The following is a 72089-nucleotide window of genomic DNA, read 5'->3' as shown; positions in this document are numbered from 1 at the left end:
AAGACATTGTTCCGATACGTAATGAGATACAGTCATTCCTCACAAATCCTTTATTTCTGGGAAATTTCACGAGTGTTGTCCAAACTCCAAACCTACCTGTTACGGTTCACCCGAAACCTTTCATTTTCCCGCGAAATAAGAGAATGGTGAGCGTCGACTTGGCAGGTGTATACGAGTCTTTACACGTATCCGGCCATTGTAGAGAAAAGTGATCGTATTTCTTCCTATCTCGATGTTTTGACGGGCGAGGATATCGCCTTAGTTTAGTAATATTGACTTCAAGTTACTTGTATTGCACACTTAAAAGTGAGAACAAGTACTACGCATATCTCACACCACTCAATATTACATACTGCGCGGATGTGTAAAGCAGTGGCATAGCTTCCATTGAGGCAACCGAGGCAGCTGCCTCGGTAAAAAAAAAAACAACAACACCTTTTACGTTGTTAAAATGTCGATAGCTTCTGGGGGCCTGCGCTCCCCAGACCCCCTGCCTCGGTAATATTCGAACCCAAGCTACGCCTATGTAAAGTCATCGTTTTTGTTATTTTATATCTCATAATAATGTCTCTGTATTGATAAACAGCACACACACACACATATGAATTTTGATAATGAATTTATTGACGTGACGTCATCTGATGAAATCCCAGGGACGTCACGTGATACATGTTCTAAATCAAAATAGCAGTCTGAAGTTTTCCCTTAACTCTGTTTAACAAACCCTGAAGAAAACATTCAGACTTCAACAACGCCATTAAAATAGACTTATAACATCTGATTATATAAACTTTATATCACAATCAAAACAAACTGGCTTACCGGGCCTAGTAATACTGGATCATCATTCCACATCACTGTAGAATTAATCAGGGTTAAATAAATACCGTGATACACGTAAAATACTGACACTGATGTAAATACAGAATACTGACAAGAATATACAATCTTATAATGATATCAAAACACAATACTGATATCAATAAACACAATACTGATATCAAAACACAATACTGATATCAAAACACAATACTGATATCATCAATACACAATGCTGATATCATTACACGATACTGATATCATTTCACAATACTGATATCAATAGACAATGTTGATATCATTTCACAATACTGATATCAATAAATACAATACTGATATCATCAATACACAATGCTGATATCATTACACGATACTGATATCAAAACACAATACTGATATCAATAGACAATGTTGATATCATTTCACAATACTGATATCAATAAATACAATACTGATATCATCAATACACAAGGCTGATATCAATAGACACAATAATTATATCAATATATAATACTGATAGACTTCTACAAAAAACATAAATCCATCATTGGTCCTTTTTCGTCGGAGGAATAGTAGTTATTAGTCCCCTACCAGCCAAGCCGAAGAGGACTATTAGTTTGATAACAATTTAATGATAATAATGATAAATTTGTCCAAGAAGCGAAACACGTTTGGGACAATGCCCGGACTGATCTCTACATCTTTCTCAATAAATATTATGCTTTCAAAAATTCCTATCTATCCGCACACTCATTCTGAACCAGTGTATCAAATAAAAAGACTAGATGTAAATAACTAACATTAACTGCGGAATTACGATCGATCTAGTTGATTTCCGGTTGGAATGGTGTCAACTTGATCATTCCCCTCGATCGCGGCTAGTTGTTTTCGTTGTCGGACAAGTTCGGCCCGTCTCTGCCTTTCCTTCAGCCTCTGTTGCTTTTCCCTGAGCAGTTTTTCACGATTGTCGGAAACCGAGTCTAGTTTTTTGATCACTTGCACCTCTTTTTCACGTTGCATCTGCGCAAACGCTTCCAGAGCCTCGTTTGTGTTTGTCTTTTCCTTTTCTTTGATTTTTTCTAAGCGTTCCTGTTCTTTCCTCTACAAATAAAATACACATGTAATTACACAGAGATTGATGCAGTTGTAAGGATCCCTTAAAAACAGTAGCATATTTTTGTTAATTGTAATTTTAACTAATAAAAACCAAACAATATTTTTAATGTTAAGTTTCTATATCTCCTTTATTACTTACTCTCTTTCTGCTCTCCGCCCTCTCTAGTTTTTCTCGTATCTCGTCTTCGGTTAATGCCCGTTTCTTCTTTCTCCTTTTCTCCAATTTTTCAAGTCTCGGGGGCGGTCTACTCATCATGGCCCCCTCTGCTGTGATCTCAAAACTGACTCCTGAAGCGCCTTGGGCCTGGGGACGAGAAATAAGGCCCTCCTCCCTCAGGGCTTGGATGATCATGGCCTCCTGCATCCTCTCCCGATCCTTCGCACTGGTTCTCATCGGAATTGCCATCCCTGAGATTCCTAAGTCTGAAAAAAGTTAATTAAAAATAATTATTTCCTCAGCTGAGAAACAGTCTTGACATAAACATGCTGAGCTTAAGATGGATCATTGTGATTACCTCGTGACTTTTCCAGACTCATGGATCGTGAATATATTATCTATTTATTTATTTAAATATTTTACTTTATTCATCAAAAGAAAATAAATCTCCTTCGTCGATTGAATGTAGGTCTTCTCCCACAATAATGGATTGAATTCAAAAGAAGGTAGGACAAGGTGATATACGGCAATCAAACTGAATAAACTGTAAATCGGATTGCACCTTTCCCCTTTATCTTTATGAAATCCAATACGGGGACAAATGTAGGTTAAGCAGTGCTTTATTTAAACTGTTCCAGTTGCATTCATGGTAACCCAAATCTTGAAATAGATTTATAAAGGTGTACACGCTAATTAAGTTCACGGCGTTTTGTGTTTTTTCTGTTAATTGTTTGCAAATTATTTATTTATTTTTAGTTTTTGCTTTGTTACCATTATTATTGTCATTATTGTTATTTATTATCATTAGCTTAAAACCACTTTCAAGGTACAAAATTTATTATTTTCATAGTATAAGCATTTCATATTTAACTATGCTTTTAATCATATGCTTTTATTACTTTTTCAAGGTGTGTGGTACATCAAATCTTATAATGCATGTCTAAAACAAAAGTATCATCAGTTACATAAATGCTGTATTAGTACACTATTAAAGATTTCTGTATATGTAAAATTCTCAAGTTATTCTGTGGAACCCTTGGCATCCACACCAACGACACTACAGTTATCAACAGTTTAATGTTTTAATCAATGTGTTTAGTAGGGCGTTAATCACTAACTGTCGAGAACAATGTGGAATCAGTATTGAATTTAATTAACCGCGATATTCCACAACCGCATTGGGACTAGCAGGCTTTAATCAAGTTGTACCCGATGTGTATTGCTGCATGTGCACACCTGTTTGTACCTGTGGAACGACAGGTAAATTGTGAACTGGGTCGAATGTAGAACACAGCAGGGTGAAAAAAAGCACTGTACTCCCTTACAATTCACATACTCAAGTGTTTGATAAACAGAACTCGGAGTAAGGAAAAAATCAAGATTAATATTTGAGGGGAAGTTAATTATCCGTAATTGATTAAACATACTACAATATGTTTGAGAAAATACCAAGTACTTGTTGGTTTTCAATCTATTGAAATTTCCATGAATTTCAATTTTCAGCCTAATTAATTTCGAGACAAAATATAGATCAATGATTTAAAACAACTCAAGGAATGATTGGACGTGCATTGACAAAATCCCTCTGAATGAATTCACGTGCATGATCCACGAGAGATGAAACACTACGATATAACATGGTGACATTTTTTCCCTCTTCATGATGAAATTATGAACATTCTTTCTTATATATCTAATTGCAAATAATTCGACAGACGTAGTTTTGCTTGAGCCCGTTTGAGGCCAGTCTTATGAATTACAGTCTATTCGAGTTTGGACAGATTGACGGGTTACTTACCGAGACCGTCGTTTTCCTGGAATTCCTCCTCAATTCTCTGGATTTCATTCTCGTGGGAAAATTCGGTGATCACATGGGCATACTCATCCCCGAGCCCGGAGTCGGCGCTGTGTTTGGATACCTTGGAAGAGGCGCTCTGTCCCCGGGGAGAGTCTGAGTGGGAGAGCTGAGAATCCAGACTAGCACAAGACCCCGTCAGGTGACTCCCAGTCGATTTCTGGGATTTCGTCCGACGCATTCCGCTCTTTTTCCCGGGCCGGGAGTTGAGGTCTCTCTCAATGTTGATGTCACTGGCGCATTTCTTCAGTTTAGAGTTGTCCCGCCGAATTTCAGCCGGTCCAACAGGTTGGATTCGAATTGTGCCTTTTGATTGTTTACATCCCATGGTGGCGGTGATAGTACTGAATGAAGTTCTGGAGTTTTTTAGTCTTTTTAAATGGCTAAAGAGAATTTTCTTTTCCGATAAATATTTATGTCGAATCCAATGATGATTAACAACAATCCAATTCTTGTTTGAATAGCCCCAGAGGTAACACGTAATAAACAGAGCGATATGGTGTTACCTTGTTGCTAAGGACGCTCAATATAATCACGGGCTTTGCCGATATTTAACGAAGTAATCCGAATGTGTCACGAGCAAGAATTAAAACCGGGTTACAGCTATGAATCCAGAATTGGCAATCTAGGAAAAACAAGTAATTAAAAAGTGATTTAAATTGCAGAGCGAGAGGTCTATATTTTGTAATTAACACCACCTTTGATTAAAATCTCTCATTAGTCAGCATTTTACACGCATCAACATCAAATTTAAAGCCAAAAAGCAGAATCGATATTTTTCTTCATTGGTGTATCTATTTTGTACGAGTGCTTTCAGCTGAGCGATCGATTTTCTCTTTTCACAAGGACCATTACTCTTTGATATGCGCGTATAGACTGTAGACGTTTAATCGTGTACATTTCCATAATAACGCTGTTTTTAACAAATAAAATGTTACATATCTATTTAAATCAATATTTTGGAATGGGTATTTCAGATTTCGCCTCTACGATTTATGTTTATCTAAAGTGTTAAATTTTTGACCCGTGAAAAATGAACTGTGGCAGAGTTTCGTGAAAGACAAGCATAATATTTGTGTATTTCTTTCGACATAGCGCTACAGAGTGTCAAACCATGAAAATACAAGGGAATTTAATCTATCTGTATTAAAGTTTTAAGTCTTCTTCGCACCTCTCTCAGCGGTGTTTCCCTATGGAGGAGTTCATATGCTGGTATGTCTTTTGATGTTTAAAATCAAAATATAAGTAACCATATATAGTTCAATTGAAATATTCCTTGAAAAATTGATAAACATTCGAATTCGACATCTCCATTTCATTCTTTTTTTTAATTTCAAAAAACATTTCTTCACGATCCGATGCTGAAAGTAGCATGCCTTGTTCTGCTTACCTCCCTTTATGCAGTGTATGATTACATGAAAAGAAATTCGAGGGCAAAACATTAATTCAAACTACATTTAATTCATTGATAATCGTTTTGAAGATTATCCCTCGTCTTAGCTGTTCATATCATGGCCTTTGGTGCTAAGCATCCTACAGCTCTGTGTTTTTATGTTTGTCTTCCGCTGTCTGATGATTCCTGTATTGGAATTCAACACTGCAGTCGGCTTTACAAAACCACTCAAAAAGTTATAATAGCTCTCAATCCGAGAATTTTATTTTTTATTGAAAATGTGCTATTTCGATAGTTTAGTTTTGTGTGTAACTTTACCCATAGTCATTCATAAGATCTAAATTAAGTTTAAGATTTTATCAAAATAAAGATTTTGGTTCTATTGGATATATAGCACAATATGGAAATCAATTTTTGTACGGGAAGACAATAATGTAATTTTACTTCATTCAGAGAATATAGATAGGTTTTCTAACACAAATATTGATAACAAAAGTTTATAAACCTATTTTTTTCCTGTCATTAAAATAGTAAATCACAATTTTGCAACAAACATTTTCGACACTAAAAGTGAGAGCTAGTATTACTTTGAGACTGAGACCATTTATTTTGATTGGTTAATATCTTTCCATTTTATGCGTTTAAAAGTTTTGAAAAAAATGTGATGATATGCACCTCTTTTTGATTTAATTTGCATTTCAATAAAGTGTAGCATAAGAGAAATAGCCAGAAGTATATATAGTCATACGATGTGCTTCTTGGTCCATTTATTTGTGTATCATCGGACTGTGCAATATCTCGATATATGACACTTCCATCTTCCCTTTTAATCGTTTACACCGGACCTTTCCGAGCCTTACATTCAGCTTATAAGGCACGTGTCGTGGATCTTCTTACAGACACGTGGATTTCTGATAACTGTGTTCTCTGATGGTCACATTTTAAAACGAGTAAAAAAAATTAGGTAGCGGTGTTGCAATATATATCTGACCATGAACATGTCTCGGTTGAGTTCGTGTGGGTTGACATCAGTACGTCGTCAAGGACAAAATGACCTATATTGGATCTCCTTATTGACCATCAAACTTATCTACAACACTGTGCCTGGGTGACACAGAATATACTTTTGAAAATCCTAGCTTTTAATTCAAAGATAGGTAGATATGTTTTTGTTCAAGAAAAAGGCTCTTTTTAAGGTAGTGTAGGTCTCTAATGTAGAACTATTCTCTTCAGAGAAGAGGACAGGCATAGCCTTCATCCACGTCTCTAAAGAAGATAATCTAGAACATATACCACACAATTATAATTACACTAGTGTAAGTTGGAATCAGTAAAACATATCTTCCTTTCATAATAATACTAGTTATTGGGACCTTCTTCCTTAATCACAAACCACTAATCAACTGGATCCACGTCCTTAATTACAAACAATTAATTATCTGTATTAACTTCCTTTTAATAATTAAAAGTTGATGTCCTTGTATATGATGACCTGATTCTGTCTATTTTAAATACGCAGTGTTAAATTCCACCAATAGTAGTGAGTGAGATTATATAACTTGTCTCTGAATTCTTACTTGTTGATGCGTAGAGAATAAAGCATGTACTTTCCATATCACACCCCCAATGTCGGTCCGACGGTCGTTTCTTTGATCATATAAACATGTCTAGTTTATTATGTTTATAAATGCTTACCCAAGAATGAGGTTGATTGATTGATTGTTTTTGCGTCCCGTCGAGAATTGTTCACTCGTAATGAAACGTCACCAGCTGTAGGTGAAGGACCTAGGCTGAGTGTTCAGGGCAGTAGCAATAAGGGTTCTTTATCGTGCCAACGCCTGCCGCGACAGGGACCTCCGTTTTTTTAAAGGTCATATCCGAAAGACCCGTGATTCTCACTTCTAAATTCCAAGCGTTTGGTGAAGGAGCAATCACTGCCTATTTTAATGCCTTAGGCTTGACTCGGCTATGACACGTGCGGGGGAAACTCACGACCTCCCGGTTATGAAGCTAACGTTAGGTACCACTGAGTTACCGCGACCTGTTACACAAGAATGAGGAGCAGTTCTAAAAACCTGAACAAGTTCTTTTTCTCGAGCGTATATATCACTGGGTAATGATTGGGGCGTGGTATTAGGCGTGATATCGGGCGTGATATGAGTGTAATATGATGTGGGGGTAAGGGGTGTGAAATGAGGCGTAATATGATATGGGGTATGAGGCGTGATATCGGGTGTGATATGAACGTAATATTATGTGAAGTATGAGGCGTGATATTGGGTGTACAATGAGGCGTAATATGATGTGAGGTATGGGGCGTAATAAGGGGTGTGATATGAAGCCTAATATCATGTGGGGTATGGGGTGTAATATGGGGTGTGAAATGAGGCGTAATATCATGTGGGGTATGGGGTGTGAAATGAGGCGTAATATGATGTGGGGTATGGGGTGTAATATTGTGTGTGATATGAGCGTAATATGATGTGGGGTATGGGGCGTAATATTGGGTGTGATATGAAACGTAATATGATGGGGGTTGGGGTGTAATAAGGGGTGTGATATGAAGCGTAATATGATGTGGGGGTAAGGGATGTAATATGGGGTGTGAAATGAGGCGTAATATGATGTGGGGTATGGAGCGTGATATTCGGTGTGATATTAGCGTAATATGTTGTGAGGTATGGGGCATAATATTGTGTGTGATATGAAGCGTAATATGATGTGGGGTATGGGGTGTAATATTGGGTGTGACATGAAACGTAATATTATGTGGGGTATGGAGCGTGATATTGGGTGTGATATTAGCGTAATATGATGCGAGGTATGGGGCATAATATTGTGTGTGATATGAAGCGTAATATGATGTGGGGTATGGAAAAATGTATGTCTTGTTATGTATATTACATACCCAGTAACAGTAAAAATAAATATAGTAAGTTACAGAAACAATGAGGGCTATTCCAGCCAAAAAATATGGGGGGAGGCACTTTATTTTTAAGACAGTCACCCATACAATTAAATTTTCCTCTGCTACCACCACACATACAAATAGATTGTCCCCTGCCACCACCACCCATACACATAGAATTAAGAATTCAATACTGAAAAATCACTTGTATATTCAGATTTTCCTTTAAAGGTAGAGTGTTCAGCTTGAACAAGTTCATATTGGTCTTAATCCTATGTGCATGCAACTATTTCTTAGATAAGCCAGAATTTGTGGTGATTTATATGAACAAATTACCCGAATTTAAATGAATGTTGACTACATTAATGTGAATAAATATTCAAACGTTGATATTGTAATTTGTGATCCATTCTCTAGCCAAACTCAAGTTGTATTGTCATCCTAAGCATGTTGATTTTAATAGTTAACAGAGAAGGTTCGCTCATACCAAAATTATTACACTACCGTAGTGGGCTAATGTTTAGCATTTAGTCTTCTAGCAGTGTTGTAGGTTCGAACCTTGCCCTTGACATAGGCCTCTGTGTTAAAACAGGTTGTACGTGGTGTTTCAGACATGTGTGGCACATCACAACTTTCTTAGAAAATTCGGGCATTTTTAATTTTTTTATACATGAATGCGGGTATTATTATTACCTTGAAAGACCTCACAATAATTACCTCAGCCATTGGCTGATTAAAATGTGGAAACACGTTTCGGTGGGCTTATGGCTGCAACTTCTTTGTTAACTCGTGTACATCATTTTCTCATTCCCTTCCGAGTTCGCCAAACATATATCCCTTAATAGATCATATCTGGAGATGGTGTTACTTCTAATCATGTCACCCCAACAGAAAACAATTCGTTTTCATTTATTCATTCATTTTTGTTGTCATTTCTACACAAACTGAAACATTTACTTTGTTGTCATTTCTACACAAACTGAAACATTTACTTTGTTGTCATTTCTACACAAACTGAAACATTTACTTTGTTGTCATTTCTACACAAACTGAAACATTTACTTTCAATAGAGTTATCTGTCGTTTATCAATATTTTTTCGTACATAATGTAGGATGGCTCCGCTTTTCTTCTTTTATAATAAAAGAAATTTCGCAACATAATACAGACTCTGTAATATCTTCATTTTTATCATAATTCACTAGCACCCATATCTTTTTTAACCTAGAAGACAACCACCCATACAAATACATTTTCCCAACTCACCACTACCCATACAAATACATTTTTCCAAATCACCCCCCCTACCCATCCAAAAAAATATCAACTGCCCCCCCCCCTCCCAATGTTTTTTGCTGGAATAGTCCTGAGATGATACCAGTGTTACATGTATATAGCTGCAGTAATGGCCCCTATCCGATATTTTTTTATTATGACGTTTTCGGGATAGGGCTACAATTCCATAGGATCTCCGTAATGGTGCAAAATAATTTTGTGAATAGCCGATAATAAGCTCTGTGTGTTGGTCCCAAATGTTGTTTATACCAAAAGGAGTACCAACTTTGTGCTCGGACATTAAAGGTGTTTTTCATTAAACATCATGTACAGCATGCAAAATTCTTCGTCTGCTCCGCCATGCTTGTTATCGCGAGATCTCGTAGGTGGATCTACTGAAGAACCTAAACATTGACAATCTGCACGAAAATGTAGTTACTCGAGCCAATCCGACAAACAAAGGGAAAGCATATGGTTGCAGAAATAATTTACACTCTGCTGTTCCTTTTTTTAACTTGATATTAAATCTAAACCTTTTTAATACCGACGAAATAGCTTTCGCCTCCGTATACTTGTCCATTGATGTAAATACTCCTTATATGGCATATGCAAATAACTTGACATCGGAAGTTGAAACATTGAACAGTAAATCAAACATGGCGCACAAATATGAATCGAGAAATTGGATTATGTCAAAATGGTTGAAAACGGTAGAGTAGAGCCTTACAAATCGTGAATTGCGGGTTGTAAAATTATATATTGATTAAGAAACATAGAATATCATTTATTTACGAAAAGAAAGTCAGCAAATGTTTAGAATGATCGAAAATGTTGCGGGAGTGAATTGCGGGAGTGAATCACTCCCGCATTTGCACCATTACGGAGATCATAAGGAGTTGTAGGCTTCTCCCACCCCCACCCCCCAAAAAAAAATCGGAGAGGGCTACATTATTGCGGGCAAGGTATTATATTGAAGAAATTAATTTGTTTTTGAAATAATGAATTTTTTTACTAAATGAAAAAAAGTTTGAAATGTAAGAGAAACTCAAAGCGGAAATTCAACGAGTTGTGTGTGACGGAGCCGTGATACAGCTTATAGAACACACAGCAAGTCACTCATACCCAAGTCATTCTAGCTCTTTTTCATTAATTGAGGATCTGTTCAGTTTTAATGAGAGCGCCCTTTATTTCATTTCGTATCTGTAATTCGTACTTGAACTCCCTCACTCGAAACTCTCTCTGGTGGATTTGGTGCTCGTTTCCAATCATTTATTCTAAAGTGCGCTATTAAGCATAATGTCATACATATATAACCTTGGGCATGGTGACCAAATATTTGAACTTTGCTAAATAAATCTTTAAAATCTTGGTTTAATATGAATGTAATAGAATGATCATTAAAGTTTATTTCTCAACAGATATATTAATCATATACCTATCTGCACATGTACCACTTGATTAATAACAGTTAACGGACTTTGTATATGGGGTGTCGGGCTGATATGTCTGGTATCGGGCTGACATTTTGGGATGTCGGGCTGATATTTTAGGGTATCAGGCTGATGTTTCTGATATGGGGCTGATATCTCGGGGTATCGGGCTGATATTTCTGGAATCGGGGTGACATTTTGGGGTGTCAGGCTGATATTTCTGGTATCGGGGTGACATTTTGGGGTGTCGGGCTGATATATCTGGTATCGGGGTAACATTTTGGGGTGGCGGGCTGATATTTCGGGGTATCGGGCTGATATTTCTGGAATCGGGCTGACATTTTGGGGTGTTGGGCTGATATTTCTGGTATCGGGCTGACATTTTGGGGTGTCGGACTGATATTTCTGGTATCGGGGTGACATTTTAGGGTGGCGGGCTGATATTTCGGGGTATCGGGCTGATATTTCTGGAATCGGGCTGACATTTTGGGGTGTTGGGCTGATATTTCTGGTATCGGGGTGACATTTTGGGGTGTCGGGCTGGTATGTGTCATGGGTGAGGGTATTGTTGTACTTATTTTCACCGCTAATGATTCTTGAATAAGTGATTGTTTACAATTTAATGATTTTATACAATCATTCAAGCAGCCCCAAACACCTGAGAAAGATATATATAGCAACACGGTTTTTGTCATTTCTGTGAGCAGATTTATATAACCCTCTAACTATATATTTAATTAGAATATGTGCGTGATTAAAAAGAAAACAAAAAGAGTTAATAGAGTTAAATGAACCCTATTGTATCTTTTCCGTGCACATGCTGTCATGAGGCAATTTGATAAACAGGTTGAAATATCATGTCATATTTAATCAGCCATATTACTTTTAGATCAGTGGTACACATATACCTTTTTTTTCAAAAATAAAATTCCTCGTGCAGCAAGCGTGGATTCATCGTCAATAGCAACCGCATTTTTTCAATTAATTCTGAAAAGCTGATCAGATCATTTGACGTCATAAGCAAACTAAAACTCGCGAGTGTTGTCGTCTGCTCTAGCGGAAGGCTGGGGGACATCAGGATGATCGATTTCTGATGTGGCGGTTGATGATGTCGCTTTCACACCCGCTAATAACGCATCCCCACCTTCCTACCTCCATCTTTCAGCTGGTCTAAACACAGCGAATTATCTTCAGGTGAAAATGAGTTTGGCTCCGTAATCCGCGCACGCTACAGTTTATTGGTATTTAAATGTATGAAATCAGAAAGTGGTTTTTAGTGAATTGTTGTGTTTGCTGTCTGTGGTGAGGTGTGTTTGCTGTTTGACAGTGACAGGATTACGCAGTGATGTGATACCCCGGGCGATGTCCTCACCTGTCCGACAGATGACCCACCGGAGACTCCCTCCTCTACCCGGGGTGGCCCCCCACAGGCGTCAGGGCCGACGATCTCCCGTTACAGACATGGTGGTAACAGGTACGTCATTCAGTAGAGCGCCGTGTTTCAGTGGTAAATTTATGCCATTCGTTTAGTCGCTGTATATCAGCTTTCAGTTTCTATATTATTGACGTGAAGTCGTTTAATTACATACAGTATGTACACAGAGATTTAAAAGCAACACATCAAACCTATTGACAGATAGTTATGTAACCGGAAGCTATTAGAAAATGCAAAAGACCTTAAAGTAAAGCAGCTGCCCCTAGATAAAGAAACCCAGTATATGCAATATCTTTAGATTACGCTTGATTTTGTGAGAGGAGTCTCTGTACCTAGACATCTACATTAACTTTATGTTACGTGGTCCTAATGAAATCTGCGTTCTTTTAAGTTTACGATAAACTATAAAATACTTCAAAAATTATAAATGGAAGAGATGGTTTTTTAAAAAAAAAAAAAAAAAAATACTAACTCAACGAATTTCTAATTCGTAACGAACGTTTGCGTTCTTCAATATGTGTGCGCCGCCTTGGGTTTCAATTTAAATGAAAATGTATTTTCCTTGAATTTACGAAGGCAACGAATATGCATTAGGACAGAGTCAAGACCCACGGGAAAGTTCAAGTTTATTTCCTATTTTATGCGAGGAAGCCATTTAATAAATGACCCGAAGCAGCAGTTAAATATTGCTGAAAAGAAAACGATTGAACGAGAAAATATTTAATATGTAATCGGAAACATCAGCCCCGTTAGGCCAGTCATTCATTCAAAGCTGGCAGACGTTATTGACTGTGTGATTCGAACTGAATGTGAAGAAAACGTTTTTATATATTGGTCTATATTTTGTTGAATTACCCATAGATATTTTTTACTCATTAATTCACGGATGAAATTCGTCTTAAATGATGCCACACATATATGTATACACAATAAATATAATGAATTGATTTAGATCTACATATAGTTATATATCTCTAAATTAAGCATCTTAATTAATTCGTCGCATTTGTCGAAATGTAAATTTCGTTCATGACACAATCATATCGGACCGTGTTCTATTTTAAACTATTGTCCCAATATCAGAATAATACACTGGGTAAAAAAAGATATTCGATTTATTTTGATTAATTACATTCAACATTAGTAGGACGGCGCCGTGTTCGGAGTTGCATGAACACTCCAAAACGTTCCTCACATTGCTTAAAGAATTACACATCAACTGAGCAAAGTTTTACTCTCATTAAGTAACCCTGAAACCTTCTCAGCCCTCTAATAATTATCTAATATACCCGTAATAGTTTTAAAATTGTGATAATACACCTCGTCGATTAAGTTAGAATTTTGAGAGGAAAAAAAGATCCCTCTGTTTATTGTGTAGCATTTACATTTCACATGGTCAGAGAAAGGTGTATATATATGTATAAGACACACTTGCAATATTTATTTGATAGGTGCTCTAATTAAAGATACACATAACCTTCACTTAATGCTAAGGAGGAGTCCGTCTTAATGCTATTAACATTTAATATCCGACTCCCTACCCATCGATATTTTCATTCATCATGTGACTTTACCGTGCCGTTAATAAAACCATTCATTGGGTCAATATAATATCTCCCGGGTCAGTGCAGTGGATATTTTATTCGGCTAAAGAAATACCTATCAACGACTTATATATATATATATATATATATATATATATATATATATATATATATATATATATATATATATATATCTATGTATATATAAAGCAAAGAAATAGCAATAAACTCATAAATGAAAATAACTGCCCTAAGTGAAGAAATATTTAATATAAAGCACAGAAAATTTCACTTTATTTGGATACCCACTTCCGCCTCTACCCGTGGTTGAACTCACGGCCTGCGGAACCAAGTTTCTTATATACTCTATCAGCTTTGTGATATTTTTTATACTCGACCAGTTTCTTATATACTCTATCAGCTTTGTGATATTTTTTATACTCGACCAGTTTCTTATATACTCTATCAGCTTTATGATATTTTTTATTATAGCGTATTTTGTATACATACTACATTCGTCTCCTGAACTAAACAGTCTATTTTCATGATTAAGATTTGAACTTTTTCTTTGCTAATTATTTTGATACATATGTATGAATTGCAGTGTATTTAAATTAAATGTAAAATTCTTTATTATATCATCCGATAGACGATACGAAAGGTTTATATTTACTAATACAAATTTATCAATGCTGTACAGTAATTTCAGGTCAATATTACACGGTAATAATGTCACTTCGGGTTAATATTGTAGAGTAACAAGTTCATTTCGGGTAAATATTGTAATGTAACAAGATTATTTCTGGGTATATGCTATCAAAGACAAGGAGATTTCCAAGTCAATATCAAAATGGTAATAAAAGCAGGTTCGGATCAATATTGTACGGCGACTTGCTATTTCCTTCTCGATATGGTATGCATGTTGAAAAGTTAGATTTATATTATCGTCAATACATGGTTCCAAAGTCATTCCTTGGTCAATATGAAATCACTATGGTAACAATTCGTTTTCTAGGATCAAATATCGCACGGCAATATTGTATCACTGTGGGAACAAATGCATTTCATTGTCAATAATGGATTACAATGGAAACGAAGTTCATTTCTAGGTCAATAATGAATGATGACAAATATTCTGGATAATAGTTCAATTACGATGATATATAACGTACCAGTAATTATCATATACTATGGTAAACACATAACATGCTGATTTCCTGGTCAATATACATGTACATATAGATTGAAGCGGAAACGTGACTTATGTTTTAAACGGCCATAAAAACCAAAATACGAATCATCGACGAAAAAGCTATCGGTCTTATATATATATATATATATATATATATATATATATATATATATATATATATACATGGCGGAAGAAAGGGGTAAAACGTCCTACAGGAATTAAACCATAGACCACAGGAACTAAAGATGTCTACGTAAGTTAGTCATTCTGATAGAAAATTAGCCTGCGTGATCGCGTGATGATATAAAAGTTGGAAAAACGACCAAGTCTGTTGAGGGGTCACTTTTAAATTATCTTTAATAATTAGATGCCGGTGTGTACCAGGGTTGGAAAACGACCATCCGAAACGGTCAGGCAGGCGGTGACGAATTGTCAGTACGATATATTCGACAACCGTACTCATTTTTACAGCTAATGCAGAACAGCAAATGTCATAAATAAGCTTTATTTGTAACTCGTTTTTGTGAAATGATAAACCTCCCAAAACTGACGATCAGAAGTTGCAGATTTTGAACAGGACTGACAACTTTTGAGTTTTGCCAGCTCTGTGACTGGGTCCTAATTTTAATGAGTTTCCAACCCCATGATAAGTAAGATATTGAATACCGTGACTAGTAATATACTGGACACGTGGTCAGTGGTCAAAGTCAATAGAAATATATAATCTCAATAATTAGCCATCAGTGACGCAGTGTTCAGATCAATGTAAGGTAGACCTGAATCTACAACCCTGGGTATACACGCACACGGAGATTTAACAGCAGCGGTAACGCTTGTCCCTCAGGTTCGTCTATTTACTTTCTTATCAGCTTCCGCCTGGGTTACCTAGGTAAACGTTTCCTTCCGCATGGCCGGTAATCGCCTCGATGAACTGCCGACAATGCTGGTTTATTTTCTACCACCCCGCGGTAACGATGCACGCATGACATTAAAAAAAAAGAAGCAAAATAGCTAATCAAAGTACACACCACCACGCTGCCTGGTCTTCAATATTAAACGAGATAAGGCGTACTTCATTGCACTCTCCACGAAATTCTTCAAATTCAAAAGCGTGCAATTAGGAGATTTTCATTTGATGCCAGGATAATTTTCTCTCTGTGTTGTGTGCTATAGCGGAGACGGTGGGCGATAACAGATGCCTTTGAATATTGCCTTCGTTTTTTACCTCCATTTTTTTTTAGTTCTTCGGTGGTAATATAATGTAATTTCTAATTGGACACTTAAAGTCTGCACACTCTTAATAATTTATCAGTTATTGCAATTAGTGTAACAATTATTGCAGATCCTTATTTCTATTTTCAATGATTAAAATTCCAACAGATTCTGAAGTAAAATATATTGTAGACTTTCTCTGAATACTTCTTATCGGGACTCTTCAGAGAACAGGAACATATTACTATATTTGCTTTTAAAAAATGATATCACTAATCGTGAAATTGATAGATAAATTCTATCTGATTAAAAAAAAATGTCTGTAATTCTACATTTGTAACATTAAGACAATCAGATACATGTAACTCTGTAATTATCACATATACCGTGTGAGAACTAATAAATAAATACTTCTCCATAAAACTAACAACACATAAATGAATGCAGCCTAAGTAGAATAAAGCTCCTAATGATTAAGAAAAAGAAATAATGGTAAGTTATGTGCATTGTTAGAGCGTTTGCTCCGTGGAGGGTGATGTGTCGCTAGTCGTCCGTTGCACCTTTCCCTTGGCAGACATTAATCCCACACAGGGTCAGAATCCGCTCTGATTTTTTCTCTCCCTTCAGTTTTATTCATGATGCAGAGAATGCCATTCTATTGCCACATATATCCGATTCAATTAACAGGACCCCGATCTGAAGAGAAGCGTGCTATCTCAGTAACGCAATGAAACAACTAGAGATGTTATCATAGGGTCAATAGGCGAACAGAATTTACCAGGCCATTGTCATAGCTTGTGTAAAACCTTCTACTTGAGAACGTTTTTATTTACCTAAAATTCCGAATTCAAGGGACACCTTTATTTTCGAATCCGAAATTTTGCGCAGGGAAGTTGCACGTGAGATCTGGGGAAGGATGTTGTGTCACCGTTATCTCCCTCCCGTTATCTCGTGTCTTTGTGACGTCATAAGATGTGTCAAATACACAGACATCGGGCATACTAGCCTTGTCGGGAATGTCTTTGAAATCGTTGGGTAGGTACTAGTCTGTTATTCCCTGTTAGATTATATTCTCGGAGTGCAGGAGGTGAGTACATCGTTGATTCTGTGACTAGGCATTTACAGATTTTGTGAAAATCAATTTTAATACAACGGAAAATGTTGTGCATTTTGTCAAATCGGCTTTATCTATATAGTACATGTAACGTAGTTTGATGACGCGGGAGCAGGTGCCCGATTATTGTTGTTGACAGGGATCGTCTTATCAACATTTTCCTTGATTAACTTTACATTGTCTGCATCTGAAAATTTAAATATTATACAGGTACGTGTATCTTGTACAAACAATGTAGAATATAGTTCTGAAACTTTGTAAGCCAGATTTAGTATATTTCTAACTTTAGATGAACACTTTCTTAATGCATAACTCATAGTAAGTTAAATTTAATAGTTAATCTACAAAGCATTTGAGCCCAGATTAATCTGTTTTACTTGTGTGTATATGTCAGTCACACACTTTCCAAAACAAAGTAACGTCCGTGAGGTATTAAAAGGTCGCTGATGGTCAGTATAAAATAAAATACTGCATTACTAGTACATGGAGAACTGGGCTTAATATGATTTTCACAGCGCACCAATCTGGACTAATTTAAACAGTGGTCGTTTTCTCGAACTAAACTGAATTCATTTATCTTATCACAGTTACACAATTGCATTTAGAGATTAAAAGTTATGGTAAGAAATCGTTAATAGTTTAATAACATTCGTAAACATGGAGATTGACAACATATTCGAGTAGTCATTATGTCGGGGAGTCGATTATTAAAAGGTAGCTTCACTCTCGTGTGACTTATGGATATGAATGGTTGAAAGTGGAAAAACTGTATTAATTTCAATTCATTATAGTTTGATTTAATTAGTAATCAAATACTATAGTAATATATGTTTGTTGCCACCTTATTGAAGATGTCTGACATATAAAACAAAAGTATAGCACAACATCAGAAAATCACACATTTTCATAAAACAAAATATTAAAAATAGATAATTACTTGTTAAAATGAGAAGTTTGGAAAAACTGCTAATTTTTGAATATATATAGATATGTTGTGGATATTAGGAAAAACAGTGTACATGTATAATAGAACCAGCATAGGAGTTATTGCCCTCGACAATATTTCTTTTATTATAAATAATTGATTATTTATGAAAAAGATAAACCTTTTCACCACCAATAGTTTACCAGATTTTTATTTTATCCAATGAATAAAATTCCTCTGAAAAATATAATTCTTCCATGCACAAAGTTTGATTTAAGATTTTTGCAAAAACCTTCAATGTATGACATCCCATGAGAATCGATCTACCGATACTTTTCACACAGTGCACTTCACACAATCATGGATGTAGTGCAAGGGAATCAGGGGTGCGTTCAAAACCTTCATTCCTGTGCATATAATATTGACCCCGAACCGCAAAAGCACTGTGACATGATACAAAAATTCACAACAGGTCACTAGGTGAGACGAGAAAAATGAAGATGACGACAAAGCTTTCCTACATTGTATATTCTAGGTATTGTCATAGAAGATTAATTGTTCTAAATGGTGGTACACAAGTTTACATGCTTGTCTTTCTTTCGTTATAAACTCCAAGAATTGTATAACTGAAGTATGTTTCTGTTTGCTCACTGCTTCGAGAGAAAACGCAACTAACGTGCGCACACGTCCTCGGCGTCTGCGAGCATATCAAGAATAGGATTTCCGAATCACTTCAGGTGTTTTGCGATGGAAGATACTGTCGTATGGTGTTTTTTCCAGTCCTGTATAATTCTATCGTTGTCGGGCCCATTTCATAGGCATGCCCTTCCCTCATCGTACAGTCTCTGAATGTTCTCTCATCATACAGTCTCTGAATATTCTCTCATCGTACAGTCTCTGAATATTCTCTCATCGTACAGTTTCTGAATGTTCTCTCACCGTACAGTTTCTGCACGAATATTCTCTCATCGTACAGTCTCTGAATATTCCCTCATCGTACAGTCTGAATATTCCTTCATCGTACAGTCTGAATATTTCCTCATCGTACAGTCTGATTGATTGATTGATTATGGTTTTACACAGTTTTGGCAGTATTTCAACCATTTTACGGCGGTCGTACAGTCTGAATATTCCCTCATCGTACAGTCTCTGAATATTCTCTCATCGTACAGTCTCTGAATGTTCTCTCATCGTACAGTCTCTGAATATTCTGTCATCATACAGTCTATGAATATTTTCTCATCGTACAGTCTCAGAATATTCTCTCATCGTACAATCTATGAATATTCTCTCATCGTACAGTCTCAGAATATTCTCTCATCGTACAGTCTGAATATTCTCTTATCGTACAGTCTCAGAATATTCTCTCATCATATAGTCTCAGAATATTCTCTCATCGTACAATCTATGAATGTTCTCTCATCGTACAGTCTCAGAATATTCTCTCATCGTACAATCTATGAATGTTCTCTCATCGTACAGTCTCAGAATATTTTCTCATCATGCAGTCTATGAATATTCTCTCATCGTACAGTCTCTTAATGTTCTTTCATCGTACAGTCTATGAATATCCACACACTTTACAGTCTATGAATATCCACACACTGTACAGTCTATGAATACCCACCCACTGAACAGTCTCTAATCTCTAAATATTCTCTCATCGTGCACATATCGTTTCTACGACTGTATTCGTTTGATCCTTGTTTACTCGTCCTAGGCACCTCATCTCATCTCTGGTATATCCAAGGGTCCGTCTTTGCCTAACTCTATCTCGTATCGATTATAGGAGTTATGAGATTGATCTCTGTTCGTTATCTTCACCTTTATAGGAGTTATGAGATTGATCACTGTTCGTTATCTTCACCTTTCACCCTTTGGAATTTGTGTAGAATTCTGTCTTAAAGCTGTGATGAAAGTCCCCCGGCTATAACTTGCGTCACAAACAATTGACGATTGGTTTGGTTGCATGGTTTTTGCTGGGCCACGACAGACGAAACTGATTTAATTGTGTGGGAAATGGATTTGATAGCAGCAAAGAAGTATGCCCACATACGAAATATGTGTTGTACGGCAATAATTGGGATATAGGGCTAGATTCGATCTAGTAAACTCGTACGACAAAATCTGCAGCAGGTCTCGATTATAGTCACGTAATGAAATGTACGCCTGTCGTGAGATGAATTGTTGTCGTAAGTCCGTATTTACCCTACTCTTGATTTTGCATTCTTTGTGAGATTTGTGGGATTGATCACTGTTCGGCGTGTCCTCACTTTTTCGTGAAACCACAACAACCACAGAGAAGGCTTAAGATTCTGAAACGTTCGTTGGATTGCCGTGAATAAAATGTAGGACAATACGACTAACATCTGGATTTCTGCGCTTCTCATGGTCTCAGAGGTGACCCAAAATCGAAATTCGAAGGTGTCTTGTAACGTTGTGAGGAATGCTGGACAACTCGCCCCCAGACAACTAGCCCTCTAGACAACTCGCCCCCTCTCAGGACAACTCACCCCAGCCCTTTCTTGAGACAACTTGCATTCAATATCACATATCAATATATTATCACACTTTAATCCTGTGTGTTTGTGTAATTGTTATTTGTTTTTTACTCTTTCAATCTATACAGATACGTCTTTTTATTTCATACTTTAACACGAATGGTGAAATTCAAATAGAAATACATATATATACGCAAATTAGTGCATTTCAGAAAAATTGCATAATTTTCAAAATTCAGTTGACTAGAAAATATATTTGTCAATCTTCACGTAATTAATTAAAAGAAATATATGTCTCCAATGAGAGGTGAAGATAACGAACAGTGATCAATCTCATAACTCCTATAAGCAATACAAATAGATAGTTGGGCAAATACGGACCCCTGGACAGATCAGAGGTAGGATCAGGTGCCTAGGAGGAGTAAGCATCCCCTGTCGACCGTTCACATCCGCCGTGAGCCCTATATCTTGATCAGGTAAACGGAGTTATACGTAGTCAAAATCAGTGTGCCAAGAACGGCCTAACAGTCGGTATGAAACACGCCAGACAGCATTTGACCCAATGATAGGTTGTATTGACGAACTAGATCGTTATAATGACCATATAATTTGTGAAATGCTGACTTCAATCGAGACTGTTGAAACCCCTGTACCATCAACTTGTTTGCCAATATTATAATTATAGTACACCAGCTGAAGAGCCAACTTATACACTCCCTACCAAAACCTAGCTTGTTCCATCCATAAGTATATATATTTCACATAAAAGTGATGATGGATTTACTGGACCCAAACATTGGATTTTTACGGCTTGTGAAAATTATATCTTTTATCTTGCATAAAAAAGACACGAAGTCCTGAGAGAGGGCGAGTTGTCCTGAGAGGGGGCGAATTGTTCCGAAGAGGGGACGAGTTGTCTTGGGGCGAGTTGTCCTGATACTGTTGTGAGACGTCTTCGACATGGCACGACATACTGAAGTGGACCTGGCATTTAGTATTACGTACTTACAACGCTAAAAGAAATGAGGATGCTCAGAACTCTCCGAAAATGACTTTGGACAGCATATTACGTCGCAAAAATTCTGTGCATGGTAAACATTCCAGGTCATGCCTCGCGTTCTTCATAATAATATGTTATAATGAAGTTCTACCACAACATCAGTTAAGGAAATTGTTCGTGACGTTACGAGAAGCAGATATTTGGCATCTAGGTAAAATGGATCATATTATCTGTGTATATTTAAAATATTCAATTTCATTTGAAGCAATATAATAAGGTTATAACCATGAAGCTAAATACCACGATTCCATGTTACATCATACTGGATCTCCCTCGCTGTTGGTCTGCTCAGTCGATTGTGACGTCAGCATGGTTTCCTACAGAGGGATACGACTCGTATTGAATAGACACCCAATAAGACCTTATATGATATCTTGACAGTATTGCCTTACGTCATTAATACAGTTTCTAGTTTTATTTGACAATTAAACCTGCTTTATGTGACACCAATATAATCAGACCGTATATAATCATTCTGGAAACCCGACTCTATACTTATTGCAATTCTGTTATTCATCATGCTTTTCACAATGAGTAATCCGACAACCTGTCTAATCCAACACTAAATTTTGCTCCCACTGAATATCGAATTTTACAGGTTTCACTGTCGGGTGATACTCGAGAATTTGACTGATTAGTAATGATTAATTACATGCGATTGATTGATTGATTGAATATTGTTTAACGTCCCGCTCGAAAATATTTCACTCATATGGAGACGTCACCACTGCCGGTAGATTAATTACATGGGAACAGGGATGTAGATTCAATAGGTCCTCATACAAGCCTTATTCATTTTGATTTCACCTGGATATATTTACCGGTGTGGAGACGTAACACAGCGTATATCTGATGGTGATGTAATCACATACCTGCAGAAGATTACTAATGGGATGAATTGTTCCTTGGACAAAATTTATTTCAATAGTCAATATATATATATATATATATATATATATATATATATATATATATATATATATATATATATATATATATACCCCGGGCTGAGGTGAAAAATTTCAGTACCTAGTTGTGATTATTTAGTGCTTTATATATATATATATATATATATATATATACGAGATCTTGGAAATCTAAATTCTTAAGTTGACATATATACGTATACACAGTAGGACTCGTCATCAGCTCTATCTAAAATCAGGATACATTGAAACAGAGCTACTTACTCCAATCGATTGCAGCTAAGACCTTCTACCTACTTGTTCGTAGAATTCGACTTTTATTCAGCAGATTTTCTATAGAATCAAATCCATTACTTGTGCATTTAAGATTGACGAAAGATTGTGCAAATTACCAAAAGCTATTGACGTTGCATATATTGTGAATGGCGTCTAAATGAAATAATGTTTATGATTTTCGTAATTGTAAGATTTACACAGATTTCATAGAACATGGTGTCAGTGTGCGAATTCGAAAAAAGGGAAAATCCAAAGATTGATTGTACATTGTTGAACGTCCCTCTCGGGAATCTGACGTCACTATTGCCGGGCTACAAAATTTTGGCCCATGTTCGGTGCTTGTAACCTTTGGGTAGGGAGGGATCTTTATCAGAAAATCCAAAGAGTGGGAAGTGTATACTGATCGTGTGAAATCAACAAAGCAAGGAATTCAAAATATCAAGGCGGCTGAAGTATTAGCTGCCTATATCTAAAGAATGGTGAACATATGAAGGGTGAAAATGTACCTGTACGTCAGGAATCGAAATGTAATTAAACACATGCTCACTAGACCTGCGTACCTCTCACATGAATTGACCTGGACAATATAATTCCTTTTCTATGGAAATTTACAGTTTTAAATTTAACGCCGTATCATATCTAAATCATTACCGACTGGTAAACAATTACAAAATGAGTGAAAAGTTAAGAATTCGTCTGTGTGTGACCCTTCTTTACATTGAAACCCCAATTATGGGTCTACATGTGGATATGGTGTTCAAATCCTTCTACACATTGAAACCCCAACAATATAAATATACATATGTAAGAATCTAAATTACATAAAGAATATAGGTCAATTAAATTATAAGGGATACAACAACAATGAAAGCATGGGGGTCATTTGTATTATAACACAGGAATTGTTTTATATCCCCATAATACAGACAGCCTAAACCTTTATCTCTTATAGCTACAGGTTATAATAGCTACAGTTTATAATACAGACAACTTATAGCTACAGTTTATAGTACAGACAACTTATAGCTACAGTTTATAATACAGACAACTTATAGCTACAGTTTATAATACAGACAACTTATAGCTACAGTTTATAGTACAGACAACTTATAGCTACAGTTTATAATACAGACACTTATAGTTACAGTTTATAATAGCTACAGTTTATAATACATGTAAGGCCACACCAATTTGTAAAATAGTTCTTCGGATTTTCAAACAAACAAAAAATGAGGCGAGAGGGCGAAATTATTTTACATATGTTATTTTTAATTTTGGAGATAAATATTATGAGGCGAGCGAATACAAGAAATATAAATATTTTTAATTGAATTAAATGTGATTTTAAAAAACGAGCGCTTAAACTATAGATATAAAATCATCAAATATCATTTGTTTACCACATGAACTTAATATTTTTCAACTTTGTTGATATAGTGTACAGTAAATAAGAAGAATTTCAGGTTTCAAAGACTTATTTTCTTTATACTTAAAACATGTACTTTGCAACATTAACTGATAAGGTCTTTTTGAAGAAGTTTCATTTCCACAAACTTTCAATTCAGAGATAGACATATTGCTAGAAACATGTCCAGTTTTGAAATCTCAAACATTTAACAGTAATGCACAAAACGGTCACAAGGAAATCAAAACTTACTTGCTTTTAAACCATTTTCAACATGTCCCCTGTCCCGGGTTTACGTTAACTGGTCTTGGGAGCTGTCACAATAGGGGACCAGTTAAAAGAAATGCAGGCTTACGTAATCAGAGTTGTGATTTAAACCCGGGACAGGGGCATGTTGAAAATGGATTAAAAGCAAGTAAGTTTTGATTTCCTTGTGACGGTTTTGTGCATTGCTGTTAAATGTTTGAAAACAACTTGTCTACTGCGTAAATCCTGGCACACCTGAGTCGAAACGTCGGTCGAAGCATAAACCGTCACCGACTCCTGCATTTACACGTTTTCCAGAATCAAAACATGAATGCTTGCGAAGAGAAGTCGATGAAGGCTATGCCTCTCGACTTCTCTAAAGAGAATAGTTGAAATGCCAGTGCTGTTATCAAGAAATACATATTTGTTGTTCGTTGGTTTTGCGTCCCGTCGAAATTTTTTCACTTATATTGAGACGTCACCAGCTGTAGGTGAAGTACCACAAATCTACACCTGCTTAGCGCTCAGGATCGTAACAGTGAGGGTTCTTTAACGTGCAAACGCCTGTCGCGACACGGGACCTCCGTTTTCTAAGGTCATATCCGACGAGTGTTTGGCGAAGGAGCAATTTCGCTAGGAATAAGATATATTGAAACAGCATAACATTATCACTGACAAAACATCGATATACACACTGGCAAGGTATTCTGGTGTCCTGTACAGAATGATACAGCATCTGAGTTCTAGAGAACTGGAGACACCAGGATGATCTTGAACACCCCTCGTGTCGGCAGAATGTGAGTAGTTATGTATTACTACGCCGATCTGTGGGAATATTCCATGACAACTTATGACATGAGCCGCGGATCTGGGTTTTGATTTGCTTTGTTCTGGTTGAATTTTTTTTGCTTCATTCTTTCAGCCATTTTCACATAGATTACTTCGGCTAAGTTGTTTGTGTCATCAAAGAAAAAAAATCGCACAGTAACGCGCTTCACATTAAGCGCATTGTTCAGTCGAAGAAATCGCTTCCCAATTCCTAATTTGTATTTTGATAAATGATTGGCCTGCTACCCAATGACCAATGGCCGTGATTCTATGTACATATGCCTGTAACGTTACGATAGGCCGACTAAACTAAATTTTACGGTTTACGTCAGGTAATTTTTACATGAAGCTGCGCGAGATGGATCGAGTGAAAAAAAAATTCTGAAACCAGATTTCTAAACATAATCGCAAACTCGGAGAGATAAATATATGGTACACTGTATATGCTCCGGTATGACAGGGCCTGTTCAAAATCTGCCAGTCCTGATATTTTTATCATTTGACTGGAAGACTTTACAAATAAAGGTTATTTGTGGCAGTTGTTGTACATTGGCTGTTGATATTAGTTCGACTGCAGGGCCATCGTATATGTATAAAATTTCATCACCGCCTGCCTGAGAAATGGTCTGTCTTGGGCGGTCGGTAATTTCCCAAGTCTAATGAATGAGTTACACAACCTTATCGTCATCAGTAAGTCGTGCTTGTAAGTACGGACATTAGTGTAACGTCACAATCGGGGTGAAGACCCTTTATAGACGCAATGAAACAAAATCTCCACCTGGTGTTAAGGCGTCATATTCACTCCTAATTCGAGGTTTGAGATCGATTTCTTCTGGTTTCCATGGTAGGGATATTAGAGACATAAAACGTCATTTGGTAGAAACATTACAAACATATAATTGTCATCTCTCGTTTTTTCGCTCATCTTTGGATATCCGGCTGTAGCAGAAGTAGGTATTATTCTAAGAAAGAAATTTAGACGAGAAGATGGAGTTTCATTTTATGTTTTAATTTTATTGAATTTAATATTTACGAATTCTACTATTGTATTCACAGCCGCTCACTCAAAAATAAATAAATAAATAAATAACCACAGCCGCACGACAAATAAAGTTGTTTGTTTCATTTGTGTTTCACTAACGAAGCACACGGAAACTTTGTCCGTGCGCCTATTATAAAGCTCGTTATCGTCGCAGATGTCCCTAGAAAAACCCTAAATACGGATGCTTCCGCACATCACGTGTGTTTTTCAAAAGCGCTAGATCATGGAGACTGCAGGCGGAAGTTGTGAGATACAGTGACAGTACAAGGAGGTACTCTCAGTCACTAGAATCACTCTAGTCTATAACCTCCAAACGGAGATCGGCCAGTCTGATAATTTCCGCGTTTATTTGTACAACCTGCTTTATTCATGCTATCAACACGAATTGGGGGATTCAAATCATTAGTATTATTATTTTTTATTCTAATGCACAGTTAACTTTGAACTTTTGCACTGACCTTTGATTTTTAACCTTTGTTGTAGGGGTGACATGTAGTCCTGGAATGGGGTCACATCATTCCAGTCGGAGTATCCACAGTTCATCTACCTTGTACCCGCGGACACCAGGTAATTCAAACTTTTTTTTTTTACCCCGTTCCTCGAGTCATTTCTTGTATGTTTGATACTACGATATCTTGATTGCAAACGTTTTCATGACCATGTTCCTCGAGTCATTTCTTGCACTTTCGATACTGCGATATTTTGAATGGAACGTTTTAAGAATACGATCTCGCATCAGCAGATCGTAAATAGAAACAATATGGCGGTATTACTTAGGGCATGCATTAGAGTATAAGTTATTTACCCCGTGATATCGGATTATGTAGTGAATTTGAATAATATCAAGATACAACAGGTTTTTTTTTTGTATTCGCTATCTACTTACAAACTTATGTCAATAGAAAAAGAAAAAAAATCGTCATGACAAACTCGTCTATATAGCTCGATAGTTACATGTTCGTTTCGTTTTCCTCCATGCCTCATTGGGGATCCTGTAGAACATCATTCGAGGGAAGAACGCCGTATAAAATCGGTCTCGTATATCGCCGTACGCATATCACGTGAATAAACAGTCCCATGTCGTGATAGGCGTAGCATGTAAATTGGAACAATCAGACCGACCTCTCATTGCAGGCGTGACACGTAAATAGACCGTATTATCCGAGGTCTAACACCATTGTAGGCGTGACACGTAAATAGACTGTGTTATCCGAGTTCTAACACCATTGTAGGCGTATTATGTAAATAGACCGTAAAACCAAATGTTCCGCGTCATACGTGATATGTGAATAAACCAAATATAGGTCTGTCGTCACAGTACACGAACGAATCCAACGAACACAGGTGTATGTCCTTTGCCACGGTAGGCGTGTTAAACAAGGAATTAAGATATTCAATGTCTAACGACCATGTTTCATATCTAGTAAATGGATGGTGGGAGTTTTGTGATGATGCTATTATTTTCAAGGGTTCATCAAGTAAAAATAATCAAACAAAATTTTGTTTACACTTTATTTATTTCACCTAGAATTTTACATTGAAGTCTATAGGAAGGGTATGTTTTATAAAATATTTTTAAAATAAATTGTATTTACATACAAATCTCTTGCCAGAACGTTACATACACTTTTTCTTTATGAAAATATGAAATAGAATTAATCATTTACCGCACACATTTGTAGAAAATTAATTTTTTTTATTTTTACAAAAGTAAGATAACTCTTCAAATAAGTCTCAGGTGCAAAAAGGTCAGCTTCTAATCATTTACCAGTCATGTGAAATTTCATCTACTTCACTTTCATCATTATTAACAATAAAAATTTATTTTGATTTAAATCCTTCAAAATTGTTCATTATCCCTTTGTTATACATTGAATATATAATGTCTTGTAGTAGCTATAGTGTTCAACAGCAGTGGCGGATTTAAGGGGGGCGCAGCCGGCGCCCCCCACCCCCCCTAAAATTTTCAAATTTAAGGTAAATTGTGGTATCTTGTCTAGAAAAATGTACTAACCGATTAAAGAAGCAATAATTTCATCCACTCCCGGAGAAATAAATAACAAAATCTTTTGTTTTCTTGAAATACTGTATTGGGAGAACTTAATTTTTTCCAAAAACCCTTAAAATTTGCGTCATTTTTATTAATTTCACCTTATAAAAATGATAGAAAATAGTACAAATGACTAAATAGGAGATATATTTCAAGCTCTATAAAACCTGTAAAATCCAGGACCCCCTGCCTCATCAAGTGGCACCCCCCCGTAACCACAATTCCTGGATCAGCCCCTGAACAGATCGTAAAACGTAGATACCATGTCACGGTAGTAGTGTTAAACAGATCGTATAAACAGAGATACCATGTCGCGGTAGTAGTGTTAAACAGACCGTATAAACAGAGATACCATGTCGCGGTAGTAGTGTTAAACAGACCGTATAAACAGAGATACCATGTCGCGTTAGTAGTGTTAAACAGACCGTATAAACAGAGATACCATGTCACGGTAGTAGTGTTAAACAGACCGTATAAACAGAGATACCATGTCACGGTAGTAGTGTTAAACAGACCGTATAAACAGAGATACCATGTCACGGTAGTAGTGTTAAACAGACCGTATAAACAGAGATACCATGTCGCGGTAGTAGTGTTAAACAGACCGTATAAACAGAGATACCATGTCATGGTAGTAGTGTTAAACAGACCGTATAAACAGAGATATCATGTCACGGTAGTAGTGTTAAACAGACCGTATAAACAGAGATATCATGTCACGGTAGTAGTGTTAAACAGACCATATAAACAGATATCATGTCATGTACTAGTGTTAAACAGACCGTATAAACAGAGATATCATGTCACGGTAGTAGTGTTAAATAGACCGTATAAACAGAGATACCATGTCACGGTAGTAGTGTTAAACAGACCGTATAAACAGATATCATGTCATGTAGTAGTGTTAAACAGACCGTATAAACAGAGATACCATGTCACGGTAGTAGTGTTAAACAGACCGTATAAACAGAGATACCATGTCACGGTAGTAGTGTTAAACAGACCGTATAAACAGATATCATGTCATGTAGTAGTGTTAAACAGACCGTATAAACAGATATCATGTCATGTAGTAGTGTTAAACAGACCGTATAAACAGATATCATGTCATGTAGTAGTGTTAAACAGACCGTATCAACAGAGATACCATGTCACGGTAGTATGTTAAACAGACCGTATAAACAGAGATACCATGTCACGGTAGTAGTGTTAAACAGACCGTATAAACAGAGATATCATGTAACGGTAGTAGTATTAAACAGACCGTATAAACAGAGATACCATGTCATGGTAGTAGTGTTAAACAGACCGTATAAACAGAGATATCATGTCACGGTAGTATGTTAAACAGACCGTGTAAACACAGATATCATGTCACGGTAGTAGTGTTAAACAGACCGTGTAAACAGAGATATCATGTCACGGTAGTAGTGTTAAACAGACCGTGTAAACAGAGATATCATGTCACGGTAGTAGTGTTAAACAGACCGTATAAACAGAGATACCATGTCATGGTAGTAGTGTTAAACAGACCGTATAAACAGAGATATCATGTCACGGTAGTATATTAAACAGACCGTGTAAACAGAGATATCATGTCACGGTAGTAGTTTTAAACAGACCGTATAAACAGAGATACCATGTCACGGTAGTAGTGTTAAACAGACCGTATAAACAGATATCATGTCACGGTAGTAGTGTTAAACAGACCGTATAAACAGATATCATGTCACGGTAGTAGTGTTAAACAGACCGTATAAACAGAGATATCATGTCATGTAGTGGTGTTAAACAGACCGTATAATATTAGTTACATAGTTAGTTAGTGACCTGATACGGAAAAATACACCATGTATTTTTCCGTATCAGGTCACTAACTAACTGTGTAACGAATTTATCACGTCGAAGACCTCTAACTGTATATGTGGGGGTCTATATCATACAACTTAGTCAAATGTCTTTCCTTTTGACACGGCTGCAAGTCGAACCCGACGATAAATAAAATTACTCGCCCAATACGGATTTTACTCGCATGATACGGTTTTTTTCACGGCGTCATGTGACCAAGATCTGACCAATCAGATTTCAACAATTTTGTCTGAGGCGTGATAAACAGAGATACCATGTCATGTAGTAGTGTTAAACAGACCGTATAAACAGATATCATGTCATGTAGTAGTGTTAAACAGACCGTATAAACAGAGATACCATGTCATGTAGTAGTGTTAAACAGACCGTATAAACAGAGATACCATGTCACGGTAGTAGTGTTAAACAGACCGTATAAACAGAGATACCATGTCACGGTAGTAGTGTTAAACAGACCGTATAAACAGATACCATGTCATGTAGTAGTGTTAAACAGACCGTATAAACAGATATCATGTCATGTAGTAGTGTTAAACAGACCGTATAAACAGAGATACCATGTCACGGTAGTAGTGTTAAACAGACCGTATAAACAGAGATACCATGTCATGTAGTAGTGTTAAACAGACCGTATAAACAGAGATACCATGTCACGGTAGTAGTGTTAAACAGACCGTATAAACAGAGATACCATGTCACGGTAGTAGTGTTAAACAGACCGTATAAACAGATACCATGTCATGTAGTAGTGTTAAACAGACCGTATAAACAGATATCATGTCATGTAGTAGTGTTAAACAGACCGTATAAACAGAGATACCATGTCACGGTAGTAGTGTTAAACAGACCGTATAAACAGAGATACCATGTCATGTAGTAGTGTTAAACAGACCGTATAAACAGATATCATGTCATGTAGTAGTGTTAAACAGACCGTGTAAACAGAGATATCATGTCACGGTAGTAGTGTTAAACAGACCGTATAACAGAGATATCATGTGACGGTAGTAGTGTTAAACAGACCGTATAAACAGAGATACCATGTCATGTAGTAGTGTTAAACAGACCGTATAAACAGATATCATGTCATGTAGTAGTGTTAAACAGACCATATAAACAGATATCATGTCACGGTAGTAGTGTTAAACAGACCGTGTAAACAGAGATACCATGTCACGGTAGTAGTGTTAAACAGACCGTATAAACAGAGATATCATGTCATTCATGTCATGTACATGTAGTAGTGTTAAACAGACCGTATAAACAGATATCATGTCATGTAGTGGTGTTTGATTGATTGTATATTGTTTAACGTCCAGTGTTAAATAGACTAGATAAACCGAGATATCATGTCATTCATGTCATGTACATGTAGTAGTGTTAAACAGACCGTATAAACAGAGATATCATGTCATTCATGTCATGTACATGTAGTAGTGTTAAACAGACCGTATAAACAGAGATAACATGTCATTCATGTCATGTACATGTAGTAGTGTTAAACAGACTGTAAAAATCTTTTACATATATCATCTCTGATTCTTCTTCTTTCATGGTTTGTATACCTCCATAATGAAAACAAACTCGAAGATTAGTCCTCAAGTACAAAATTCGAGATACCGAGGGTTTGTCTCCAAGAGTAAAAAATGAGAAACTGACGTTTGACACAGAATTTCTAACACACTGTACAGTGTAGATAACTTTATATCGCGAGATATCATTTTACGTGGATACAATATTGTATTTATTCATGAGACATTACTTCACAAATCATATCTTTTCACGAAACATAACTTTCACAAATCATTGTTTATTCACTAGAATTTCAAACTTTCACAAATCCGTATTTTTCTATGAAACATGACTTTCGCAAATCATTTATTACTTATGTGTAAGAGTTTAATTGCGAGATCTAAATTTTCTGCGAATGGCTAGTCTCGCAGAAATACTCCTATATAAAGTTCTCGCGAATTGAATGTGATGATTGGCCATTTTGACATATACACACATACATGTGCTATATGAAAAGACTGTAGTGTAACAAACGACGACTGTGAGGAGCTCGCTGTTATTTTCTTGATTTATAAAATTATTCTATGTATAGAAGGAAGAGACGATTAGGATGTAACGATTGTAGGTAGTCCTAGTTAGTGATAAGGGTTCGCTATTACTTTCTTAGTTCATAAAATGTATCCCGTTTAGAAGGAAGAGGCAGCAGGGACAATTAGCAGTGATACACGTACCGGGTAGTCCTCGGACATTGTACAGATTTACTGTGTCATTAACCATTTCAACCAATATATAAACACTGCAAGCAGAATGTCTGTTGTCGGTTTTATCAGAATAGCAGTGTATTAATACACGGTTAATCACTTCTACTTTTGAATACGAATATGTAAACCAGCGACAATTCGTTTGGAGGATTAAAATGAATGTGAACGACAGCGGGCGACGGTTTGAGTGCTTAGTCGTAGTATGACGTACAAATCTCGAATGAATATTTCTGCTCAGTTTTTTTAAATATTTATTTTTGTTGGTTACCGAACAAATTTGTAGAAAGTGTTTGCCTTCCTTTACGGACTCATTGCGTTTCAGGCTTAAATCGGCAGAAAGAGTAAACATGAGATATAGATTGTATTACGCGCTCTGATCACGGGGCCGAGAATTTAAATGCTTAAAACTTCCAAGACGAGAGCACCATAATCCTTCGAGTTTGAAAATCCCGAGGTCAGTGAGCGACAAATACAGTTTTTCTGTGATCGATTGAAAATGTGAATCAGGGAATTGTACAAGTATCGGAAATGTCACCCTCCTTAAAATGGCAGGTAAGTGGATCGCCAGCCCCCGGGGTTCGCGAGAGAGGGGGGTGACTGTTTTGGGATTTCAGTTCTTTTTTATCTTCTTATTTTGACCTTTAGTTTTAACGATCGGATAAGTGCACTATTTCAGCCAAGCACGTACACGATATTCAAATAACTTTTCAGATAATTTAGGATCTTTGTTTTGGTCCCAAAAGAACTCTATTTTAATTTCTCATCGAACACAGTAACCCAATTCTGAATGATTGCCACGTCAATATCTCTAACAAAGGGACGTTGAGCTACCTTTTGAAAATGTACAAATGATTAAATACTACATCAGAGTGATTGCTAAAGGATCTCTGGACGATACACACTAAGTCCAGAGGTTGTCTGGGTTCTACATTAGCTAGGAACAGAGTATTTTATACCTGAAAGAACGGCAGATTGAATTTGTGGTTTACGATGCAGACAAGTACCCTTATTATGACTCCAATTCTTTTAGAAATAAGAGTGCTTTGCCGAGTTCTGTTGACGTGTTTAATTCTAGTTATTGAAGCGAGAACAAACATTGATCTTGTAATTCATATCTCCGAAAGTTAGTTGACGACTCCGACCCAGTGGAGAGAATTATTGGGTATTTAAAGCATAGCTATGAGGTGTTAATATATCACAGGTAATTTTTCAATTCGTAATATAGGTCATCATTTAGAATTTATCGTTCTTTTCTTGGAGAGAGATCTTAGAACTGATATGGACATTTCCTGAAGTGAAGCCCTTTGTTTTTTTCTCTACGTGACAACTCTGGCTTTATTTCCATTGATCGCATCCCTGGGGATCAAAATCACACTGCTCTTGTAACACTTCACTTTTTCAATCAATGTGATGCTAAATCTTCTGATAAAATACAACCCCTTTGTAAACAATAAACCTGCGCAATCTATAGACTAGGAGTCAAAGACATAAACACATTGTGACGTTTTTCTTGTATTCAGGCCTGGTCTGCCGAGTTAACCTCTGACATGTTGCCAGATTTTATGATTCAGTATATATATGTGTTTTGTACTTGTTTTGTGTGTTTGTAAGCTGGTAATATTAGCAATTGTGCTTTGTTTCTTGTAGTTCGTTCATTAAATTGATAGATAACAGAATACCTTTAAACGTTAACTGAATGCTGCACTGAGAGTCGTGCATTGTATCAAAATATACAGCCAGAATGTTTAACTGCACAACAAACACACAACCAGAATGTTTAACTACACAACTAATACATAAACAAAATGTTTAACCCCGCAACATCATCACAACCAGAATGTTTAACTCCGCACCAAATACACAAACAAAATGTTTAACTCCGCATCAAATACACAAACAAAATGTTTAACTCCTCAACAAACACACAATCGGAATGTTTAGCTGCACAAAAAACACGCAACCAGAATGTTTAACCCCGCAACATCATCACAACCAGAATGTTTAGCTCCACAACAAATACACAAACAAAATGTTTAACTCTGCAACAAATACACAAACAAAATGTTTAACTCCACAACTAACACACACCCAGAATATTGTATTTATTCAACCCGACCATGCTTCTGGTATCTTGTAATGATGGACTACTGCATTGATAAAACTTTGTCTGCGTTTCTTTTTCAAACCCTGTTCTCTAAAACACCCTACATGACTCGCCGCCAAACTATGCAAATATGTTCATACAGTAGTCCTTAGGAACTGGTAGCCATTGCAAGATTTCTGCCGAAGCTTATAGAGAATGGCTTAAAATTCAGGCACCATGTTTGGTCTAATGTTTGTTCACATGGTGCCAAAGAAGTAGTATTCCACAGAAATATATTCTGAATAGCTGACATAGCTTCTAATTACTATGTCTTTTATTGAATTGATGAAAGGTGAAGATAACGAACAGTGATCAATCTCTTAACTCCTATTAGCAATACAAAATAGATAGTTGGGCAAACATGGACCCCTGGACATACCAGAGGTGGGATCAGGTGCCTACGAAGAGTAAGCATCCCCTGTTGATACTTATCTCTGTTAGAGAACTGAATTAACATATTGCTATGTCTTCGTGAGTCTACTGAATTCACATATTGCTATGCCTCTGTTAGGGAACTGAATTCACATATTGCTATGCCTCTGTTAGGGAACTGAATTCACATATTGCTATGCCTCTGTTAGGGAACTGAATTCACATATTGCTATGCCTCTGTTAGGGAACTGAATTCACATATTGCTATGCCTCTGTTAGGGAACTGAATTCACATATTGCTGTGTTTCTGTTAGTTTAGCGAATTGTCTCTTTTAGAAACCTTTATTAGATAGTGATGAATTTTGTGTGTCTGTGTTGGACTTAGATAAATATTTTGTCTCGTGTTTTTCGAATTTATTTGCCTTCTTTGCATTGATGCTATCAACGAATTTGCAAATCCATGTCACCATTATTTTTTTGATTCCCGGATTTATATATGTATATTTTCTCACGTTAAGAAGATTTTCCTCATACATTGCAGATCTTCAGACTGAGACGGTGACCCAGTTTTTGTTTGATAACCCGGAATTCCTCGATTCTTTTGTAAATCAACACATACACGAGGACAGAATACGACAGTGGTCACAGCGTAAACACAAAGGTCAAGGACATAATGCCGTGACCCTTACGAATGGTAAGAACATTTTGATATGTAGAAATGTAGGTGTCAAGATACTTAATGGTCAGTGGTAATTCAAACGCATCGTGCTTTCAGATGAAATCAAACTCACCGCCCAGTCAGTGCGGACCGGATGTGTGTGTGTGTGTGTGTGTGTGTGATGGTAATGTAGTAATTAGGGCTATACGGACCGTGGGATATCGGCCTGGATATGTCAGTGGTTAGAGCACCTGATTAGTAAAGCAGGGGTCCCGGGTTCGATTCCCGGTCCAGCCAAAGATTTTCTTCTCTCTCCTATACTACATTTGGTGCTGTTGACCACCCCTGGTCTTGCAGGTGAAGGTCCTGTCAGGGGGGCGAAAAGAATCTGGGTTGTGTGTCTTCGAGGGCGAAGACTATTTAAGGAGGGAGGAATGTAGTAATTAGGGCTATACGGACCGTGGGATATCGGCCTGGATAGCTCAGTGGTTAGAGCACCTGGCTAGTAATGCAGGGGTCCCGGGTTCGATTCCCGGTCCAGTCAAAGATTTTTCTCCTCTCTCCTATACTACAGTATTAAAAATCAAGTCAAGACAGTAAAATGAACGAAATAGATTTATCAGTTACTATTCTATCCATAGGGGTATGGGGATCTTTACAGCATACATTCATTGTATTTGACACTGTATAGTCTTGCATATTGGCTGCAAAACATAAATAGCGAGAGTTAAATATATAACGCTCGTAAATATAGAATCGACACAAAGGGGCTTTAACAAGCCACCTAAAACGATTATCTGTGGCATTTAATATATGCATTAGATATTTACAGAAAGTACGTAATTAAATTGAAACCTTTGAAAATAAATGACGCCTGGTCTTTTCAAGTCCGCAAGATAATCTGAGAGTTTGTATTAACATAGCGTCACTGTGACACCAATAATTAATGGCGGTCGGTTTTGATGGCGGGCCTTTCTATCGCGACAGAAGTTCAGATGCATGCGCATCAATCTCTACACACAATCAATAGGTGTCCAAAAATCAATAATAGTCAACTTTTAATTCAAGAATGGTTTTTCCAAATTGATTCAACTTTTAGAATGGGGTTTTCTGGCACCCGTGACCTCCAACGCTCACCGCCAAGCTTACGATTGTTGTTAAAAGGAATTACGACCGTTTTAGTGTCTTGTTGAACTTTAAATCGTACAACATTCGCTGTACATTGTACGATATGTATTGATATTCAGGACTTTCATAAAAAGCGTGAATAGAATTTCATCTCGTTTATTTAGTTTCTGTAAAATTTCTAAATATAAAATTCAATCGATGATTTATAAAGTTTGCTATTCAGAATCAATAATGATTACAGTTGAGATGTTGTAAGACAGCAATTCAGACTGGGGTAAATCACAGGAAGCAAACTATTCTAGAAAAAGAAATTGATGAAATTTTGTAAAGTTGTATTTTTTCATTATTTACAGGCAATTTATATAAAGACCAAAGAAGCAATTGGAAGGTAAGCTTTAGGGGTTACCATAGGTCATTTGCTGACGTCTTTGAGTCAATGACATTCGGTGCTCTTTACCTAATATGAAGAAAAACAAATCCCGATTAGGAAAATTACATACGCATCACATCATAATTGTTCAGTGCAAGTTATAAATCCCAGACATGCGCTTGCCGAGACCTGAAGTATGTCGTCAGACCAGGATAAGCTCCCCTGTCTTCCCCTTAACATGTAACGCTGTAATAGCATGTTTTTGTTGTTTGTCATTGTACAAATTCTTTTTCATTTCTAGAATTGTGTTCAGTCCAAAAAATGGCGTGTTCTTCAGGACTTGACGAAGGACAACACGACTAATAAAGCCAAAGTGTTCACCGAACTCGCTGCGTGCGCAGCCGAATGTAAGTGTACCATGTCACAACTCCTAACTGAAATATCTGCAAACAACTGCCTTAATTACTTCAATTATACACATCTAATTGATATGTACAATGTGCTGGGGAAATGTTGGGGAGACCCATATTCCTTGATCCTCAAACGTATCTTAATATGTCCATGACATAGTTGAACATGTATACATTGTAGCTTGAAGAGACAATTATATGGTTTTATCAGTCAGGAGGAAAAAACACGAGTAGAAATAACCTGCATATTTTACATACGACCTTTCTACGTTCTGATTGGTTACTATTGATATACGCATCGTATGCAACTCGACTTGCAATGGAACATTGTTCTATTGCAAAACAAAAACCTTAGTTGACGTTCATCGTCGCAAACCACGGGTTATTGTTTCATTCTATTTCACAAATGTGAAATAGAATGAAACAATAACCCGTGATTTGCGACGATGGTTGACGTTTTGACTTCATAAATCTGCAGTGTTGGATCTAAATAAGGAAACCATTTTGGACCACAGAAATTAAAACCCTCTATAGTGTCTTCGCATCAAAAAGAAAAAAAAATAAGAAAGAAAAAGAATTTAAAAAAAGAAAACAGAGAGGAAAATGGTCACATCAAATTTCCAGTCCAACACAGCAGGTTGCATCCAGTGATGTGAAATGGTGATATCCCCTCCCATTGTATTGTTTAACATGACATGAATACAAAGATGATCCGCAAATCAACCACTCTGCTTTACTTACTATGACAGAAAAAACTTTACTTCTGTTTATAAAAAGATGGTGACGTCAAATGGTCAGCTTGATTAACCACGTGCTCGGTGTATCGTTACTGATAAAAAGGGGGAGGAGTCTAATATACAGCAAACTTGAATCGGTGTTTATTTACACATTTTGATTGCTGAAATATTTAATCTGTTGGAGATCTCGATTAATCCAGTAAAATCTCTAGTCCTCCTAGCACAACTGGTAGAAATGGAATTCATTGTTATTCTGAATAAATTAAAATTCCGATTTGTATTAAATGAAATTCGATATGAATTGGAATTTCGATTATGTTTAATAAAGTCGGTGTAAATTTAAATTCCAATTTCTACGAATTTTTCTTATTTAGGATTTTAGATTGTGCGGCTACTTTAGTACATTCCCGAATACCCAATCTTCTCTTAAGTAGTATGAGTTGCAGCAAATGATGAGCAGTACAATCAAGCGGACTTAGTTTGAGACAAAATGTCGTACCACTTGTTGAAATGTGCTTGTGATACTTGGTAGAATGTTTATCGATTTCAGTGTGGATTTTCATTTTTTTCATTGAGTATAGATGTCAACGGTAAACAAACAATGCAACTTTATGACAAACGAGATGACTTCCCCATCGTCAAGTTCCCATATTTGTGTAACAATATTCCATTATCACTTGCATATTGTGTTTATATCTCTCAACCGCTTCAATACGCGAGAGCATGTTCTGCGTATGATCAATTTTCAAATCGAGACATGCTACTGACAAGTAAATTGATGTTACAGGGGTTTCAACAATCTCGTTGAAAGTTATCAGTTCGCAAATTCTTTGGCCGTTATAATTATATAATTTACAAATACAAGCTCTCACTGGATCGAATGCTGTCTGACATGTTTCATACCAGTTGTTAGGCCGTTCTTTACATACTGATATTGACTATGGATTGCTCCGTTTACACGATAAATATATAGAGCTCACGGTGGTTGAGACCGGTCAACAGGAATTACTTACTCCTCCTGGGCATTTGATTTCACCTCTGTTGTGTCCGTGTTTGCCCTTCTGTTAATTTTGTATTCTTTATAAGATGAGATTAATCACTCTTCATTATATCCACTTCTTCATTTTCCAGATGAATGAAATGATTACATGCATGCACATTGCTAATTGAACCAACATTCCTTTGGAAGATCGCGATTTTTTCTGCAACCTAGTATATGGTCTTATTCCCTCGAATCTAAAATCCCGATCAGTTTCGTTCGAATCCATCAGCTCTTGAATACCACTTCATATATACCGTTATATGAACAAAGCGTGTTTGTCAGAATATTGTTGAAAATCCTTTGAGAAATCAAATTTAGAAAAAAAAATTCTGACAACAAACACGGTCCCTAGTTTTATTATGGTTGTATATCGTTTTTATGGTATGATGAGCACTCCAGACACGAATTGACTACCAAACAATACTTTCTATTAGTGTACCAGACCTCCTTAATGTCGCATTAGGTCTCTTAATGTGGACATAAAATGTTTTATGTTTTGGTAAGTAATCCGTACATGACCTAGATTGAATGTCACCGCGAGTACTAATGGAATGATCTTTGTACTTAGTATTTTGTTGGTTTTTTTTTCAGCTGTAAATGCCGATGGCCACAATTTGTATCTAATCGACGACCAAAACCAGGTAACTATAATCACTGCATTATTTTATCAGTTGTCACTAAAATAAAGTTTTATAATGAACTACTTAAACAGATACGGTACATTTTGGTATATTTTTCTAGTACATTAAGATATATAAAAGAATAATTCTCTGAACTAAGATACATGGTGATGTAACAATAGCCTAATCATCTGAACTAAGATACATGGTGATGTAACAATGATTATCTGAAATACATATGTAAGATAGATTGTGATGTAGCAATAATTATCTGAAATAAGATACATTGTGATGTAACGATGATTCTCTGAAATAAGACAATCGGAACTCCTCGAATGTCTCGCGCACTCAACATATATGTCGAGTGCGCATAGATGTCGTGTGCTCGAGACATTCGAGGAGTTGAAATAAGATACATGTATATTGTGGTGTAACAATAAGATACATTATTATGAAACAATAATTATCTAAAGTAATATACATTGTGATTTAACAATGATTATTTGAAATAGAATAATTGTGAAATAGCAATACTTATCTGAAATAAGATATATCTTCATGTAAAATGATTATCTGAAATAAGATATGCTGTGAGTAGTAGAATGGTCATCTGAAATGAATGTAAGAGTTTTTCTGAATGTATTATGTTAATTCAATGTTTATTTTTGTATCTTTATAGTTATTCCTGGCCAGTAAAAGTAGCAGGTGAGGGTTTTTTGACATGCATCTTCTAAGATTGTAAAACAAACAAATTAAAATAGATTCATAGTTTACCTTTCTCAGTGGATAAACTGTGTTACAAGTCCACGTTGGAGTATTTTTCTCTTTGTATGCATGTGCCGAATAATTTTGGCGGATTTGTATCAGAGAAAAGAAGAAAGACATTATGAATATCACCAATTATTTATAAGCATCCTTAATTATATTCAAAGTTTTATTGTTAGAAACCAACGTGCGCCCACGACATGCCTTGGGAGAATCGAACCACGGGCCACACTCCCTGCTTATGTGGCGTACACAAAGGAATCCGTGGTCACACAGAGTCTAGTGGGGGTAAGGACTATTTCTAAAATACAGCCCCTTTAAGGGGGTATACTACATCATCATAATGGCTGACTTCCTTTTGGAACTAATCGCCTAGGTGGGTAGATCGGTCGGTTAGCGTGTCGACTGTTGAATTATTATAGATCGTGGGTTCGCGTCCAGCGTCCAGCAGGGCTTTTGAATTTTTTTCTTCAGATTACTTTCTAGCAAAACTGTATTATTTTACTAATAAAGCAAGTTTTAACGTTTTCAATTTCAAAATATTGTTGTACATGCCCTACACTTTCTATCCATATTAAAATTTTCTGGTGTAATATTCCTCTTTAAAGAGGTTCGCACCTGAAATTTGGAGTAATGTCAGTTTTTTGGGAAGTGTATTTTTGATTTCTGCATTGAAGGAGAATTAGGAAATTAAAAAGAAAAACTGGGGTCGCAACACTGTTATTGAGATATAGTGTTCTAAACATGACCTTTTTGCTCTTAAATTTATTCAATTAAACTTGATAAGCAACACAAATCAATCATTACATAAAATAGATACATAATAATGTCTTCTAACACTACAGAAAAAAAAAAATTAATACCAGTAATGGAAGTAAGTAATGACCTTTTTGCACTTGATATACGAAAAACTTCATGATATCAAAATTGATAGTTTAAAAGGACATATTAAGAATAAGGCCAATTTCTAAAAGTTTAAAATGCAGCTAAAAAAAGTGGGGGTTGGAGATCAAATTTTTGAATTATTGGCGAAAATACTGAATTTTTATACAAAATTTCGAGTAAATTAATTAAAACTTTTTTTAAGAATCGGTGTTCTGTTTGGAAAAATATATCAACCAAGTTAATAAATTACAACATTTGAACTAGTTCCAAGTCTCATTTACCTGTATCATAAATCATAAAACTGAAATTCACGTATAGGAGTATAAAAATAGAAGATACATTGGATGAAACAAACTGTAATATCATACAGAATTAGAATTTTTTGATTAATGAATCCTTCCGCCACAAAATATAGCCCCTGTCAAACCTTTTCAAAATTTGAACTGACACAAAAAATTTCAACTGGATAGAGTTCAACAATAAATGTGTAATATATTTGCACCAATGAGATCAATATTGAACCAGTAAATACTTAGTTGTAGCATCCTGCGCAATTGTGCTCAAAAGCTCAGGAGCTAACTAAAGGTTTATGATACTATACATAATAACGCCGACTTCACGTAAAACTTCGTGTAGTGACACTCTGTATTGAATATTTTCGACAGGGACGGATCTATGATTTTCTTTTTATTACATTGGGGTCCAAATTAGATTTTACTTTACTAGAAGTTCCTTCGGATCAATACCCTGCAAAAACTGTAACAATACAACAGAACTCGGGTCTGTAACCGGTGTGGCCGGCTATTTGAGTTCGGAACAATCGACTCTACAGGTTTTTTGTTGGTGATCCATGACAAGTATATGTGTTTTGATTCTAATTTGCTTTGCGATTGGTTAATAAGGTATGCTTTCCATTACATGAATGTGACTCTCTTTCTACCTATCTCTTTGACTATCTCTATCCCTTTCTCTCTATCTTTCTCTGTATCTCTCCTTGATTATGTGGAGTACAACGTGACACTTTTGCTGACCCATTTAACAAATGTTTATTTTGCTGACATAATTGTTAACAGTTCACACGACCCTAATGTTTGTAAAACTAGTGACTTATCTACAGATGGAGGGGAAGATAACTGGTCTGTGACACAGTTTGTGGTTATGTGGATTGACATCAGTGATTCACGGTGTACTTTACTGATTGTAGTAGGCGAGACACCGCGCACCTGCAAGTCAAAGAATCGCATACAAATATAATGAAATATATAGCATACAAATAATGAAATATATAATTAACATACTAATAATGAAATATATACCTTACAAATAATACCGAGCGAAGCTCGGACGGGCCGAAGGCCCGTCCGCGAAGCAAGGCTCTAAAGGTAACACGTATGTAAAAGAAAAAAGTCAAAATCAGCAAAAGAAAAAGAGATAATCTCTATATACGTTCACTGAAATTTTCGTGATCCATATGGGCTCCGCCATTTATTTTTTCATTACCTGCTTCAACAGTTATTCGTGTTTTATTTTGAATGCCAATAATAGAAAACTCTGACGTGCAATTCGTAATTTAAACACTCAGTTTGTTCAAAGTGAATAGTATAATTATCATTGTAACAGGTTTTAGCAAATAAATACATATAAAACCGTAATACGACTAAATAGATGAACGAGTTCATGAGTTTCTTTGAATAAGAATAGACGATAAAATTACAGTTACTTTTTTACAATTTTGAATTCATTGGTTAATTTTATTTAGTTTTAACGGCCTTTTTTCATTGCATACGCATTGTATTATTGTTGTTTATAATTGTTTGCTTTGAAAACGAGAAAAAAGTCGAGGCTAAATGTGACGTCACGATGCACTGTTTACGTCGCCTTGCGTTTTATTTCCCGCGTTCAATGAATAGGCGGATCCCGTAAAACTGTTGTCCCCATATAAACCCCTTTAATACTGAGATGTTACTGGGTGTTTAGCGCAAGGAAAATTTCAATCAAAATATATATTTTTAAATGAATCATAATCTACCGTACTTAACGGAATTATGATTACCACTTGCGACTCTCCAATGACAATTACATTCTTCGCTCGGTCCAACGGTCACACCGTATACATATTAATAAGATATATAATACACATGTACACAAATATAATGTTAGAGTTCTGAATGAAATATATAACATACAAATATAATGTCAGAAGTCTAAATGAAATATAATACCGAGCGAAGCTCGGACGGGCCGAAGGCCCGTCCGCGAAGCAAGGCTCTAAAGGTAACACGTATGTAAAAGAAAAAAGTCAAAATCAGCAAAAGAAAAAGAGATAATCTCTATATACGTTCACTGAAATTTTCGTGATCCATATGGGCGCCGCCATTTATTTTTTCATTACCTGCTTCAACAGTTATTCGTGTTTTATTTTGAATGCAAATAATAGAAGACTCTAACGTGCAATTCGTAATTTAAACACTCATTTTGTTCAAAGTGAATAGTATGATTATCATTGTAACAGGTTTTGGCAAATAAATACATATAAAACCGTTATACGACTAAATAGATGAACGAGTTCATGAGTTTCTGTGAATAAGAGTATACGATAAAATTACGGTTTTTTACAATTTTGAATTTATTGGTTAATTTTGTTTAGTTTTAACGGCCTTTTTCATTGCATACGGAATGTATTATTGTTGTTTATAATTGTTTGCTTTGAAAAAGAGAAAAAAGTCGAGGCTAAATGTGACGTCACAATGCACAGTTTACGTCGCCTTGCGTTTTATTTCCCGCGTTCAATGAATAGGCGGATCATGTAAAACTGTTGTCCCCATATATTGAGATGTTACTGGGTGTTTAGGGCAAGGCAATTTCATTCAAAATATATATTTTTAAATGAATCATAATCTACCGTACTTAACGGAATTATGATTACCACTCGGGACACGGAGTTACGTACATGCTTAGCTCGGTCCAATGGTCACACCGTATACATATTATGTTGTACAGTGTGACCATTGAGAGGAGTGAAGCCCATTAACATCTTGCAACGACTTATATAGACATTTTATCCGCCTCTTTATTTAACGCGGGAAATATCATGCGGTGGATGTAAACAGTTACATCGTGACGTCATATCAGCAGCAATTTTCTTCTTCTTTCAAACCAAGCAAACACAAAACGTTTGAAGCTATGAGAAATCTTGTCTGGAATTTAAAAACGTTTATGGTACTTTCTAAACAATCTAATTAATTTAATTACGGGATTGTCAATGAAGTATATAACACTGGCAATAAACGACTTTTCAGGACAAAATGTGTGAAACACATTTGTTTGTTAAATTTGTATTGAAAAGATGCCAGTGGATATAAAATCTCATCTGATACTTAGAGACTCAAACCACTCAAGTTCTTCTTTTAGAAATGTGTATGAAATCTGATCATTTTGCGGATTGTCATCTGATCAGAAGGGGAAAAAAAGATAAAACGAATAATACAATCTGTCAGAAAGACCACATCATGGACGTACTCCGGGAAGGGGAGGGGAAAAAATGGTATCCCGGATAGTTTCAAATTACTGAATTTTGATCAAATGTATAATGCTCGAAAATTATTGCTATAGGCATAAATACTTTTAATGTTCACAAACGCAGAGGGAGAACTATATATTTAAAGCAATGAACGAATAAAAATTTGTTGGAAGAAAAGCCATTGTGAAGTTTTCTTTGAGGTTTTAGAAGTTTGAAAAGGTTATTTTCAGAAAATTTTTATACCACACAAAATAAGCTTATGCTGACCGTGTTTCATTATACGTGCATGGTCACGTTTTCATGATAAAAATAAGATTGATAGTTCATGCATTTTAACTCGCATGTACATATATAATTTAAAACAGTTTAAAAAAAAAAACATTTTTGCAATAGAGCTTACAAGGATTCTTTAATTAAAATTTTTGTATTGGTAGAAATTAAGATGTTTTAATGTAAAGACCAACAAGGTCATCATTCAATTGATCTTATTTTTATTTTTGTGTATTTAGGATCCACGGTTTCCATTGGGACTGGGTGTGGAAACAGAAAGGGGCGTGTCCGCAATAGCAGTCCCTCTTTTACATGGGGACAACACCATTCTAGGTAAGCCTAGGTTTATTATTACATTTCTAGAATTGAAAAACCTAACTAGCTAGCAAATACATATAAAGATGCATACTGCCTCTGATACCTCTAACCATGTGATAAACAAAAGCGCACAGAGGACCCCCCCCCACCACCACACACACACACACACACACCACACGCTTGCTTGCTTTGAAAGAAGCTCTCATTCAAGCCTTCGTGTGTTATTCCGACATTACAGTCTTTTAAAGCAAAGAAAAAAGAAACGATTGTTAAGAAAAGAAATTGTTTATAAACGATATTTGCATGACGACCATATTTTTATATGAATATGTCAAATGTTTCAGCTATACTAGTATTGATTATATACAAATGTCTTCCTTCGGTGAAAGTATATTTCTTTATTCATCTAGTATTTTCCTAAGATAAGCTCATTATTCATATACGAAAAGTATTGTGTTATTAATAGTGTGTCATTAGGACAGAACAACTACAGAAATTTATCTTTATATTGGAAATTCCAAAACGTTCTGCATGCTAGTTAGTTGTTTTTGTTTTTTAGTTGTTTGTGTTTGATTGTTTGTTTTATTGTTTAGACAGATGCGATATTTTGATATTAAAAAAAAGTTTTAGATATTAACAGAAAGAATATCTACTATTTCTAAATGATCATTTTAGCTATGGTAATTATCAAAATCTGAAAAAAGTACTTAAACGCGAATATATCTTGTTCGGCGCATTTGGAATAAGGTAGATTTAGATTTTTTGCGAAATGACCGTACGTAAATTCCGCGAAAACTGGTACTTTAAAACAACGTCATATGTTTATTGTTACATAATCATTTTCTTCGACTGCAATTTGGTCGGTATATCTGGTATGAAAGTGAACATCTTGTAACAAAATCTAGGTAAGACAATGTCAACTTTGATCGCAGTAGATAGACTATTTTTAAACTTATGTTATGAGCCAAATAATTGTTCCATAGATCGTTCATATAAAACAGTTTAATTGCATGTTTTTAAGAAATGATGAAAATACACGGGGGAATGAGCTACTATGCTTCACGCCGACATAGACCCTCTTCATGAAGAACATAAGCGACTCCTGAAAAGTACACAAGCGTGAGGCGTAGCGGTTTATACTCTTATGTACTTTCAAATCTGAAATCTATTTCTTATATTTACATCCTGCATTCATTTCTGTAGAAATTTCTAGCTGTTAAAATAGAGGTACTATATTATTTATCAATATTCATACGCGCAAGGTTCACAATTGCAACGCATTCATGAGGAAATGGGTATCATTACAATATGGAGAGATATCAAAGACCAAATCATTAGAATTGTAAATAATTAAGGAATAGCAGGATATTGATCACTTCATTGAAATATATCATATTGTGACTCCTCGTCACAATAGTAGCTATCTCTATTTACTAGCCATGACATCATAGTCCTTTACACTGCATAACGTCAATTGGCAGGCTGTATCGTCATATAGCTAGTAAACCTGTACACATTGCAGTGCTCTCTAACCCGAGTGAATGAAAAAGGATGAGTGTCCGATATAGTGTGAATTAACAGTTCGTGACCAATATAAATGTTGTGATGGATTCATTTCTAATTGATGGCACATATGTCCATTCCTTCACACGCGGTAAATGCTTCGAATTATCACCATCTATCAAGTTTGTTTGTTTGTTTACTTTGTTTGTGTGACGTTGTTTTGTATACTTGCACAAAACTTGACTGCAAAAATAGACTGATTACTATTCTTGTAATTAGTCGCAGTAGCTCAGTGCTAGAACATTCGCTTTATAGCAGGGCAGCCATGAGTTCGAACCCCGGTCTTGTCATGGCTGCGTCAAACCTAACACGTACACATACTCGTACATGGAAAACGCAAATATTCATATCTAGTGACCTGTCATCCCAAAAAATACTTTGTTAAACATCACTCTGATTCCACGCACAATTACTCTGAAGTTGAAATAAGATATATGATGGAGTTCCTCATGGGCAATATCTCCGTGGTCTTTGGTGATCAGGTCTTCCAACCGTCTGTTGGCATTCCCATGGGCACGAATTGTGCCCCTTTGTTAACTGACCTGTTTTTATATTTCCTATGCAGTAGAATTTATTCAAAAACTTCTATCTGAGAAGAAAACATCTCTTGTGGCCTTCAATTCGACATTTAGATATATCGACGACGTTTTATCTATTAACAATAATAATTTTCATTCATATGTCGATTCGATATATCCCAGTGAACTCGAGATAAAACACACCACAGAGTCGTCCACTTCTGCTTCATATTTAGATATTGCATTGCAACGTCAACTTCCCATATTTATGTAGCGATATTCCATTATCACCTGCATATGGTGTTTATATCTCTTAACTGATTCGATACGCAAGAGCTTGTTCTGCGTATGGTCAGTTTTTAAATCGAGGCAGGCTACTGACAAACACGTTGATGGTACAGGGGTTTCAACAGTCTCGTTTAAAGTCAGCATTTTGCAAATTCTATGGTCGTTATTAAGATCTTGTTTGCCAATACAACCTATCATTGGGTCAAATACTGTCTGACGTGTTTCATACCGATTGTTAGGCTGTTTTAGCACACTGATTTTGACTACGGATAACTCCGTTTACCTGACAGGGGATGCTTACTCCTCCTAGGCACCTGATCCCACATCTGTTGTGTCCAGGGGTCCGTGTTTGCCCAACTCTCTATTTTGTATTGCTTATAGGAGTTATGAGATTGATCACTGTTCATTATCTTCACTTTTTATGTAAGTAGTGATTGCTCTTTCGCCAAAGATCGGCATTTAGAAGTGATAATTACAGGTCTTTCGAATATGACCTTAATAACCTAGGTTCCGTATCACAACAGGCGTTGACACGTAAAAGAACCCTTGCTAAGCATAAGTCTAAATGTGGTACGTCACTTACAGTCAATGATGCCTCAGTATGAGTGAAAAATTCTCGACAGGACGTAAAACAAACAACCAACTGTTCTTGTGGAACTCCACATGAATGTTACTGATGTCAAATCGATAATCAGAATAATTATATACTCGCACCGATCATTTCATAGAAAATGTAGGGTTTATAACCAGAGAAAAAACTTTCATTACTAGCTTTTCTTCTCTTCCAACATGTCGATACTACCATTATTATCGAAAAAGAGCTCCATTATTCAAACAGGATGAAAATACATAACAAATTAAATGTACCTAAATAAAATAGGATTTCTGAAATACACATCTATTTCTTGTCTGTAAGCATAAGACTTGAAAACGATATAATTTTAATGCATTGAGGATATTCAATGTTTTGTAGTTAGATATATGCCTTTTCATACAATTGATTTCGTATATATATAATTCTGTCTCAGGAGTGAATTGAATTCTATATCCAACAATAAAACATTGAATATTCCATTCCTGTTAGCTGTCTCTTTATTGACGATCGAAACAACATTACGTAGGAAGTATAGCACCTTAAAGCTGTATTACCCGATGTTCATGTATTATTTTTGTACATAATTACTTTAAAGCAGATTAATTACGTTATAAAGTTATTAACTTTCCCTTAAATACATGCTTGAAAACATATGCATGTAAAAGAAAACAGTGCGAATATTATTTAGAAAGTAAATATAGTGGGTACATATATAAATCATTCCATAATAGACGTCTATAAATAGACCCACGCGCGTCAGGGGAATCCCAACATGATATATAACTCATACGCAACTGTCTAGTTTTAAGGCTGAAAGAGCGTAAAACAACGAATTACTAAGAGGTATTTGATATTTTTATTTCTATTAAACTTATGGTACGGTACTGTTATAACAAAATACACGGCTTTGAAATAATTTATGATAGGTCATACAGCCTCATAACTACAAACGTGCGATGATTTAATAGCGTTTTTACGATATGGAAAAAAATATTGTAATTCAGACCATACAGCTTTAAGAAAGATGGGGAAAAAAATCAATACATTTGAATAATAAGACAACTTTAATTCAATTTTATTTTTGGTTAATGAAACATGACAAAATTTAATTTTACCTTAAAAAAAAAAGAAAATATCTCGGCAATTCACTAGTTCTTGTTATTTTTAGTTTTTCACACTGAAAATATCACTTCAATTGTTATTTTCACAGTGTGTTGATAACAACTGTGAAAATATAAATTTTTATTCAATGTATAAATTACAGTACTTTACTGTTGAAAATGTACTGCAATTAAATACATTACGCTTAGTGAACCAATGGGTGCAATATTACAATGTGGAGAATAAATTGGGGTTCATTTTTGGGTCCGATGGTATACTATGGAGGTTTACACTCAAGGTTTCACCTCGTATCAACATTTCTGATGCTACTCTTATTTACAAAATGTACTTAAAGGGGCATGGACACGATTTGAGCTGAAAATTTTCAAATCTTATTTTTTTCATTTTTACTGTTTACAATGCTTAACTAAAGTATTTCTAATGGTCAACCGAGATTTGAATAGCAGTTGTTGAGTTACAAGTGAGATACAGCACTCACAATTCTTTGTTATGTAAACAAGGCTCATGCCATGTTTTTGTTTACATATAGATTGCTTGATAGAAAATAGCATGTTTAAACCAAAATGAGATGTGCCAAACAGTATTTAATTGTGTTGCGAATTAACTTATGAATTGAAAAAAAATTTGCTTTAGACGAAATTTTACTAGTATATTCAATCTATGTAAACAAAAGCATGGTACGAGCCTTGTTTACATAACACAGAATTGTGAGTTCTGTATCTCCCACGTAGCTTGGCAACTGACACTCAATTTTGTTGTTGACCATTATAAATACCTTAGTTAAACATTCTAAACATTAAAAATGAAAAAATAAAATTTGAAAATTTTCAGCTCAAATCGTGTCCATGCCCCTTAAACAGTGCCTATCTTACCGGTATGATCCCTGACACAAAGAACTGAAATAATGAAGAATTTCATCTCTCATCGGCTTTGAAATCTTTTTTTTTAAATCTGTTTTTCAAGGCCAAAGGTGAAAGTCAAACATACAATGGTATTTTCATAGTCACAAAACAAGATAGAAACAATACTGATAAGGCCGAGTGGTTAAAGCATTGCGCTCAAAATCACACGGCCTCTCACCTCTGTCGGCGCGGGTTCGAATCCCGCTCGCGCCGGTAATTGAGAAAGTTTCCCAGTTTACTTTCGGAAGGTCGGTGGTCTCTTCCCAGGTACATTGTATCTGGGTTCTCTCTTCCACCAATAAAAACTGGGCGCCACCATATAACTGAAAAATTGTTGAGTGTGGCGGAAAACATCAAAACAAACAAACAAAATACTAATAAGGCAACTGTCAAATTTGGTACACGTGTTCCCATCGTGAGAGGAAGATGTTTATAATTTTTCAAGATCAGCGGTCAAGGTCATACACTCATGGTTAATCATGAAGGAACAACAGTACATTTAAGGTTAGGATCATCAAACTTGGTGTACATGTTTTCCATGTTGGTTGATGCCAGTCATATTTTGATATGTAACAAATTTGCTTCTCAAGGTATACCTTATTATACAGTGGAATATCAGTTTAGCCGCTGCGGTGGTCTAGAGGTTATCTAGCGTTCGTCCCGCATGTGGAAGGCCGGGGTTCGAATCCCGGCCGCATCACACCTAAGTCGTTAAAAAAAAGTAGTGACAGTTCCATCGCCAAATGTTCGGCATTAGGTGTGAATGTCACGGGTCCTCGTAGATTACCTTAAAAACGGATGCCCCGTGTCACAGTAGGTGTGGCACGTTAAAGAACCCCCCACTGGAACCCCCACTGCTCAAAGGCTGTAAGCGCCGAGTAAAGATCTAAATTTGAAGCCCTTCACCGGTCTTGGTGACGTCTCCAAATGAGTGAAATATTCTCGAGAGATACAATCAATCAATCTTTTCAATTTGATGTTTAACAATGTCATCTTAAAACTAACATTGATGAACGTGTCGAAAGAACACTGGTAGAGCCATTTTCCCCATATGGAATGCTTTATTTGGATATAAACCTTTTTATTATAAATTACTACTGTGTTACAGAATATATTGAATCATAGGCGTATTTACAGCATGAAAGGTGCTCTTGTTTAAAACATTTTTCTTCTATACTGTTTTGCAGGTGTAGTGGAATTGTATAGGAACTACGGTAATATGCCCTTCTCCGCGGATGAAGAGGAGGTGAGTCAAGCGATGTTTACGTAGCCGTTTAAAAAAAAATTGAAAATAAATTTGTACATTGCAAATGAAGAAACAACAAAAAATATCTGTGTAGTAGAAGTTGCACCAAACGTCAAGGAATATAAGGATATTGATTAAAATCATGTTGACAGTATGTATATATATATATTTCAAACTTTAATCGTATGTATATCTCTGTTGACGCTGTGATGTTCTAGGTGGCTGAAATGATGCTAGTGTGGACAGATATTTGTATGGAATACGTGGAGGTAAACATCCGGGTGTTATCCACATCCGGGTCCTAGCTCTGTATAATCTGGCGCTATCTTACAGTAGTGTGTGCATTAAAGCTAGCAGCTAAAGTTCTTACCTTATCATTACTTCATTATTAACAGTAAAACGGTGTGATGTACTAAACCACTTGATGATCTGATTTCGCTGAAAAGGTGAAAATATAGAGCACGTAGATAGGTTACACTCTATATACTATTGTAACTTCTTCATACTTCAGTGCATAAACAAATGAAACTAACAGCATAGATAAATATTCTTTCTGCTTTCTTTGGAAATGGCCAGCATCGTTCAGTTCCTAGATAAAATGATTTTTCATCGCGTATTCCCATTTCCAAGGAGTCGTGGATGTCTGCTCATGGTTTATGGTAAACTTGTGGATTAGCTACCAGTTGAAACAACTGTAACTTCTTTAATGGAACAAGTTTCTGTGATGAATACGGGTAATTACTCACTAAAATTCTACGTTCCAACACAAGATGGCCATTTGTGTGAGGGGATATAAATAGAGGATAATTTGACGACCAATTATCGCCCGTTTAGCCTGACAATATTTACTCTTTCTACATAGATCGCGGCCAATATCGTGCTGTGGGGAGGTCTCGCTGTCTTTTACTTAGAGGTATAAGATTGTTGTTTAATATCCCCGTTTTTGGTGTAGTACAATGTAAAGGGAAAATCAAGATGCATTCCGATGTCGCATGTTTCTTTATATTAATTGGTGGGGAAACGAGGAAATTTCTTATTGTAAGTAAATGTCCCCTGTTTTGCATGTTGGATAAATAAATATTTTTTATGTTTAGAATACTAGCAATAGGGCCCACGTAATAGCTCTGCTGCATGATTTGTAGTTTCTTAGCTTGTCGTACCCAGTGGAACGGAAGTTGCTACGAACGGAAGAAGCTTGCACAGAATTCTTGTCTGTTCGTTTATTTAACGTCTTTGCTCTGGTCATGTGCTTCTCAATAACTATGCTTGCACTTGCTTTATCAACTTTATTAATGCGTGGTATCCAGTGTTAGAATTCGATTGATTATATTGAATTTTAAATTATTGTATTTAAATTTTGATACTATGATATGAATGTCATTTAACGTTTTGGATGTATTTTCCTTTAGATGTACAACAACATGGTGAAACAGAGAAAGCTGAATGACTTTCTGTTAGCTGTCACGAAGTAAGTATATCTACAGGGGAGTCCAAAAATCTATTGTGTAATCTAGCACTTATCATTTCCCTCCATTCTTAATTATGTAATGATATGGGAATAAGAAAGACGATTGTTGACAAATTAAGATGGATCTTGTACCTCACATAACTGTAATCTAATGGTTTTTGTTTCGTCATATGATTCACCTTATTTTCTAGATCTATTTTCCAATATGTAGTCTAGATCCGTCATATATTTCTTGTTTATTTTATTTTCTAGATCTATTTTCCAAGACATAGTCAGCATGGATACGGTCATTATGAAAATAATGGTAAGGTATACATTATTTTTGAACCGAAAAACAGCTTGTCTTGATAACGAGTGTTATTTTGGCGGGTATAAACGTTCGTTGATTTCGTGGTGGTAACAACCAAATGTTATCCCTATCCCTCACGTCTAGTGTTTGTCATTCTGATAGCGAATCTGTAAACCACGAAGTACGAACCATTGTAATGAGTTTGTTAACTCAAACGCAAAAATTCAAATCCACGAAAATAAATTACTGTATGTCCGATCTGAGGTAAGCCATATCAATGAATGCGTGTATGTGCTTACATTTGACCAATGTTTTACCAGTTTTCTTTTGTTTCCAGAATTATGCCAAGAAGCTGGTCATTGCAGACCGCGCCTCACTGTTTCTCCTAGACACCAAAAGTCGCGAGCTTTACGCGCGGATCTTTGATACCGGCAGGGTGGAGGAACATATCCCTCAGAAAGAAATAAGGTAGACAGTCTAGATGTAAGGTAGACAGAATCTAGATGACGCAAAAAATGTTAATGCTTATTTATCCTTGTCCTATTTGTACGATTGACTAAACAGTAAATATTTCAGATTAAAGAGAGAGAGAGAGAGAGAGAGAGAGAGAGAGAGAGAGAGAGAGAGAGAGAGAATAATTCCATTTTTATTTATTTCTTAAACCATGTAGATTCGGATATACATTCCATTTAAATGATTCTGTTGTTGACTTTAGATAACATTGATCTTAATCATGTTGATATTTAACGCAGTCAAACCAATTGGTGACAAATCCCAAATGTAGCGCTTCATGCTTTTACAGATTTCCCATGGACAGGGGCGTGGCAGGTCACGTGGCCTCTACGGGGGAGGTGCTAAACATTGCGGATGCCTACACAGACAGTCGGTTTAACCGCGATGTGGACTTACAGACGGGATACAGGACAAAAAGCATACTATGTATGCCTATCTATAACCGAGGAAAGTACGTAAAATGACACGTATTGTGTGTTCTGTCTACACAAGATAGTATACTCGGGATTCAGCGTTTGTAGTCTTTGCAGTAAGGGAGAGATACATTCAAGGTCTAGCGAAAGTATAGCTTCAGCCTTAGGCTCTGAAATATGAAGTACCGATACAGTATTACACAGTCAGTGTGTATACTTTACGGGGAGGGGTGGGAGTCGGGGGGGGGGGGGGGGGGGGGGGCAGTAGACGAAAGTCCTCAATGAACCATGTGCACATACGACAAAACAATTCGTTAAACTTTCCTTATCCATTATTTGTACAAGATAAAGAGGCGGGTATTAAACATGTTTCCGCATATGCCTCTTTTCAGCATCATCGGCGTGGTACAGATGGTGAATAAGATTGACGGGGTTTTCACGAAAGCTGACGAGGAGTCATTCGAAACCTTCGCTATATATTGTGGACTAGCTCTTCATCACGCTAAAGTAAGCCCAAATGTTTCGTGTCTTAATCACCAACTGTTCATTTTCATTCCCAATCTGTATTTGTTGTAAGTGTTGGTCTGTCAGTTATATATCAGGTATTTATACACAGTTAATATTTCTCTTTGCAAGCTGTATGATAAAATCCGTCGATCGGAGCAGAAGTACCGTGTGGCGGTGGAGGTTCTGTCTTATCACAGTCAGTGTAACGAGGAGGAGTATCAGATGACGAAGCGAATCCCTCTTCCTGATGACATTCCGGATATTCTAGAGTAAGCTGAGCTGTGTGACGTCAGTATCGAGAATCAATTACTAATAATCAAATGGCCGGTCCAGACATTTCTTAAAGGGGGGGGGGGGGGTAACAGCTGGGTGTTTTGGCTATGTCTTGAATTGCCCTGGTGGGGAAGCAGTGGGCAAAACCCCCTGAAACTACTGAATTCTGATAAGACGCATTTTTTAAAGTGTTTTGGACATATCTTTATGTAAACAAATGGATCATACATGTATTTGTAAAGGGGGCATTCAACCGGCGCTGACCTCGCCTCCGATAATGCATCCCGATGCTGAATTCACTGAGTCGGAATAAGTAGACTTGATTAGATCATAGTATGCTAACTCAGGGTCGCACACTTAACTAAATTTTGGATACTTTACATTTAGGGGCGGATCCAGGGATTGAAGATTGGGGCGTAACTTCATGAGGCAGGGGGTCTGGGGGTCGCCTTAGGCCCCCAGTGGGACCAGGGCGGGATCGAAGTTCCCGGATTTTATAGGGCTTGCAATAGGGGTCCTTTATAGTCAGTTTTACTACATGTGTTTTCTGTCATTTTTAATGAGGTGAAAGGATTTTTTTTGGGAAAAGAATATATGATTGCTTTTTTATCGTTTATTTTGTTTTAAACAAGAGACTATGATTTACCTTAAATTTAAAATTTTAGGGGGATGGGAAGCTGGGTGCGTCTCCCTTAAACCCGCTATTGATATCTACTTAATAAATGCCAGATGGGTAGTCCAAGCTCGATTCATTTCACTGGAGTAGAACAGCTACTTTACGGAATGAGTAACAAGAATAGAATTGGAGTTGATCTTCTTAAAGAAATAAAATCTGTTTTAATCGCCATATATAAGTTCACAGTCCTCATACGGCAATGACTTGTTTTCAATTACTAAACCTTGTTTTTTCTTTATGAATACAGTATTGATTACTTACCAAATTTTTTAAAGATATAAAACCAATCAATTTCTGTAAAATGCATTCTTAAAAGACATTTGGTTCAGTGATTTTGAAAATATATACTTAGCACATGACTTTATTTGATACGTTTGGAGATGGTGCAATTCGTTTGTCGTTTAGATATGATTACTCTCCATGGGCGATTGACAGTGACCACAAACCCGTATACGTCCTGTACATGATGAGGGACATCTTTGAAATGCACTCACAGTAAGTAAATGGTCAAAACTCTGAGACAAGGAACCAATCAGAAACTACATTAGCAAAATATCACGGAATGAACGAATTCCCATGTAAATTAAAATGTCACGTGATGAACGAATTCCCATGTAAATCAAAATGTCACGTGATGATCGAATTCCCAAGTAAATCACTGTTAGGACCGCTCCTTTTCGGTGTATCAGTCAATGTGTTACTTGCATCGATCATCTAAAATGTATAATTTCTTTGCTCATCCGTGACAATATCTTATATTGAAAGCGTGTTACGAATATGTGTCAAACGCACACTTTAAAATTGCTTATTCATCACGATGTCTGATGTTCAATGCTCATGACGATGATGCAATATACAAAAAGAAAATTAAGCAGAAAAAGAACCCCGATTGTTTTAGAAATAATGAAGTAGAATCACATTTGATTTTTTGCAGTAAAAACAAAAACGAAGAAAGGTATTGTCTTCCCAGTAGTTTCGTTTTAGTGTAGCCTCTCTCTGGTTCTTGTTCTTTAGAGGACATAACTCATTTATTATTTAGTATGCGTTTCCCCGTGACTGATGCGAGTGTCAATAAAATCCTGTAACACGCCTACCGCGTACTAACCAACCAATCACTGCTGTCTGCTCTCCTGACGCTATGTGATGTCACAATCGGTGTTGTGCTAACTTTTTTTTTTTTTTTTGATTTTGCTGTTTTTGAAGTTAAGATAATATGTCGACTCAGCAAACGTAAATAAAATAGATGAAATTATAACTGACAACAATGTTTTCACAATGAACTGTAAACTTTATAATCGAATTATGATATTGTATATTCTCTGGTGGTATAAATCTTATAATCAATTTGCGAAATAACAGTAAATAGAACAAAAACGTCTTCCATTCATTCGTGAGATTTCATTGTCAAACTCTGAAAAGTTGATCGATGTTAACGGTATAAGATTTTCATAAATGATCAATGTAGAAAGTTTGATTTATTTATTATTGATTTGTGCCTGAGAATAGCATATAATGTGTATGTCAATTGTGAAAGCATGCGCTGCAAGTCGTCCCTGGGTTGCGGTGTTTGAATTGGTAAATATGACAAAAAGAGTTAAAAAACGAAGTAATGTTCTCCTGTGTATTACCAAAAATAGAAAGCTAGAACGATATACTCCAACATTCCTGAATCACTATAACATTTATTATCGCTTTGAACATATTTCCTGTGAAAAAATATAGATGACACTTTTTCTGTCTCAAGGAGAGACAATCTTTGTTGAATTTCTTTTGATGTGTATACTACATATATACGTTTTGTGGTTCAAACCTCATACAATTTGTGCTTATGATGAATGTAATCTGACAAATTTATTTTCTAATATGTTTATGTATATCTTTTATTGCAATTTACTTTTAACTTGTGAAACATCTTTTAAATAATGACAGAACAGTGTATTTATTTGCATATACATCTACGCCTTGTCTTCGTTTGGAAATCGCATTTGAGTGTCTATATGTAATATGAAAGTTTCGAATGTATATTTTCCTTGTACAGTTTTCATTTCTCTTAACTTGCTTGCAAATGAATTGACTGTTTTGCCTCCAAATATTAATTCAATACTGTGCGACTTAAGAATCTATATCTTGATAATTCAAACTTTCTGATCTTATTTCCAATTTCATTTTATACATTATATTTTCAACTGGATTGTTTTTAATATTTTCTCTATCTAGTCATTTATAGATTTAAAAAAAAAAATGAATTGCGAACTCTAGACCAAACTTGTCAGTATTTACATTTCAGACTCATGTATATGTATTGAAGCATTGAATTCGGGGAGAAATCTTCTAAATTCCAAGTGTGAATACTTTCCCACCCGTCCTCTGATACCCGAGGAAGTGTGGAATATCATCTAATAGACCATCGTCTACAAACTCACTTTGTCTCATGTGAAATTCACCTGATAGGTGAAAGGTTTCAAAGAATATGTATCCATTTAAGAAAATGTAATTTACAATATCATCCTATTCAATTTTTATCTCTCAAAAATCTAAAAAGGAAAATCATCGGAATTAATGAAATTTAATTGATATCTTAAGAGAACTTTATTCTTCCCATAGGAAATTCTAAAATGCTTAGGATTTTTAATTACAAATAATTCTAATAAGTTGTTGTTAAAATCTCATATAGAATCTTTGTTTTCTGTTCTGTATTTATGTTTTTAAATTTATTTTTGAAATAAGAATATGAGAATTTTTTAAGACAAGGTTAATTATGAAATCTGCACTCTTTTGAAATCTGTAAATGATGGTCTATTGGATGATTCATGTGAGTGTCCCCGATTAGTATGGCTTATGAATTCCAACCACTTGGGATTCGGCATATTTATCCTCGAACGCGTTAATCAAGTTGTACATTAAATGTCTTGGGATTTCGTCACCATAGCAAGAACATCATATACAATGTAATTATATATCAAGGCAAATGCCATGTAACGTAAAACATTATGATTATCACCGTTCAATACTTCGCTGGTTCTTTCTTAACTGGTTCTTACTTAGCTGGTTCTAACGGATTTTTTTTGTTCAGAAGGTTTGACTTGGACGACATGATCAGATTCACATTGACAGTACGCAAAAACTACAGGAACGTTCCTTATCACAACTGGGCGCACGCTTTCTCTGTGGCTCACGCTATGTTCGCCGTCATCAAAACCTCACAGCATCACTTCACACCGATTGAGGTGAGTCACTGATTTCATGCTTTTTGTGTAGGAAATCCGAGTCAGACGAAAAGGAATCAACCGGTCACTGAGGTGGCAGTCACGGATGTGTAAACAACACCTCTTCTACTTTTAGAGTTTCGTTGCTTGGAATCTTTGCCATGCAGAAAACAGCCTCTGAACGCGAATTTTATTGCAATTGTTCTGTAATTTGTATTTTGATTGGCTAAGACACTGCGGTTTAAGGCAGTGATAGTATACATGTAATAACGCTAAATATAACGTCAAACGTAAACATTTCGTGACGTAATAGAGGACGAAGAGGGCCGTGAGAGCGGAGCTCTCCCTATAGGTAACACATATATACATGTTTAAAAGGAAAATATGGAAAACTAATGAAAAATTAAACCATACCTATGGAACTTGAAAATTTTGGTCCCAACGGCGTCGATTCGAATATTAGCGCGTGGACATGTATTTCTCCATTTTGAATCTCGTCTACCCTATTTCACGTCGTTCTGAGATGTTACATAAAATCCGTAAAAGCATGTAAATCTTATTTTCTAATCATATATAATTACTCCTCGATTAACCATCTTGTGCCATGTCTCCTATTTTTGCAAATTTGCAAAGTACCGACGTTGAATATGACGTCACAATGCACTGTTTACATCAATACGCAATTTCCGAGTTGCCCAATAGTTCTTTCCCTTTTTGGAACTCTTACGCACAGTGAAACACAAAACATACTATCATTCACACGCGGTAGGTACAAATGCTTATCGCTGCCTTCATATATTGCTTAAAGGCCGATTATCAGACACCATGCAACCACCCAAACTGCAGGGACACACAATATTAGTAAGTTTATTAGTATTTGATAATAAAATAGCTCAAACAAAAATCGATAATCACCATCTTTCTTTGATTAAAATGTCACTCATGCAGAAAAGGAAATAAAAAATTATTTCACATTTAATTTAATGGCCTAATTCAAACAAATATTATTCTTGATATGGTTAGTTTAATGTATACCAACGGCTGGTATAAACAAAATTTACACTCTCATTACTTTTATCTGTTATTATATAGCTAGTCTATAATATATGTATACATCCTGTACCCACCCAAGCGTTCAACAGAACACTGAGCGTACCTCCATCACAGAAGAGCTGCTATCTCGGAAGTTGCGTATTGCGTTATATTTCCCGCGTTCAATATATAGGCGGATCAAATGTCCAAAATTAGAATGCTTTGATAAAGCTCTGTCCTCGTGCTAACTTCGGGTTGTTTTTTGTCCTGTTCTGGATATAGATACTAATGCCAATACCTTTTGCTTTGCCCTCAAACACGGTCACGCCGTAAGACATATTATATATATAAGATAAAACTATACGAAATAGGACTTAAACATCAAGCAAAATGCGAAATCACATTAACATAGAAGTTAAATCAGCATTATCGATCCCAAATTACAAATGGGATGTAGTTATTGTGACGTCATAGGGAATTGTGAATGTTTTACTTATTTTAAATGATAGGAGAGACAGAGGAAAGAACGTCAACGAGGGATCCTCCAATCTACATTTCATAGGAGTGCCATTTACTTATAATTTTATATGCCCGTCTTTAGACGAGACGTATAATGGTACATCGATTTCTGTCCGTCCGTCCGTCCGTCCGTTCGGGGTTTTCTGTTTCTAATTTCATTTCTCTGTCACATATCAAGCTGAAACTTGCTATGTAGCTTTTTTGTGGATCATTCTAGATCATATTGCAATTTTGATCCATTTTGACTTCTCTTGTAGGAGTTGTGCCCCTTTATTAAAAAATAATTGTTATATGGAGGGTACGTAATTTGTCCGGCTAACTCCTCCCATACTTTTCAAGTGAGGACCATCTTGTTTCACAGAGTGTTTGTATTGATATTGAAGATGTGCATGTGGCAAGGATTTTGATTTTCCTAATTTTTTTGAGAAAAATACAGGTTGTTGAACTTAATTCGTTCAATGGAAATATTACAAAGAGAGTTCATGCTTTGTTCGGTGAACTCCTCCCACAGTTTTCAAGTGAAAACCTTCTTATTGTACAAAATGTTTATATGGGTATTGAAGGTGTGCAAGGATTTTAATATTCTTCAATTTTTGAGATAATTACAGGTTATTGAACTCAGTTTTGAGGAATTATTGCATAGAGAGTACTTGATTTGTCTTTTTATTTTTCCTTCAACAGTGTCCACCAAAGTGAGGACCTTTTTATTTAACGTAGTATTTGTATGGGTATGGAAGATGTGCAAGTTGTAAGGATTTGGATTTTCTTTAATTAGTGAGAAAATTACAGGTAGTTGAACTTAGTCCATTTTAGGAAAGATTATATTACATACAATGTAAAAGCATGATATGTCCTTATAATTCCTCTCACAGTTTAGAAGCTATGGTATTTGTAAATAGCTTGAAGATGTGCATAGTGCAAGGATCTCGATTCTCAAAAATTTTCAATTTTCTTTGACGTTTTGAATATTGAGAGGTTGTTGAACATAGTCAAATTTGAGGAAATATTTTACACACAGAACAACTCTTGGTTTGTCTAACTGCCTCCTGTCACAGTTTTAGGCTAAGACCCTTTATTCATATCATGCAAAGAAAGTATGTGACAGCCTGATACTACCTGAAGCAAATTTATACAAATTATGGCTTATGAAAAACATTCAATGTAAGCATTTTCACGGGCGTATTATGTACCGATTGCGGAACTCTTGTTTTCTGTTCATTTTGTGAATATTCCCATTGTGCGATTTTCTTTTAAGTTTGTTTAAAGTAATTTTCAATCGATGAACGGTTAAATCCGTATTTGTATTGGGTAGAGTTGTACTTCTTACGTTTCAGTGTTTGGCTTTGTTTGTTGCTTGTCTCTGCCATGACTTAGACCACAGGGGAAAGACGAATGCTTTCATGGTCAAGAGTGCTTCCCCTCTGGCTGCCATTTACTCGACATCTACCATGGAACACCATCATTTCAACCACACCGTCACCATTTTACAGGTATCCTGATCAAGGCACCAATATATCCACCATTATCAATACATATATTAAATGTTCCGCATTTAAACTATAGTTAGGGACAATGTAATATTGCCAACACATATTTTATATTCAACAAATAAACTACTAGGCATGATATGCAGACGACGAGGAAGTAAATTCATGAAGAAAATATATATTATAATGTAGACATACATTTTTGTTACAGAATGAAGGTCACAATATTTTCAAACACCTAACCTCAGCAGAATACAAGCAGGTAAAAATGTAATGATTGGTCTTACAGATCATGATGCTTCTGAACAATGTAAGGATGAGATATGTTCTTTAAATTGTGGAATTTAATCATTTATATAGATTCTGAGTGATATTCGACATTGTATCCTGGCTACAGACTTGGCACTGTTCTTTAGTAATAGATCTCGTCTACAGGACATTGCCGACAAAAAAGAATTTTCTTGGCAAAGCGCTGAACACAGGTAAGTGAAAGAGATGTGGTATTTTTATTCAGAAAATAATTTTTTTTTCAATCTTCGTGCATCAAGATCCCTACCAATGAAATAGAAATCTAAAGATTTTGGATCGTTGGGACATTTCAAAATCGATATTTCCCCCTATCTTGTGGATTGAAATTTACAATTCGTGATATAGCGAAAACGACCGCTACTCCGATGTGATTTAGACAAATAAACGCTTTCGAAACCGCGGCAAAACTAATAAACCAAATTTATAGTGAATTTCTTGATTTCCCAGAATGCTTCTTCAAGCTGTTATTATTACGGGGTGCGATCTATGCGCAAGCGCAAAACCGTGGGATATTCAGCTCGACCTTGTGAAGTCGATTTTCGATGAGTTCTATAAAGAGGTATTATATGCATGCTTATGGAGCTGTTTCCGACTCTTGCATGTCCTTATACAGCTAGCAGTTGTGGAATAGATGCTTACTTCGTTGTTGTAATATATTTTTGTATTCTGCTCCTGTACACATTCCACAATATTACATAGGAGGAACAAGTTGGTGCAATCCATCATTGTTCTCTGAATTTGAAAAGGGAGATCAATGGCTAGTCTTTTGTTACATTCACAAAGGTGATATATGTCCTAATCATGAATTCAAAAAGGTTTTGAATTAGCCCCCAAATTTAAATTAGTGAAATAAATCCTTGCCAGATTTTTAGATATTCATTGAACATGTATGGACATCAAGAAAATCATTTGTAGAAAAGTATTACCTTGATGACGTTGTTTGGGACATTGATAAGAACTACTTCCTAAAATCTGGAATCATTATGCTGATGAGAAATCATTGCTTTATTCGAGGTTTGCGCACACAGTTTGTAATACAAAACATATTAGACTCAACATTAAGTATACATTGCTTTTGAAAGGAGGGAAGCACTGACGTGTTCAGAATGGAAGGTATTGAGATATTGCTAATCTTCCCCACCTCATGATGAAAGGTGAAGATAACGAACAGTGATCAATATCATATCTCCTATAAGCAATACAAAATAGAGAGTTGGGCAAACATGGACCCCTGGGTACACCAGAGATGGGATCATGTGCCTAGAAGGAGTAAGCATCCCCTGTCGACCGGTCACACCCGCCATAAGCCCTATATCTTGGTCATGTAAACGGAGCTGATTATAGTATGCTGGACACTGGAACTTTTAAACGTGAAATTCAAAAGATACGGTATAAAATGGTATGAAACATCAACTGAATGAGCTATTAACGGGATAACACAGATAAGGCAAACTGGAACAAGGAAAGAAGTACCAATTCATTTCCCACAAAACTCATACAAACATATGGTCCTTTTACTACTTGGCAATAATTATTTCAGACATATCACCATTATTTTGAATGTTTTTCCAAGCACTAGCAAAAACAAAATCTGGAAAGAACTTTATAGAGTAACATGGCTTTTAGAAGTCATATATTTGCATTTCTTTGCTACATACAGCAATCCGCAATTACATGTAACATTACAACTTTCATTTTAAATATACCCCTACTACGACAATTCTCTCTGTTATTTTTCAATCTTATGATATCTCATCCCGACAATAAGTTCACACTCTTATGATATTTCTTTGAATTGGAAATACCTTCGTTCTTAAATTCGGACGATCACGTGACGCCTAACTATCTATATCTTTTACGTAAATTTACTTTGGATCACAAAGCCTTTGGTATAAACATCCGAGGATTGAGGGTTGGTATTCTTATTATGGAGAGAGTTTTGGTTTGTAGAGGATAATTATGAGATGCTTTCCTTTCCGGTACTTTTAGCTTGCTGTGTTTACATATTTGTAAGTAGTTTGTACCCAGGAACCTTTAGACCAATGGATAAATAAAGAAACACGAATTACCTATGGTGCGAGTTAACATGGGTAAGACAACGTGAGTTACTGTGTTGTCGTATAATTGTTGTAATTGATGTTGTGATTGCAGGCGTCTTGTTATGGCCAACAGCATGACGGCGGCCGATTTGTGCTCTATGTACAAACCATGGAAACTACAGGTACAACTCGTTGACGTCATCATGGAGGAGTTTTGGCAACAGGTAATAACAACAGCCAAGTAATCTCGTTCATAACGTGATTATATAGGTATAAAATGTTATTAACTTCAATCTTTTTCTTACAATTGTGTTTTAAACGTTTCATGTTAAAAATGCAATTGAGTGTAAATATGAAATGATGTGATGCTTACGTTGAAGGGGGACCAAGAGAGACTCAGTTTAGGCTATGTTCAGAATCCGATCATGGATCGCGAGAAAATAAGCGAACTTCCCGAATCTCAGGTACACGTGACACCCAGGGTGAATAACACGTTTTAACACTCTGCACGTGATCAGCACAGCTGTACCCTCATACATTATTCTCGGATTTTCTAAATATCCCGCCATTGAAATGAACAGAGAATTATGTAGTGATCATTAATCTTAAGATGGCAAGGAACCGTTCATTTTTGAGAATCTAAATGAGATACCCGCAGGTGTTCATCTGGATATTGTGTTACAAAAATACCACATTATCATATAGAAGATTTTATTACCTCATTGACACTTATATATTCAATTTCATCAGTTACCGTTCGTACCCTGTCAACATCTCAATTCAGGATCACATTTTCATTCTTAGATGATATTATTTCACTTCATCGTTCTATAATCTTCACTGGACAGTTGTTATACAAAAACATTGTTCAGTGGGTATAAAGGTAAAAAGAAAAGTGAAGATAACGAAGAGTGATCAATTTTGTAAATCCTATCAACAATGCAAAATTGAGAGTAAGGCAAAGCATATGAAAAAAAGTAAGAAGTATATATGGAAGAATCTGTGATGTTTTATGACGGGTTCCCTGGGATATTTCAAGTCGACATATGAATGGAAATGAGTATTCATAATAGATGAAACGTAGTTATATCTAAATGACAAGTTTAAGGCCACAACAAGGAAGGTTTTTCTCATGAAGACAGTTTTAAATAAATTTCACCTCAAAATTATACAAAACAGGTCTGCTAATACAGGAGCACATAGAAATTTCAACACATTGTTTGAAAACCTGATCACCAAAGACAACATAGATAGTACCAATAGGGAACTCCTGCATCATTTCAATAACTTGCGAAGAATCGATGTGGTGTTCAACAAAGTAATTTTTTTTAATGACAGATCAAAACGTTTGAATATTTCCTAGGTTTAATTTTAACGAAGCAACAGCTGTTAATGATGTCAAAAGGCCTAGTGTTACGTTTATTTATCGCGCGGAAATGTGGTGTAAAGTGTTGACATGTGTGATTTGATGCTGCAGTTTCTGAAAAGATTTGTAATTTTAAATTTACTAAACACTGTTGGGGGAATTTTGCAAAATTCACAGCAGTTACCATTTACGTGAGAAGTAAAGATAAACGCTTGGTAGAACCTTTATTGGATCCTGTAAAGTTGTTTCTACAAGAATATTGTGAAACCCGAGACATGGACGGTTGTGTTAGTGAGAGCAAGCAAAAATAACTCTGGGTAGAGATTGATGCTTCCAATGATTTTTGTTTTTCTTCTCTATCTTTCGTATTCTTAATAGGATTTATCAGATTGATCACTGTTGTTATCTTCACTTTTTCGTATAATCGGAGAAGAAGAAACTTGAGATAGATAAATCGTTCGTATTTTTATACGATGGCAATATTAATGGCTGGGAAGATTTACACTTTTCCCGGAGGACTTTATATTGTCAAAGATCGATGTGAAATCAGAATTTGATTCAAAGACTCATATTTCCAACGTTTTGTCTGCTTATGTTATTAGTAAATATGAACGAAAATAGATTAACCCGACTTTCGTTCTCCCTTCCTTCACACAAGAAGTGTATGTTTTTGGCGGCAATCCGCACCACTTTGTTCACATTCCTGACTAACGATACTAACCTTCCTTAGGGGGACGAAGAGAGGTCACAGGGACTTACCCCAATGCCAATGATGGACAGGCAGAAAAAGAATGAGTTACCCCATCTAGAGGTAATGTAATGAGAAAACGGAATTCCTGTGTGGTGGAGATATAAGTCGGTGTATCAATCAGTTCTTTTCCATTGAATTATGAACGAATCTTGCTATGTCCAGTTTTCATATTGAATAATCACTGTGTGCTCTGTTTCCATGGAAAAGACCATGAATTGTGCTTCATGCGACAATGTCCAATGATGTGTGCATACTGGTGTATATTGAATAAGTTATGAATTCTACATGTATCTAACACAATCTACAATTTTGTAAGTTTCATTGTTATGCTTTTTATTGAACAATTTGTATGCTTTTCTTCAGTTCATCTGTTCTTCTGAATACAATATAATCCTGTATTCTAATGACCCTTTTCGGCCTCATACTAATTATAATTGGACAAATTCAAAATTCGGTGAATGTTATTACTCAATATCCTAACGTAAAGTAATCATACATAGTTTTTGGCAAATCTAAAACGGAATCAAATCGTTTTCCATTGCGTATGAGAGAAAATTTTCCGCTATAGTATAAAGCTCTTTTGGAACGTTAACCTTTGAACCTCGTTCATTGTAGGTGGGTTTCTTGGTGGGTATTTGCCTTCCGTGTTATGAGGTGATGGCCCAAATTCTGCCAGAAACCAAACCAATGGTTGACGGAGCAGTGTAAGTAACGCTCTGTAACAACATTTTACAAAAGCGATAAACCTCATACTTCGAAAACAATCATTCCTTGTTTTGACGGCCATTCTTAACAATGATGCAGCTGTATTAGGGTTAGAAGTGTGTATATGACTAGACTTCATATTCCGAATAGGCTTTAATTTTGTGTATGAAATACTTCAAATTTTAAGATTTTATGCATTAACCTATTAGTAATTGTTCTATATGTTCAATATTTGCATTTAGTGCCAACTTGAAGAAATGGCGAGAATTGGCAGATAAAGAGGCTAAAGAAAAAGAAAATGAAGAAATAGAAAATGCTAAACAAACTGATGATCAGGACGACGATGAAATCCAAGAACCACCAGTGACAACAGAAAACCCAAATGATGACGTCAAAGTGACGTCAGATAAGACTCTTTTATCAACAGAGGGTGTATTAGATGATAGTGCTTCAGATACAAGCTTTTTGGCAGCAGATAAACCTATGCCTGACATCACAAGTGATCTAACCTCAAACATCAGTGTATCGTCAGAAAAGACGGTCTTATCGTCACAGAGCGAAGAGCTACGATAATTTTCCTCTATTCAGGAGAAATTTTTACAATGGTTTTGAATATTTAGCTCTATGAAGCATTTCCATGACAATGAACTTCGTGTTTAGCTACTACGCAGGGTAACCTTGAGGCGCGCATGCTCTGTGATGCAAGGTCTGTGATTTATTTATATTTGTTACCAGAGAGGACATGCCGTTCGGGTACTCTCAGATAATTTATTCGGAACCTCTTATTTATTTTCATGACGATAATACTCCACGACGTTCCATCCTCTGTGCGTTTTATTCCGTTACGTGTTTTATGGTAATGTTGACGTGTTGGATATTGTAGATTAAATCGTTATCAACTTGCTATTGACTTCTTCCTTGTAGTTTCTTTAATCGAATTGTATTAGCTCTGTGAAGCATTTCCATGACAATGAACTTCGTACTTGGCAGCGAGTACCACGCAGGGTAACCTTGATACCCTATGCAATTAAAGTGGCATGGAAGACTAGAGTCAAGTGAACTCAGCTATGATCCAAAAGAGACCGAAAATAGAAGTGACTAAGATTACTCTAAGTTGAGTTACCCTTCTTTTACCTCTAGCCTCTGGTTATTTTTGTCTCATGTACATTTAAAAAAAAAATCCAAAAAAAATTAGGGAATACAAAATACATTTAGAAAATATCTAATCAAATGTAAGACTTAGCCTTATCTAAATTGCATTTAATGCAGGCATAACCGAAAAGGGGGTAATATCGTCCTTGTGAATCTCTCACGGTTACTCCCCCTGATAAGTTAAATAAATCGGATAATATCAAGACAACAGATGTGTAATACTAAATTGGCATTATTTAGAGCACACTTTGTGTAAACAGTTGCATATACAATAAATTATCTATGTAATGTGAAAGTCATCACAGGACATCAGAACTGAAAGTACGGTATGACTATGTCATGGAAACAACAAAAATTATCCACACACCCCAACACACACAAAATAAACCCTGATTGAATTCACAAGATTTCAAAAATTTATAAATTCAATATCAAAAAAATTCTTAACATATTTTCCTACTATACTTGTGTCTAAACATACCTTCAGATATTCATTAAAGCACCACACGACCCGAACAACTCGCAGTTTAAAGCCTGTTGTGGTCCCTAACACTCGTGGTAGGGATGGGTACCGTATCAGACTAATGAAAGTTGCATTGCTTGGAGTTGATCTATTTGAATATCTATTATTTAACCAAACTGGGATGATATATTATCTAAAATAAATAACTAGAATATTTGTGGGGATATTAGTTCAGATCTAGACGCTATTGTGCAAGTATGGAAATGAACCGGGATTCAAAATGACTGGCTATATGTACATATCATGGCTACGTCAACGAACAAAATCATGAAAAACTGCGAGTGATCGGGTCGTACAGGGGCTAAAATGAATGTTTGAAGGTATGTTTGGACACAGGTATAGTAGGGAAATATGTTAGGAATTCTTTGATATTGAATTTATGAGACGACAACACAAAAATATAACGATATCGGACCTCAACCGTGCGCAGTTCTTTTTGCGCCGTAAATCGAAGGTTTGTATGAGGGGTGGATCTGTAGCTCTCTGATCTGTCCGAATATTTTCTCAGAGAGCTAAAGTTCTGCAGCTAATATGAATGTTATATTGGTGTGTTGTTTTATTGCATATGTACGATTATTTTTACATTATTAGATGAGAAACTCTTACACAAATGTTTGTTAAATTTGTATATTATTAAATCAGGGACCAGTTACACAAATGTTAGTCGAATTTGTATATTATTTGGTCAGGGGCCCTTACACAAATGTTAGTGAAGTTTAATTGACAATCAACGTCAACCAATTAATGACAAATTAACTGTCACATAAACTAACCATCGTACCACAGGGACCAGGAGTTTTGATGTTCTCGGATTCGTCCAGAAGATCTCGAAGTGAGTTAATTTAAACAGTATTTTATTATGAATAACATAATAAGGATTAGGCAGCAGGCAACGCCTATATAAGCCTTCTCTTTTAAGGTACAAGATAAAATCCACATAATGATGTACAAAAGAAAACAAACCATAGATATGAAGTAAAAGGTCAGGATAGTATATAATTCAAGTATAATGATAAATAAGGAGTATGCTTTCTTCAAATGAATAATAAGCTAACAAATTAGAAATGTGTGTGTGTGTGGGGGGGGGGGATACAAAAGAGAGATAATTGAAATCAAATAAAAATAGTGAAAGGAAAACGAATAAGTACAACAGAGCAGGAGCGAAAATAAAGTTGAGAGTACCGATTCAACAGGATAAGAACAGACATACATAACAAACTCATCCGGTGGGGATCCGGCTAGAATAGGTCCTCAGTACCCCCCCCCTCCTCCGTGGGGATCCGGCTAGAATAGGTCCTCAGTACCCCCCCCCCCCCCCCCCCCCGTGGGGATCCGGCTAGAATAGGTCCTCAGTAACCCCCCCCCCCCCCCCCCCGTGGGGATCCGGCTAGAATAGGTCCTCAGTATCCCCCCCCCCGTGGGGATCCGGCTAGAATAGGTCCTCAGTTCCCCCCTCCCCCCCCCCGTGGGGATCCGGCTAGAATAGGTCCTCAGTTCCCCCCCCCCTCCTCGTGGGGACCCGGGTTAGAATAGGTCCTCAGTGCCCCTTGCTTGTCGTAAGAGGCGACTAAATGGGGCGGTCCTTCGGATGAGACAGCAAACACCGATAAAGATCCCTCCCTGCTCAAAGACCAAAAGTGCCGAGCATAAGCCTAAATTTTGCAACCCTTCACCGGCAGTGGTGACGTCTCCATATCAGTGAAATATTCTCGAGAGGGACATTAAACAATATTCAATCAATCATAACAAACTCAAATATATTAAATGCATTTTCAAAATCTTTTGCTTTCCAAAATGTATTTCTGAACATATTAAAAAAAATTGATGTTATCTTTGAACTCGAGAATCTCATCACCACTCAGCAATATGTGAGTTCACCTTAATATTAACCTTGGGAGGTTCATTCGGGATTTCCCTTTTGACCAACTATAGATTTGCTGACATTTTTATCAATCGAGGAAATTGCGCGTTTTAAAGCAGATATTCAACGCTACAGTCAAATGACTATCAACTGCAATGTAAGAAAAGAATATATTTGATTACTGACACAGTTTCTTGGTTTTGAATGTTGAAATGCACATGTTTTTATTTGTTAAAGGAACAAAAAGATGTTGTGAAAGCTGCTGACAAATTCAAAAGTTATTGACTTTTGATGACTATATTGACCATACTTAGCAGTTTTCTGTTTTATAGAGGGTCCACAACCTAACACATGTGTAAATGAAAAACAGCAAACACGTAGTTCTGGGAAAGAGATTAACAAACAACAGCTGTTATCCAGTTGACCAATCTGATTGAAATCAGCTCCTCGATCCGCTCATCTTTTTATTGTCGCTACGCGAGGTAATGATAAGAAAAGAAGACGCGCGGACCGAGGGGATGATTTTAATCAGATTGTCAGTTGACGAATACAAAGGCAACTGTGCTTCGTATTCTGCGTCACTACTTGACGGGAAATATCGAGGTTCAACACCATTGTTACCTCTACAAGTCTATACATGGCTGATGAAGAGCTCGGTGTGTAAGGAATTCGTTAGAT

General features: G+C 36.1%; 2 protein-coding genes across 20 annotated transcripts; one reads left to right on the top strand and one right to left on the bottom strand.

Moving 5' to 3' along the window:
- Positions 1-602: 602 nt before the first annotated feature.
- Positions 603-4468, bottom strand: LOC125671642 (reticulocyte-binding protein homolog 2a-like). The gene is made up of 3 exons (XM_048907470.2): positions 3891-4468; positions 2075-2358; positions 603-1920 (listed from the first exon to the last, which is right to left on the bottom strand). Exons 1-3 carry the CDS (start codon positions 4273-4275, stop codon positions 1633-1635), a joined length of 957 nt encoding a protein of 318 aa, XP_048763427.2. The 5' UTR covers positions 4276-4468; the 3' UTR covers positions 603-1632.
- A 7505-nt stretch (positions 4469-11973) lies between these two features.
- Positions 11974-68779, top strand: LOC125669459 (probable 3',5'-cyclic phosphodiesterase pde-5). 19 transcript variants are annotated; one of them, XM_056164076.1, is made up of 28 exons: positions 12034-12146; positions 12280-12426; positions 27142-27225; positions 35907-36059; positions 37505-37539; positions 37823-37928; positions 40302-40351; positions 41010-41035; positions 41275-41383; positions 46010-46103; positions 52264-52322; positions 52541-52591; positions 53732-53790; positions 54043-54094; positions 54417-54547; positions 54882-55043; positions 55398-55512; positions 55642-55781; positions 56867-56956; positions 57396-57416; positions 59535-59688; positions 62553-62708; positions 62917-62967; positions 63066-63187; positions 65166-65277; positions 67150-67230; positions 67786-67874; positions 68118-68779. In XM_056164076.1, exons 2-28 carry the CDS (start codon positions 12315-12317, stop codon positions 68446-68448), a joined length of 2745 nt encoding a protein of 914 aa, XP_056020051.1. In that variant the 5' UTR covers positions 12034-12146; positions 12280-12314; the 3' UTR covers positions 68449-68779. The 19 variants fall into 19 exon arrangements, with proteins under 19 accessions (XP_056020052.1, XP_048759918.1, XP_056020053.1 ...); XM_056164077.1 differs by lacking the exon at positions 52541-52591 and adding an exon at positions 53185-53235 and having other exon boundaries at positions 11974-12426; XM_048903961.2 differs by having other exon boundaries at positions 12025-12426.
- Positions 68780-72089: the final 3310 nt, after the last annotated feature.

This window comes from Ostrea edulis, chromosome 4 (genome assembly GCF_947568905.1).
Source record: "Ostrea edulis chromosome 4, xbOstEdul1.1, whole genome shotgun sequence".
NCBI lineage: Eukaryota > Metazoa > Mollusca > Bivalvia > Ostreida > Ostreidae > Ostrea > Ostrea edulis.
Note: the sequence above shows the minus strand (reverse complement) of the source record. Positions and strands in the feature narration are given on the sequence as shown.

Bases quoted from the DNA above. Each gene is read 5' to 3' on its own strand.
- LOC125669459 (XM_048903956.2), top strand. From the start codon at position 21,924: ATGACTTTGGACAGCATATTACGTCGCAAAAATTCTGTGCATGGTAAA. The intron at 27,226-35,906 runs GTAATTCAAACT...CATACATTGCAG, and splicing joins CTTGTACCCGCGGACACCAG to ATCTTCAGACTGAGACGGTG. The intron at 36,060-37,504 runs GTAAGAACATTT...CATTATTTACAG, and splicing joins TGCCGTGACCCTTACGAATG to GCAATTTATATAAAGACCAA.
- LOC125671642 (XM_048907470.2), bottom strand. From the start codon at position 4,275: ATGGGATGTAAACAATCAAAAGGCACAATTCGAATCCAACCTGTTGGA. The intron at 2,359-3,890 runs GTAAGTAACCCG...AACTTTTTTCAG, and splicing joins CCAGGAAAACGACGGTCTCG to ACTTAGGAATCTCAGGGATG. The intron at 1,921-2,074 runs GTAAGTAATAAA...TTTTATTTGTAG, and splicing joins GGGCGGAGAGCAGAAAGAGA to AGGAAAGAACAGGAACGCTT.